The sequence below is a fragment of the Oncorhynchus clarkii genome, chromosome 21 (assembly GCF_045791955.1).
Source record: "Oncorhynchus clarkii lewisi isolate Uvic-CL-2024 chromosome 21, UVic_Ocla_1.0, whole genome shotgun sequence".
NCBI lineage: Eukaryota > Metazoa > Chordata > Actinopteri > Salmoniformes > Salmonidae > Oncorhynchus > Oncorhynchus clarkii.
In genome coordinates this window covers 8,814,074-8,886,162 of record NC_092167.1, presented here as the reverse complement: position 1 = coordinate 8,886,162, position 72,089 = coordinate 8,814,074, and the positions used below count along the sequence as shown (strand labels likewise).

The window sequence follows — 72,089 nt, the reverse complement described above, 5'->3', positions numbered from 1 at the left end:
GTCCTCTGGATTCTGAATATTGAATGGTGAGAGAAACAAACAAAACATATCTGAAATGATGTAATTAATACATTATTATGAGATAATCATGCATTACTTACTCAATTATTGTTACTTAGATAATCATAATTCTTATACCTTGTATGTAGAAGACAAGTGTCCAGATGAATATGGTGATAAAAGTCATGGTTGTTGTGGGTTCTGTTGTCATGAAGAACAGCTCTCAGTCATGAAGTGTTAAACTCACAGGGATATAAATGCTCTTAGAGCAGTAGGACAGATGCACTATGCAAATGAATGTTTCAAATCTTTATCAGTTTCCAAGTAGTATCCCATCAGTATATATTTTGTCCCGCATGAGCTTTCTTTTAGAACAACTAGGTGGTGCTTATATTTGTCCTATTTCACACGTGTAAATAAAAATTTGTTATGTTTTTATATCCCAACTCCCCCTGAGACAGCCTCAGAGAGTGGGGTCACAGCCCAGATCTGCCATTATCAACTGCGACCCTGGAGCAATTAGGGTTAAGTGCCTTGCTAAAGGGAACATCGACAGATGTTTCACCGTGTCGGCCTGGGGATTTGAACGAGCAACCTTTCAGTTACTAGCGCAACGCTCTAACCGCTAGCTACATGTCGCCCCTTTAATAACATCAAACAGCAACTGTTTACTCAGATCCCTAATGTATGGTAACTTTTATGTCAAACCACAATTATATTATGTTCTGATGATGATCAGATGTAATGAACTGTCTGTTCACTCATGCTTGGTCTCTCATGTAAGTTCCTCTAATCAGTCAGTGAACACTTCTCTAAACTAAAGCTGGTAGGATTCCTCTGGTTGTGTTGTCTGTCCTCTGTGACTTTACCACCACTGTTACATCTGAGATCAACATGTTTAATAAAGGAATATACAACATGGATCACTATCACTACTGCTGCTGCTGTTGTCTTTCATATGGACAATATGGAGGAATACTAGCAACACTGATCTAATGCTGGACTGTACCTCCAGACTAGGAGAACCTGATACACAGAGGAAGGAAAAATACTACTATCTGGATTTAAGATACAATTCATATTTGTATTATCTAGAAACAGCTAATATGAAGTGTTTGTTCTACCTGGAAGATGTTAAAGTGTATTTGTGTTGATTATGATTCTGTATGAGTGATCTTCACTGTAACAGCTGCAGCATCACAACACAGAGAGGTTTTTGTACCAGCAGTAATAGTGTAATGAACACGATGGGAGACAGAGAGCTGGTTTCAATGCAGGGCGCAGCAGGTGTTTGTTTGTAAAGGACAACATGAGGAGGCAGGTAGCTGTGTCCAGGGACAGGCAGAAGGTCATACACAGGGGTCCAAAAAGGCAACCGTACAGGCAGCGACAAGGCTAGGAATGTAGTCCGGGAGAGCAGGCAAGAGGTTGATAACAGGAAATCCGTTAGGCTGAAGTACAGGCAGGGAATAGGCAAAAGGCATCGTTAGTGAGGCAGGCCAAAAACGATCATACACAGGACTGAATACGGGACAAACAGAGCTCTGAATAGAAGTGTGTCACAAAACAAACAATACCTCACAATGACGGGGTGAAAAGAACTGAACTAAGTAGTGTGTGTAAATGACATACAGGTGTGTGAATAGAATTCAGGTGATTGAGGTCTGGACAGTGAGCTAGAGGGGATCTAGGTGTTTGAGAGTGTGAGTTGGAAAGTGAGCTGCGTTCAGGGGATCTATGTGTTTGAGAGTGTGAGTTGGAAGCAGACGTTACAAATAGGGATTGTATCACCGTGGTACACTTTTGGTAGCGGCACCAGACTAGATGTTGGAAGTAAGTAAACAACAAAATGTATAATTTTATTCACTTTTGTTGTCGTGAGTCAATACTTTTGAATGAGCCTTCTTTCAAATAACATTTTATTGAATCAAAATGATAAATTATAAGTTTATTTACGTCTGGTTTGAATGATTGCAGACTATAACTCCCAATTCTGGTATAATAACTAATAGTATTGTATATAGTATTCATCATTGTTGCATTCTGTTCATGGTAGACTTCACTGTTAGTGTGAAGACAAAGGGTCTCAGTTATGGTTGTAACTGACTTGATAATCCAACATGTTTGATATGTGATGTAAATACTATTAATATGACTTGGCTGTTCTGATCAGATCCATTCCTAAACAATATCTGTATAACATGTATAACTGACACCATATGACTAGTAACTCTAGTTATTTAACCACTTTATACTTGTTTGGACCAAGGCAGGAGAGGTGACCTGTGAAGCCCAGCAGAAATCCCAGACTCCAGTCACCAAGACCTTGAGGAGAGCTGACTGTTCTGGGTAGGACCCCTCAGTGACACAACCGTGTGGAGGGAGGCTGCTGGTTCCTCTGCTTTGACTCTGTTCTGAGATCAGATGTTCTCTGTCTTATTGATCACTGACATGTAGACTAACAGGGGGCTTTGCTTGAGTTCATGTGTCAGTCCTCTCTGTAGACTGAGATTGAATCGGTATTAGATTTGATGAGTTCTGTTTTGTTACTATTAGATACTGTAGGAATGTTTGCTTTGATGCTTTGATGAATAGATGAAAATAAAGATTTCCCTTTGGAACACATATTTCTGTTGTCTCTTTTAATAATTAGACTGCAGTCTTAAATGTTGTTGAATGGTATAGACATACAGTAATCAAGCCTGATTCACAGTTTCTTTGAAAAATATCAGACCTAAATGTCATTGCTTAGTTATTTATGTTCTCACTTGAAACCACATCATCTTCAACCAGCAAATCAAATCAAATGTTACTAGTCACATGCGCCGAATACAACAGACCTTACAGAGAAATGCTTACTTACGAGAGCCCTAACCAACAACACAGCTTTAAAAGTACGGATAAGAGATAAAAGTAACAAGTAATTAAAGAGCAGCAGTAAAATAACAATAGTTAGACTATATACAGGGGGGAACCGATACAGACCTTCTGCCTATTGGCTGTCTCGTCATTGTCGGTGATCAGGCCTACCAATGTTGTGTCGTCGGCAAACTTAATTTATGGTGTTGGCATCATGCTTGGCCATGCAGTCATGGGTGAACAGGGAGTACAGGAGGTGACTGAGCACGCACCCCTGAGGGGTCCTCGTGCTGAGAATCAGCGTTGCAGATGTGTTGTTACCTACCCTTACCACCTGGGGGCTGCCCGTCAGGTTGTCTAGGATCCAGTTGCAAAGGGAAGTGTTTATTCCCATGGTCCTTAGCTTATTAATGAGCTTTGAGGGCACTATGGTGTTGAAAGATGAGCTGTAGTCAATGAATAGCATTCTCACATAAGTGTTCCTTTTGTCCAGGTGGGAAAGGGCAGTGTGGAGTGCAATAGAGATTGCATCATCTGTGGATCTGTTGGGGCGGTATGCAAATTGGAGTGGGTCTAGGGTTGCTGGGATGATGGTGTAGATGTGAGCCGTGACCAGCCTTTCAAAGCACTTCATGGCTACAGACGTGAGTGCTACGAGTTGGTAGTCATTTAGGCAGGTTACCTTAGTGTTTTTGGGCACAGTCACTATGGTGGTCTGCTTGAAACATGTTGGTATTACAGACTCAGACAGAGAGAGGTTGAAAGTGTCAGTGAAGAGACTTGCCAGTTGGTCAGCGCATGCTCGCAGTACACGTCCTGGTAATCCGTCTGGCCCTGCGGCCTTAAAAATGTTGACCTGTTTAAAGGTCTTACTCACATCGGCTGCAGAGAGCATGATCACACAGCCTTCCATGACAGTTGGTGCTCTCATGCATGTTTCAATGTTATTTGCCTCGAAGCGAGCATAGAAGTTATTTAGCTCATCTGGTAGGCTCGTGTCACTGTGCAGCTCTCGGCTGTGCTTCCGTTTGTAGTCTGTAATGGTTTGCAAGTCCTGCCACATCCGTCTAGCGTCAGAGCCAGGGTAGTACAATTCGATCTTAGTCCTGTATTGACGCTTTGCCAATTTGATGGTTTGTCGGATGGCATAGCAGGATTTCTTATAAGCTTCCTTGAAAGCGGAAGCTCTAGCCTTTAGCTCAGTGCGAATGTTGCCTGCAATCCATGGTTTCTGGTTAGGGTTTGTACGTACGGTCACTGTGGGGATGACGTCATCAATGCACTTATTGATGAAGCCAATGACAGATGTGGTGTACTCCTCAATGACCCTGAAGGAATCCCGGAACATATTCCAGTCTGTGCCAGCAAACAGTCCTGTTGCTTAGAATCTGCTTCATCTGACCACGTTTTTATTGATCAAGTCACTGGTGCTTCCTGCTTTAATTTTAGCTTGTACGCAGGAATCAGGAGGATAGAATTATGGTCAGATTTGCCAAATGGAGGGCGAGGGAGGGTTTTGCATGCGTCTCTGTATGCGGAGTAAAGATGGTCCAGAGATCTTTTTCCCCTTGTTGCACATTTAACAGGAGAGGTCTAGATACTACAATGTTAACAGATTAACAGGAGAGGTCTAGATACTACAATGTTAACAGATTAACAGGAGCGGTCTAGATACTACAATGTTAACAGGTTAACAGGAGAGGTCTAGATACTACCATGTTAACAGATTAAATCAAATCAAATGTATTTATATAGCACTTCGTACATCAGCTGATATCTCAAAGTGCTGTACAGAAACCCAGCCTAAAACCCCAAACAGAAAGCAATGCAGGTGTAGAAGCACGGTGGCTAGGAAAAACTCCCTAGAAAGACCAAAACCTAGGAAGAAACCTAGAGAGGAACCAGGCTATGTGGGGTGGCCAGTCCTCTTCTGGCTGTGCCGGGTGGAGATTATAACAGAACATGGTCAAGATGTTCAAATGTTCATAAATGACCAGCATGGTCGAATAATAATAAGGCAGAACAGTTGAAACTGGAGCAGCAGCACAGTCAGGTGGACTGGGGACAGCAAGGAGTCATCATGTCAGGTATTCCTGGGGCATGGTCCTAGGGCTCAGGTCCTCCGAGAGAGAGAAAGAGAGAAGGAGAGAATTAGAGAACGCACACTTAGATTCACACAGGACACCGAATAGGACAGGAGAAGTACTCCAGATATAACAAACTGACCCTAGCCCCCCGACACATAAACTACTGCAGCGTAAATACTGGAGGCTGAGACAGGAGGGGTCTTGATACTACAATGTTAACAGGTTAACAGGAGAGGTCTAGATACTACAATGTTAACAGGTTAACAGGAGAGGTATTGATACTACAATGTTAACAGGTTAACAGGAGAGGTATTGATACTACAATGTTAACAGGTTAACAGGAGATGTGTAGATACTACAATTTTAACAGATTAACAGGAGAGGTCTTGATACTACAATGTTAACAGGTTAACAGGAGATGTCTAGATACTACAATGTTAACAAGTTAACAGGAGAGGTCTAGATAGTACGTTACCAGATTAACATGATGTGTCTAGATACTACAATGTTAACAGGTTAACAGGAGAGGTCTACATACTACAATGTTAACAGAAGAGGTCTAGATACTACAATGTTAACAGGTTAACAGGAGAGGACTAGATACTACAATGTTAACAGATTAACAGGAGAAGTCTACATACTACAATGTTAAAAGGTTAACAGATGAGGTCTAGATACTACAATGTTAACAGGTTAACAGATGAGGTCTAGATACTACAATGTTAACAGATTAACAGGAGAGGTCTAGATACTACAATGTTAACAGATTAACAGGAGAGGTGTAGATACTACAATGTTAACAGATTAACAGGAGAGGTCTAGATACTACAATATTAACAGATTAACAGGAGAGGTCTAGATACTACAATGTTAACAGATTAACAGGAGAGGTCTAGATACTACCATGTTAACAGATTAACAGGAGAGGTCTAGATACTACAATGTTAACAGGTTAACAGATGAGGTCTAGATACTACAATGTTAACAGATTAACAGGAGAGTTCTAGATAATACAATGTTAACAGATTAACAGGAGAGGTCTAGATACTACAATGTTAACAGGTTAACAGGAGAGGACTAGATACTACAATGTTAACAGATTAACAGGAGAAGTCTACATACTACAATGTTAAAAGGTTAACAGATGAGGTCTAGATACTACAATGTTAACAGATTAACAGGAGAGGTCTAGATACTACCATGTTAACAGATTAACAGGAGAGGTCTAGATACTACAATGTTAACAGATTAACAGGAGAGGTCTAGACACACGCAGTAGATGGTACTCCTTATTCATTTTTCTTGGACTGTTTTTTACCTGCTTGATTTATAGACTCATAAAGACAGTAAACTAATGTTATTGAACATTTGATCAATATCTTGGACTCTCAACAATGTGATCACACCTACATTAAGCTAAATTTGTTTTACAAGATCCACATAATATAACCAGTATCACAGCTTCACGATAGTCATAGTCTTCTCTATCTCCAACCCTCTGGGGACAGTGTGAACATCTGGTAACAGTGCTGCTCTATTCTGGGACAAGCATAACCACCCAGCCCATGTAAATCTCAGTTTCACTCCCACAGCTACCAGTCTAGTAGTTAGACTGGGACAGATATGAGTGACTGGTTTTAACCTCTATGGTGGATTCAGGTTAGTTACAATTACAGATATTATGACAGATCAAATGTATACTATTCAAACATATTTCATGTTTGATCCCAGCATCATGTCTCATTCACAGATGTAACAGACCTGCTCATCAAGATAGTTCATATATTGCTCGATGATCACATCACATGTTTGGTTGTGAGGTTCATATGGGGATTTGATTTATGGGGCTGATGCTGATGTAACATCACAATTGTTTATTTTTTACATCTTTGGATCTGACTCTGATTATGAACAAGTAATGTGTGTTTTAAAACTTCATATAACTTTTATAAGTGAACTTCACGACCATGACAATAAATATTCACAAGTGTGATGAGGATGATGGGGGACTTGTGATCTGAATGATGCTTTGTAAACATACTCAAAGTTGACCTCCTCTACTGATCAGTGTTCCATGTCACTGTCTCATCCTCCTCAGCACCTGCAGTAGGTCCCAGCTGTATCAGTATAGTCACTGTGCAGTCTGACTGAGGGAGGTTTTTGTACGACTCTGTATCACTGTGTGAACCACCGAGTGCTACCTGGATAGTGGAAACTCTGACAGTAGTAATCTCCTGCATCTTCAGCCTGGACTCCACTGATGGTCAGAGTGAAGTCACTCCCAGATCCACTGCCACTGAATCTAGATGGAGTCCCAGACTGAAGTGTTGTAGCATAGTAAATAAGGAGTTTAGGAGCTCCTCCAGGTTTCTGTTGGTACCAGGCTAGATAGTTATTGTTGTAAACATTACTGCTGGTTTTACAGTTCAGAGAGACTGTCTGTTCTGGGACAACAGCTTTCACTACCGGAGTCTGTGTCACAACGTACTGTCCTCTGGATTCTGAAAAATATAGTAAAAACATTTATATGAATTAAATATTACATATAGTAATGAATAGTTCTGAATAGAAATATTAACATTGATATAATGTACATGTAAACACTGTAGATTTAATTAATGTTCAACAATAAATTCCAAAAACTGTAACCTTGAAAGCAGAAAACAAGTGTCCAGATGAATATGGTGATAAAAGTCATGGTTGTTGTGGGTTCTGTTGTCATGAAGAACAGCTCTCAGTCATGAAGTGTTAAACTCACAGGGATATAAACACTCTCAGAGCACTGAAGCATGTGCTGTCAATGCAAAGTGTTCTCTCTATGCAAACAGACTATTGGTCCCTCAGGGAAACTGTAGTTGAAGAGCTCTTCTTCTTTGGGATTGGGTTAGAGGATCACATCTAATTTAAAGGTGTACACACCACCCCCTACTGTACTAAATTGTAAGGCCAGTCACTGCCTACCATATCAACATTAAATTATATTTATTATTCCTGTTCCTAAAAGGACAAACTTGCCCCACCAACTAACCCTACATACCACTATTTCATACAAATAAAATCACCCCATGAACTGTTCTAGTGTATCACCTCATACACCAGGTACTTCTCTTCAGCTACCACCTACCCATTAAAACCCACTACCCCATTTCCACTACTTTGACCCTATCGACTCCTGCACCATGCCAACGACCTGGGAGGACGGGACACCACCACTCAACACACCTTGCAACTCTTCTTAAGTGAAATCTCATATACCCAAATACTTCTCTGCAGCTGCCACCTCGACAGCTATTTCCAAAAATGTACATTACATTTCTATGGTACAGTTGATAATGAATGCTATGAACGCTAAGACAACCTTACTGAAGCATAATTCACTCACTGCCCTATCCCCCTGTGCTGGCACAAATCTACTACTTACTGGGATCCCTCACCCTTCACCCATCCTCTTCCACTTCCTTCATTGCCTCAGCATACGACATCCTCTGCACTACTCTGACTCTGGTCATGTCAACCTGCCTCTCTCGCACCTGACACTTACGATCTCCAACAACATCAGCACCCCTACTGTTGACACAACTTTATCCAGCAAATCTACACAATCCTCTGTCCCATGCCCTCCTGCACACTTCCCACATCTTGGAATCTCCCTCCTACACACTGCTGCAACATGAGCATGAACGTTGCACCTGAAACAGTACAGTGGATTCTGCACAAAAGCTCTAACAGGATAACTAATATAGACTCAAAACTCAAAAGGACTGACAATGACTCCTCTGCTTCACCACCGGATCTACGGCGCACCAAACGGCGGGCGTCACAAACACCAGGTATTTAAACTTCAATTGCTCCACCTCCACACTTATCACTAGCCAGAATTCACCCCTTTCAATGGTGCCCTGTGTCATGTAAAAATCTTCCCAGTGTGAAATAGTCCAACCGTTCTGATTGTTTTCTGATTGTACATCATGATGTAAAATCTCTCCCAGCGTGGAAATGTTCAATACAATAATTGCATGCGCATCTCTTTATGTAACCTGTGTCCCCTGACGCACATTTGCTTCACACATCTGCCAATCAATGGTGGCCAGGGGTATTGACTCTGACCAATCAGAAGCTTGTTGAGGCGTGAGGTCAGCATATAAACACCCAGACTTGCACGTCAAAGTGCTGAGGGTTGATGTGAGGAGAGAACTAACAGCGATGGCAAAGACTTGGATGCTACATTTTCGATTGACAGTGCATATATTTGTTAGTAAGTTAGCTATACAAACATGTTAAAACCGTACACCTCTGAGAACAAGTTATCTTGACCAGTTTACAGCTCATTATGCTACTTAGATAGTTAAATCAAGGGCGAGGTGGTGTGAGAGAAACATCTGCAGGAGCTCAGCCATCCACAGACACGCGTGCAACTGACTAGAAACATTTTCACACTGAAAAGTTTTACATGACTTCACAATCACAACAATTAAGAGCTACTTCACACTGGGAATATTTTTACATTACATCCTGTTGCTAAAAGCAAAGCAAGAAACAGATCATGACCCAAGTTGAGTGACACAGAGAACCCGCTCCCTCTAATCAGAAGAAACACAAACATCACAAGTCCACTACAGGTTACCTTCACTGATTCAACTGCACCCAACTCCTTTCTGACCCAACCTGAAATCAGAAATGGATCTGCCAAAAGGCAAGGGATTCCTATTGGTCCAGATTCTTCTTTATCATGTCTGACACCATTCTTCCTCAACAAACATCTTCCCAATTCCCACATCTTCTCCTTCTTCCTCGCTGTCCACAATCACATCTATCTGTTCACCAAGCTCCTGCCTCTCCATCAGCTACATTGCTTACAGAGCACTGATGGTGTTTCTCCAAAACCCAACTTCTGTTCCTGACCTCTCCATGCTTCCTTCACCTTCCCACAACCTCCATTCATTGGAGAGATCTGTGTGAGCAGCAGCATTTTAAAGGTTGAGGCTGATTGTTCAGACAATCAGGGTCTTAAGTGGTTAACAAGCCTCAGCTCGGCTCAATTAAAGGCCTGGGAACGTGCTGAAAGGATCTAGCCAGGTGTGGCAGGAGAGGCGTTTTGCCTTGACATAACCACAGGACGTTTTAGGGGGTTATAATAATGTTAGATAATCTCAATAAATATTGTTGAATCTTTGCTTGAAATTCAATACCTGACTGAGATACTTCAGGGAGGGAGACACAACAGATATGCCTCCATGTAATTAATGATAGATAATACTGTATGTCTGTTTGAGCCCAGCAGCTTGTTTCATTCACAGATCCAGCATCATTTCTCAATCACAGATGTAACAGCCAGTAACCTACTCATTAAAATAGTTAATATAATGCTAGATGATCACAACACATGTTTGGTTGTGAGGTTCATATGGGGATTTGATTTAGGGGGCTGATGCTGATGTAACACCACCTTCTTTTTATTTACGTCTCTACATCTTGTTTTGCATATTGGACTGGTATTGTGAGTATTTCAGAACTTCAAATAACTTTTGAAGGTGCACTACATTGATGATGATGATGATGATGATGGGGAACATGTGATTAGAATGATGCTTTCTAAACATATTCAAAGTTGACTTCACTAACCAGTGTTCCATGTCACTGTCTCTTGTATGACAGAACCTCAGGTTGTTATTATGGGTCATAATCATGTTATATGATCTCAGTAAATATAGTTCAATCTTAACTTGAAATGCACTACCCAATACAGGGGCCTAACAGAGATTGGGATACTTATTCTGAAATTATGTGAGATATTATTACTTCACATAGATGGAGTCTATTCAATATATTGTCTGAAATGTTAGCCACAGCAAAAGGGAAGGCATATTTATGTAGTCTGGACCTACGGGTGTTGTCAGTTCAGGAATGATTTAACATGAAGGTGGATGAGTTGACATTATAGTCAGCATCACTGATATATTTATCTCAGTGTATTTTAGTTCAGTCAGAGTTCCATGTGACTGTCTCTTCCCCCTCAGCACCTCCAGTCACACTCAACTAGTGCAGTGACTGTGAGATCTGAGAGAGGTTTTTGTACGGCTCTATATCACTGTGTGAACACCCAGACACTGTTGGAGTAGTGTGCACTCTGACAGTAGTAATCTCCTGCATCTTCAGCCTGGACTCCACTGATGGTCAGAGTGAAGTCACTCCCAGATCCACTGCCACTGAATCTAGATGGAGTCCCAGACTGAAGTGTTGTAGCTGAGTAAATAAGGAGTTTAGGAGCTCCTCCAGGTTTCTGTTGGTACCAGGCTAGATAGTTATTGTTGTAAACATTACTGCTGGTTTTACAGTTCAGAGAGACTGTCTGTTCTGGGACAACAGCTTTCACTGCCGGAGTCTGTGTCACAACATACTGTCCTCTGGATTCTGAAAAATATAGTAAAAACATTTATATGAATAAAATATTACATATAATAATGAATAGTTCTGAATATAAATATTAACATTGATATACCGTACATGTAAAAACTGTAGATTTAATTAAAATTGTAACCTTGGAAGCAGAAAGCAAGTGTCCAGATGAATATGTTGATAAAAGTCATGGTTGTTGTGGGTTCTGTTGTCATGAAGAACAGCTCTCAGTCATGAAGTGTTAAACTCACAGGGATATAAACACTCCCAGACCACTGAAGCATGTGCTGCCAATGCAAAGTGTCCTCTCTATGCAAACTTACTTTCTTTGGTGCTACTAGGAAATTGAAGTTATTTTTATTATTATTTAGTTTTTTTTTTTGACTACAACCCCCCCCCCCACCCCCCCCAAAAAAAGGTGTATTACTGCACTCAATTTATGTCGAAAAAAGGGAAAGGGGAGAAAAATGTTCCTAAAATAAAATCAACAAATATTTATGTACTCCATAGGTCAAAGTCACCTGTCTAATCAGGTCCCGACACAGTCTCAGGGGGCTGGCAGGGAGAAACATCTTTAGACAGTATTCCCTGCAATGCTTCGGCTGTTAATTCCTGAAGACCCAAAAACCTTTCAGCTGCAGATACAATTATGTCCAGTTTCTTGGATTTCTTGTTCGTTTGGGCAGTACAATGTATCACCTGCACAATAAATGCCTCAAAATCCACCTTCTCAGGATCAGTGTATCAGGATCCTTCAATGACATTCTCAGGCTCTGGGGCATCCACTGCCATAGGTTCCCCAGCTCAACTCCTACAACTATTTCCATCACCTCTGTGTAAGAGACCTGTTGAAGAGGTTTGTGTGAGCAGCAGCATTATAAATTAGTGTCTGGCTAAATTAGAGTCTTGCAAGGTGCTGATATAACTGATATAACTGATATATTTATCTCAGTGTATTTTAGTTCAGTCAGAGTTCCATGTGACTGTGTCTTCCCCCTCAGCACCTACAGTCACACTCAACTAGTGCAGTTACTGTGAAATCTGAGAGAGGTTTTTGTACGGCTCTATATCACTGTGTGAACACATTCCCACAGTGGTAACTGACAGTAGTAATCTCCTGCATCTTCAGCCTGGACTCCACTGATGGTCAGAGTGAAGTCACTCCCAGATCCACTGCCACTGAATCTAGATGGAGTCCCAGAAATAAGAGTACTTCCTCGATAAATAAGGAGACCATCTGTCCTGGGAGAACATTTTCCACTGAAGGAGTCTGTGTCACAGTGTTCTGTCCTCTGGATTCTGAATAGAATAAAAACATTTCTATCCCAAAAATATTACATAATAATCTATAGTTATGAAAATAAATATTAACATGAATATACTGTTTGTTATACCTTTGTGGAGATTCAATTCTTTTTCAACAATAAATTCTGATAATGATAACTTTGAAAGCAGAAGGCAAGTGTTGTCACGATCGTTGGAAGCATACTCGGACCAACGAGCAGCGTGATCTGGGTTCCACATCTTTTCTATTTAAAGTAAGTGAACCACACAACAAAACAATAAAGAATAAACGTGCCGATGATCGAGTGCTAACATGCAACTAAACGTAAACAATATCCCACCAACACAGATGGGAAAAATGCTACTTAAATATGATCCCCAATTAGAGACAACGATTACCAGCTGCCTCTAGTTGGGAATCATACAAATCACTAACATAGAAATACTAAACTAGAACCCCATATAGAAAATATAAACTAGAATAACCCCCAGTCACGCCCTGACCTACTATACCATAGATAATCAAAGGCTCTCTATGGTCAGGGTGTGACAAGTGTCCAGATGAAGATGGTGATAAATGTCATGGTTGTTGTGGGTTCTGTTGTCATGAAAAACAGCTCTCAGTCATGAAGTGTTAAACTCACAGGGCTATAAACACTCCCAGAGCACTGAAGCATGTGCTGCCAATGCAAAGTGTCCTCTCTTTGCAAACGTACTATTCCTGTTCCTAAAAGGAAAAAACTTACACACCTACTAACCCTTGTCATGTCTTATCATGTTATGTCTTGTTCCTGTTCTTTCTCTTCACTCTGTCTCCCTCTGCTGGTCGTTTTAGGTTACCTTCTCTTTCTCTCCTTCTCCAGCTGTTCCTCATCTCCTCTAACTACCTCGTTCACCCTTTTCCCACCTGTTCCCTTTTTCCCTCTGATTAGGTCTCTATTTCTCTCTCTGTTCCTGCTTCTTTCTTTGTCAGATTCTCGTTTGAGTTTCTCATGCCAGAAACAAACTATCGTCTCGTTTGCTTCACCCTTATCCTGTCCCGTCCTGTCGGAATCCGCCTGGCAAGTGCATCCTGTACTCAGCTAACTGTCTTGTCGTTTGTACTGTGTCCAGTTCATCTGAGGCTACGTGAGATCAGGTACCACTGTTCCTCTACGACCCGCGCCTACCCAGAGAGACCTGCAGCCTGTCGCCGCTAACACAGCTATTCTCCTCTGCTGCTAAGAAGGGGGCTCTTTTGTAATTATCAGAAGGACTTTTTGTTTAATTTGTCGCCCTCTCTGCGGGTTGTCTATTTTTCCATTATCTACATCTGAAGAGGATCTATGTCTTCCCTGTGTTTACATTAAAGGACTCTGTTTTTGTTAAACCGCTTTTGGGTCCTCACTCAAGTGCACAACAACCCTACACCTACATACCACTATTTCATAACAACACTATCCCATGAACTCTTCTGCAGTAATATCTCGTACACTCAGGTACTTCCCTTTAGCTACCACCTACATATTAAAACCCACTACCATTTTCCACTACTTTGACCCTATCTGCTCCTGCACCATGCCAATGGCCTGACATGACGGGACACTACCCCTCAACACACCCTGTAACTCTGCTGAAGTGGGTCTCCTGAGTGGCGCAGCGGTCTACGACTCTGCGACGCAGCTTTCTGAGTCACGACATCACAGCTGTCTAAGGCACTGCATCACAGTGCTTGAGGTGTCACTTCAGACCCGGGTTTGATCCCAGGCTGTGTCACTTCTCTGCAGCTGCCACCTCGACAGCTATTCTCTATAATTTACGTTCCATTTCTATGGTACAGTTGATAACCAATGCTATGAACGCTAAGACAACAACCTTACTGAAGCATAATTCACTCGCTGCCCTATCCCCCTGTGCTGGCACAAATCTACTACTCACTGGGATCCCTCACCCTTCACCCATCCTCTTCCACTTCCTTCATTGCCTCAGCATACGACACCCTCTGCACTACTCTGACTCTGGTCACGTCAACCTGCCTCTCTCGCACCTGACACTTACGATCTCCAACAACATCAGCACCCCTACTGTTGACACAAATTTATCCAGCAAAACTACACAATCCTCTGTCCCATGCCCTTCTGCACACATCTTGGAATCTCCCTCCTACACACTGCTGCAACATGACCATGAACGTTGCACCTGAAACAGTACAGTGGATTCTGCACAAAAGCTCTAACATGATAACTAATATAGACTCAAAACTCAAAAGGACTGACAATGACTCTTTCACCACTCCCCCCACCGGATCAACGTCCCACCAAACGGCGGGCATCACAAACACCAGGTATTTAAACTTCAATTGCTCCACCTCCACACTTATCACTAGCCCAGAACTCAATCTTTCAATGGTGCTCTGTGTCATGTAAAAATCTTCCCAGTGTGAAAAAGTCCAACCGTTCTGATTGTTTTCTGATTGTACATCATGATGTAAAATCTCTCCCAGCGTGGAAATGTTCAAAACAATAATTGCATGCGCATCTCTTTATGTAACCTGTGTCCCCTGACCTCGACAAACGGTTCTGTGGGCACGCACATTTGCTTCACACATCTGCCAATCAATGGTGGCCAAGGGTATTGACTCTGACCAATCAGAAGCTTGTTGAGGTGTGAGGTCAGCATATAAACACCCGGACTTGCTCGTCAAAGTGCTGAGGGTTGATGTGAGGAGAGAATTAACAGCGATGGCAAAGACTTGGATGCTACATTTTCGATTGACAGTGCATATATTTGAAACATCTGTAGGAGCTCAGCCATCCACAGACACGCGTGCAACTGACTAGGAACATTTTCACACTGAAACGTTTTACATGACTTCACAATCACAACAATTAAGAACTACTTCACACTGGGAAGATTTTTACATTACATCCTGTTGGTAAAAGCAAAGCAAGAAACAGATCATGACCCAAGTTGAGTGACACAGAGCACCTGCTCCCTCTAATAAGAAGAAACACAAACATCACAAGTCCACTACAGGTTACCTTCACTGATTCAACTGCACCCAACTCCTTTCTGCCCCAACCTGAAACCAGAAATGGATCTGCCAAAAGGCAAGGGTCCACATCATCAGAAATGTCACTCCTATTGGTCCAGATTTCTCTTTATCATGTCTGACACCATTCTTCCTCAACACACATCTTCCCACTTCCCACATCTTCTCCTTCTTCCTCGCTGTCCACAATCACATCTATCTGTTCACCAAGCTCCTGCCTCTCCATCAGCTACATTGCTTACAGAGCACTGATGGTGTTTCTCCAAAACCCAACTTCTGTTCCTGACCTCTCCATGCTTCCTTCACCTTCCCACAACCTCCATTCATTGGAGAGATCTGTGTGAGCAGCAGCATTTTAAAGGTTGAGGCTGATTGTTCAGACAATCAGGGTTTTAAGTGGTTAATTAACAAGCCTCAGCTCGGCTCAATTAAAGGCCTGGGAACGTGCTGAAAGGATCTAGCCAGGTGTGGCAGGAGAGGCGTTTTGCCTTGACATAACCACAGGACGTTTTAGGGGGTTATAATAATGTTACATAATCTCAATACATATTGTTGAATCTTTGCTTGAAATTCAATACCTGACTGAGATACTTCAGGGATGGAGACACAACAGATATGCCTCTATGTAATTAATGATAGATAATACTGTATGTCTGTTTGAGCCCAGCAGCTTGTTTCATTCACAGATCCAGCATCATTTCTCAATCACAGATGTAACAGCCTGCTGTAACCTGCTCATTAAAATAGTTAATATAATGCTAGATGATCACAACACATGTTTGGTTGTGAGGTTCATATGGGGATTTGATTTAGGGGGCTGATGCTGATGTAACACCACCTTCTTTTTATTTACGTCTCTACATCTTGTTTTGCATATTGGACTGGTATTGTGAGTATTTCAGAACTTCAAATAACTTTTGAAGGTGCACTACATTGATGATGATGATGATGATGATGGGGAACATGTGATTAGAATGATGCTTTCTAAACATATTCAAAGTTGACTTCACTAACCAGTGTTCCATGTCACTGTCTCTTGTATGACAGAACCTCAGGTTGTTATTATGGGTCATAATCATGTTATATGATCTCAGTAAATATAGTTCAATCTTAACTTGAAATGCACTACCCAATACAGGGGCCTAACAGAGACTGGGGTACTTATTCTGAAATGATGTGAGACATTTTTACTTCACATGGATGGAGTCTATTCAATTTATTGTCTGAAATGTTAATAAAAGGTTTGTTAGCCACAGCAAAAGGGAAGGCATATTTATGTAGTCTGGACATAAGGGTGTTGTCAGTTCAGGAATGATTTAACATGAAGGTGGATAAGTTGACATTATAGTCAGCATCACTGATATATTTATCTCAGTGTATTTTAGTTCAGTCAGTGTTCCATGTCACTGTCTCTTCCACCTCAGCACCTGCAGTCACACTCAACTAGTGCAGTTACTGTGAGATCTGAGAGAGGTTTTTGTACGGCTCTATATCACTGTGTGAACACCCAGACACTGTTGGAGTAGTGTGCACTCTGACAGTAGTAATCTCCTGCATCTTCAGCCTGGACTCCACTGATGGTCAGAGTGAAGTCACTCCCAGATCCACTGCCACTGAATCTAGATGGAGTCCCAGACTGAAGTGTTGTAGCTGAGTAAATAAGGAGTTTAGGAGCTCCTCCAGGTTTCTGTTGGTACCAGGCTAGATAGTTATTAGAATACACATTACTGCTGATTTTACAGTTCAGAGAGACTGTCTGTTCTGGGAGAACAGCTTTCACTGCCGGAGTCTGTGTCACAACGTACTGTCCTCTGGATTCTGAAAAATATAGTAAAAACATTTATATGAATTAAATATTACATATAATAATGAATAGTTCTGAATATAAATATTAACATTGATATACCGTACATGTAAAAACTGTAGATTTAATTAAAATTGTAACCTTGGAAGCAGAAAGCAAGTGTCCAGATGAATATGGTGATAAAAGTCATGGTTGTTGTGGGTTCTGTTGTCATGAAGGACAGATCTCAGTCATGAAGTTTCTCTTAAACTCACAGGGCTATAAACACTCCCAGACCACTGAAGCATGTGCTGCCAATGCAAAGTGTCCTCTCTATGCAAACTTACTTTCTTTGGTGCTACTAGGAAATTGTAGTTATTTTTATTATTATTTAGTTTTTTTTTTTTTGACTACAACCCCCCCCCCCCAAAAAAAGGTGTATTACTGCACTCAATTTATGTCGAAAAAAGGGAAAGGGGAGAAAAATGTTCCTAAAATAAAATCAACTAATATTTATGTACTCCATAGGTCAAAGTCACCTGTCTAATCAGGTCCCGACACAGTCTCAGGGGGCTGGCAGGGAGAAACATCTTTAGACAGTATTCCCTGCAATGCTTCGACTGTTAATTCCTGAAGACCCAAAAACCTTTCAGCTGCAGATACAATTATGTCCAGTTTCTTGGATTTCTTGTTCGTTTGGGCAGTACAATGAATCACCTGCACAATAAATGCCTCAAAATCCACCTTCTCAGGATCAGTGTATCAGGATCCTTCAAGGACATTCTCAGGCTCTGGTTCATCCACTGCCATAGGTTCCCCAGCTCAACTCCTACAACTATTTCCACCTCCTCCGTGTAAGAGACCTGTTGAAGAGGTTTGTGTGAGCAGCAGCATTTTAAAGGTTGGGCTGATTGTCCAGGCAATCATGGCCCTGATTGGTAAACTAGGTTTAACTGGGCTAAATTAGAGTCTGGCAAGGTGCTGGAAGGTTCTAGCAGGAGAGTGGTCTTGCTCTTGACCGAACCTCACGTTGTTTTAGGGGCTTATAACTTTGTTATACCATCTCAATAAACATGGTTGAATCTTTGCTTGAAATTCACTTCCTGACAGAGGGATCTTACAGAGACTGGGGTTTTTGTTCTGAAATGATTTGAGACACTTGTTGCACAGAGTCCATTCAACGTATTATGTGACATGTAAAGGCAATGTTTACATATGAACTACAGCAACATTGGAGGAATACTAATGCAATCTGGACATATGGGTGTTATCACTTAAGGAATGATTTAAAATGAAGGTGGATGAGTTGACATTATTGTCAGCATCACTGATATATTTATCTCAGTGTATTTTAGTTCAGTCAGAGTTCCATGTCACTGTCTCTTCCCCCTCAGCACCTCCAGTCACACTCAACTAGTGCAGTTACTGTGAAATCTGAGAGAGGTTTTTGTACGGCTCTATATCACTGTGTGAACACATTCCCACAGTGGTAACTGACAGTAGTAATCTCCTGCATCTTCAGCCTGGATCCACTGCCACTGAATCTAGATGGAGTCCCAGAAATAAGAGTACTTCCTCGATAAATAAGGAGACCATCTGTCCTGGGAGAACAGTTTCCACTGAAGGAGTCTGAGTCACAGTGATCTGTCCTCTGGATTCTGAATAGAATAAAAACATTTCTATCCAATAAATATTACATATACTAATCAATAGTTATGAAAACAAATATTAACATGAATATACTGTATGTTATACCTTCATGTAGATTCAAATATTTTTCAACAATACATTCTGATAATGTTAACTTTGAAAGCAAAAGGCAAGTGTCCAGATGAAGATGGTGATAAAAGTCATGGTTGTTGTGGGTTCTGTTGTCATGAAGAACAGCTCTCAGTCATCAAGTGTTAAACTCACAGGAATATAAATACTATTAGAGCACTGAAGCATGTGCTGCTGTATTTGAAGAGCTCTTCTTCTTTCTGGATTGGGTTGGAGGATTGCATTCAATTTAAGGGTGTATAAACTGCCACCTTCTGTACTAAATTGTGAGGCCATCTTCATTAGATTACCTTTATTATTCCTATCCCTAAAAGGAAAAACTTACACACCAACTAACCCTACACCTACATACCACTATTTCATAAAAACACTGTCCCATGAACTCTTCTGCAGTAATATCTCGTACACTCAGGTACTTCCCTTCAGCTACCACCTACATATTAAAACCCACTACCATTTTCCACTACTTTGACCCTATCTGCTCCTGCACCATGCCAATGGCCTGGCATGACGGGACACCACCCCTCAACACACCCTGTAACTCTTCTGAAGTGGGCATCCTGAGTGGCACAGCGGTCTAAGACACTGCATCACAGGTTTCTGAGGCACTGCATCGCAGCTGTCTACGGCACTGCATCACAGTGCTTGAGGTGTCACTTCAGACCTGGGTTTGATCCCAGGCTGTGTCACAGCTGGCCGTGACTGTGAGACCCATGAGGCGGCGCACAATTGGACCACTGTCGTCCGGGTTAGGGGAGGGTTTGGCCAGCCGGGATTTCCTTGATTTGGAATGTATTTATATAGAATGTATTTATTTAGAATGTATTTATATAGAATGTATTTATTTAGAATGTATTTATATAGAATGTATTTATTTAGAATGTATTTATATAGAATGTTTATATAGAATGTATTTATTTAGAATGTATTTATTGTCATGTATTGTCATGTTGTGTCTTGTTCCTGTTCTTTCTCTTCACCCTGTCTCCCTCTGCTGGTCGTATTAGGTTACCTTTTCTTCCCCTCTTTCCCCCAGCTGTTCCTTGTCTTCTCTAACTACCTCGTTCACCCCTTTTCCCACCTGTTCCCTTTTTCCCTCTGATTAGGTCTCTATATCTCTCTCTGTTCCTGCTTCTGTCTTTGTCGGATTCTCGTTTGTGTTTCTCATGCCTGAACCAGACTATCGTCGTGTTTGCTGCAACCTTGTCCTGTCCTGTCGGAATCTGCCTGTTCATCTAACCTTGTCCTGTCCTGTCGGAATCTGCCTGTCCATCTGAGCCTACGTGTGTTTCGTCATTAAAGAAACTCTGTTTTGTTAATTCGCTTTTGGGTCCTCATTCACGCACCTGACAGAAGAATCCGACCAAGAATGGACCCAGCGACTTCGGATCCTCTCCACTCAGCCGTCGAGATCCAGGGAGCGATGCTAGGCAGACACGAGCAGGAATTGTCTGCTGCTCGACATGCCGTTGAGACCCTGGCCGCCCAAGTCTCCAACCTCACAGAACAGGTTCACCATCTCCGCCTCGATCCACCGGCCACTTCCAGGGCTTTCGAATCTCCGGAGCCCAGAATCAATAACCCGCCGTGTTACTCTGGAGAGCCCACTGAATGCCGCTCGTTCCTCACCCAGTGTGATATTGTGTTTTCTCTCCAGCCCAACACTTACTCCAGGAGCACTGCTCGTATCGCCTACGTCATATCTCTCCTTACTGGACGGGCTCGTGAGTGGGGCACGGCAATCTGGGAGGCAAGGGCTGAGTGTACTAACCAGTATCAGGACTTTAAGGAGGAGATGATACGGGTTTTTGATCGTTCTGTTTTTGGGGAGGAAGCTTCCAGGGTCCTGTCTTCCCTATGTCAAGGTAATCGATCCATTACAGACTACTCTATTGAGTTTCGCACTCTTGCTGCCTCCAGTGACTGGAACGAGCCGGCTTTGCTCGCTCGTTTTCTGGAGGGTCTCCGCGCGGAGGTAAAGGATGAGATTCTCTCCCGGGAGGTTCCTTCCAGCGTGGATTCCTTGATTGAACTCGCTATTCGCATAGAGCGACGGGTTGATCTTCGTCACCGAGCTCGTGGAAAGGAGCTCGCGTTCTCCGCTGCCCCCCTCTCCGCATCACTACCATCTCCCTCTGCCGGCTCGGGTGCTGTGCCTATGCAGCTGGGAGGTATCCGCATCTCGACTAAGGAGAGGGAACGGAGAATCACCAACCGCCTCTGTCTCTATTGCGGTTCCGCTGGTCATTTTGTCACTTCATGTCCAGTAAAAGCCAGAGCTCATCAGTAAGCGGAGGGCTACTGGTGAGCGCTACTACTCCTGTCTCTCCTTCAAGATCCTGCACTACCTTGTCGGTCCATCTACGCTGGACCGGTTCGTCAGCTTCCTGCAGTGCCTTGATAGACTCTGGGGCGGAGGGCTGCTTTATGGACGAGACCTGGGCTCGGGAACATGACATTCCTCTCAGACAGTTAAGGGAGCCCACGGCCTTGTTCGCCTTGGATGGTAGTCCTCTCCCCAGGATTCAGCGTGAGACGCTACCTTTAACCCTCACTGTCTCTGGTAATCATAGCGAAACCCTTTCTTTTTTAATTTTTCGTTCACCTTTTACACCTGTTGTTTTGGGCCATCCCTGGCTAGTTTGTCATAATCCTTCTATTAATTGGTCTAGTAATTCTATCCTCTCCTGGAACGTCTCTTGTCATGTGAAATGTTTAATGTCTGCTATCCCTCCTGTTTCCTCTGTCTCTTCTTCACAGGAGGAGCCTGGTGATTTGACAGGGGTGCCGGAGGAATATCACGATCTGCGCACGGTGTTCAGTCGGTCCAGGGCCACCTCTCTTCCTCCACACCGGTCGTATGATTGTAGAATTGATCTCCTTCCGGGAACCACTCCCCCCCGGGGTAGACTATACTCTCTGTCGGCTCCCGAACGTAAGGCTCTCGAGGATTATTTGTCTGTAGCTCTTGACGCCGGTACCATAGTCCCCTCCTCCTCTCCCGCCGGAGCGGGGTTTTTTTTTGTCAAAAAGAAAGACGGGTCTCTGCGCCCCTGCATAGATTATCGAGGGCTGAATGACATAACAGTTAAGAATCGTTATCCGCTTCCTCTTATGTCTTCAGCCTTCGAGATCCTGCAGGGAGCCAGGTTTTTCACTAAGTTGGACCTTCGTAACGCTTACCATCTCGTGCGCATCAGGGAAGGGGACGAGTGGAAGACGGCGTTTAACACTCCGTTAGGGCACTTTGAATACCGGGTTCTTCCTTTCGGCCTCGCTAACGCTCCAGCTGTCTTTCAGGCATTAGTCAATGACGTCCTGAGAGACATGCTGAACATCTTTGTTTTCGTTTACCTTGACGATATCCTGATTTTTTCACCGTCACTCCAGATTCATGTTCAGCACGTTCGACGTGTCCTCCAGCGCCTTTTAGAGAATTGTCTTTTTGTGAAGGCTGAGAAGTGCACTTTTCATGCCTCCTCCGTCACATTTCTCGGTTCTGTTATTTCCGCTGAAGGCATTAAGTTTCCGCCCAGGGAGCTTTTGATCTCCTCAAGAATCGTTTTACATCCGCACCTATCCTTGTTACACCTGACGTCTCTAGACAGTTCGTTGTCGAGGTTGACGCGTCAGAGGTGGGCGTGGGAGCCATTCTTTCTCAGCGCTCCCTCTCTGACGACAAGGTCCACCCTTGCGCGTATTTTTCTCATCGCCTGTCGCCGTCGGAACGTAACTATGATGTGGGAAACCGCGAACTGCTCGCCATCCGCTTAGCCCTAGGCGAATGGCGACAGTGGTTGGAGGGGGCGACCGTTCCTTTTGTCGTTTGGACTGACCATAGGAACCTTGAGTACATCCGTTCTGCCAAACGACTTAATGCGCGTCAGGCTCGTTGGGCGCTGTTTTTCGCTCGTTTCGAGTTCGTGATTTCTTATCGTCCGGGCTCTAAGAACACCAAGCCTGATGCTTTATCTCGTCTCTTCAGTTCTTCAGTAGCCTCCACTGACCCCGAGGGGATTCTCCCTGAGGGGCGTGTTGTCGGGTTGACTGTCTGGGGAATTGAGAGGCAGGTAAAGCAAGCACTCACTCACACTCCGTCGCCGCGCGCTTGTCCTAGGAACCTTCTTTTCGTTCCCGTTCCTACTCGTCTGGCCGTTCTTCAGTGGGCTCACTCTGCCAAGTTAGCCGGCCACCCTGGCGTTCGGGGTACGCTTGCTTCCATTCGCCAGCGTTTTTGGTGGCCCACCCGGGAGCATGACACGCGTCGTTTCGTGGCTGCTTGTTCGGTCTGCGCGCAGACTAAGTCCGGTAACTCCCCTCCTGCCGGCCGTCTCAGGCCGCTTCCCATTCCCTCTCGACCGTGGTCTCACATCGCCTTAGATTTTATCACCGGACTGCCTTCGTCAGCGGGGAAGACTGTTATTCTTACGGTTGTCGATAGGTTCTCTAAGGCGGCTCATTTTATTCCCCTTGCTAAGCTTCCTTCTGCTAAAGAGACGGCACAAATCATCATCGAGAATGTTTTCAGAATTCATGGCCTTCCGTCAGACGTCGTTTCGGACAGGGGTCCGCAATTCACGTCTCAATTTTGGAGGGAGTTTTGCCGTTTGATTGGGGCTTCCGTCAGTCTCTCTTCCGGCTTTCACCCCCAGTCTAACGGTCAAGCAGAACGGGCCAATCAGACTATTGGTCGCATCTTACGCAGTCTTTCTTTTCGTAACCCTGCGTCTTGGTCAGAACAGCTCCCCTGGGCAGAATACGCCCACAACTCGCTTCCTTCGTCTGCGACCGGGCTATCTCCTTTTCAGAGTAGCCTCGGGTACCAGCCTCCGCTGTTCTCGTCTCAGTTCGCCGAGTCCAGCGTCCCCTCCGCTCAGGCTTTTGTCCAACGTTGCGAGCGCACCTGGAAGAGGGTCAGGTCTGCACTTTGCCGTTATAGGGGGCAGACTGTGAGAGCCGCTAATAAGCGTAGAACTAAGAGTCCTAGATATTGTCGCGGTCAGAGAGTTTGGCTCTCCACTCAGAACCTTCCCCTTAAGACAGCTTCTCGCAAGTTGACCCCGCGGTTCATTGGTCCGTTCCGTATTTCTCAGATCATTAATCCTGTCGCAGTGCGACTTCTTCTTCCGCGATATCTTCGTCGCGTCCACCCGGTCTTCCATGTCTCCTGTGTTAAGCCCGTTCTTCGCGCTCCCGCTCGTCCCCCCCCCCCCCCCCCCCCCCCCCCATCCTTGTCGAGGGCGCACCTATCTACAGGGTCCGTAAGATTTTGGACATGCGTCCTCGGGGCCGTGGTCATCAGTACCTAGTGGATTGGGAGGGGTACGGTCCTGAGGAAAGGAGTTGGGTTCCCTCTCGGGACGTGCTGGACCGTTCGCTGATCGATGATTTCCTCCGTTGCCGCCAGGTTTCCTCCTCGAGTGCGCCAGGAGGCGCTCGGTGAGTGGGGGGGTACTGTCATGTATTGTCATGTTGTGTCTTGTTCCTGTTCTTTCTCTTCACCCTGTCTCCCTCTGCTGGTCGTATTAGGTTACCTTTTCTTACCCTCCTTCCCCCAGCTGTTCCTTGTCTCCTCTAACTACCTCGTTCACCCCTTTTCCCACCTGTTCCCTTTATCCCTCTGATTAGGTCTCTATATCTCTCTCTGTTCCTGCTTCTGTCTTTGTCGGATTCTCGTTTGTGTTTCTCATGCCTGAACCAGACTATCGTCGTGTTTGCTGCAACCTTGTCCTGTCCTGTCGGAATCTGCCAGTTCATCTAACCTTGTCCTGTCCTGTCGGAATCTGCCTGTCCATCTGAGCCTACGTGTGTTTCGTCATTAAAGAAACTCTGTTTTGTTAATTCGCTTTTGGGTCCTCATTCACGCACCTGACATTTATTTAGAATGTATTTATTTAGAATGTATTTATTTAGAATGTATTTATATAGAATGTTTATATAGAATGTATTTATTTAGAATGTATTTATTTAGAATGTATTTATTTAGAATGTATTTATTTAGAATGTATTTATTTAGAATGTATTTATTTAGAATGTATTTATATAGAATGTATTTATATAGAATGTATTTATATAGAATGTATTTATTTAGAATGTATTTATTTAGAATGTATTTATTTAGAATGTATTTATTTAGAATGTATTTATTTAGAATGTATTTATATAGAATTTATTTAGAAGTCCTTTAATATTTATTTAGTCCTATCGTGTGCTGTGTTTTGCTTTCTTTCTTATTTACTTATTTGATTTACTTCCTTTGAATTGGTTAACGCCTTTTGAGTGCTCTTCTCGTTGAGTGAATGAGGGAAGGAGTGTGTTAGTTAGGGACCTGAACCACAACCCCCACACCTGAGGAGTATTGGGGTTAATGAGCTGCCCTGCACAAAGGCAGCTCAGACAATGTTCAGGACATTCAAGCCAGCAACGGGAGAGGATAGGTGCCCCAGACTGTGGCTACATCACTGCTGTGTCTGGAGAGAAGAAACCAGATGAGTGTGACACTGCTCGGGAAGAGCCGAACAGAACGTGATGACACATTGGTGTGGCTAGCTTCAGGGTTAAGCGAACAGTGTGTCAAGAAGTGGTGTGGCTTCGCAGGGTTGTGTTTTGGAGGACGCATGGCTCTCAACCTTTGACTGTCCCGAGTCCATAGGGGAGTTGCAGCGATCGGACAAGACTGTAACTACCAATTGGATATCACAAAATTAGGGACAACAAATATAATAGTAACTCTTCTGAAGTTTACTCTCGTATACCCAAGTACTTCTCTGCAGCTGCCACCACAAAATATTTTCTCTGTGGTTTACGTTCCATTTCTGCGGTATAGTTGACAACCATTGCTATGAACGCTAAGAAGACAACCTTACTAAAGCATAACTCACATGTTTCCTTATCCCTCTGTGCTGGCACACATCCTCTATTCTCAGGATACCTCACCTATTGTATTATACTAGTAATGCAGTACTATGAGTCCCTACTGCATTATACTAGTAATTCAGTACTATGATTCCCTTCTGCATTACACTAGTAGTTCAGTTCTATCAGTCCCTGTGGGTGTGGTCATCTATGAACATTTGAACATCTTGGCCATGTTCTGTTATAATCTCCACCCGGCACAGCTAGAAGAGGTCTGGCCACCCCTCATAGCCTGGTTCCTCTTTAGGTTTCTTCCTAGGTTCTGGCCTTTCTAGGGAGTTTGTCCTAGCCACCGTGCTTCTACACATGCATTGCTTGCTGTTTGGGGTTTTAGGCTGGGTTTCTGTACAGCACTTTGAGATATCAGCTGATGTAAGAAGGGCTTTATAAATACATTTGATTTGATTTGTTACCTAATAAATGTCTGACTCTCCGTACCTGCTTCTCCTGTCCGGCGTCAGTCCTTACAGTTTGCAACTGTTGGATGAATGATTACACGCTAGGTCAGCAAGATGCAGGCAAGAGTGTGCAAGGCGGTATTGAATGTGTCACTGTCTGTCCATGTGTCACTGTCACCTCAAATCTTTCTCTCGAGCTGTGTGCACCTATATTGAATTCATAGGCTAGGTAGTAGGAACCTCATGATGGGTATAGGGAAAATGCAAGTAATATTTAGTAGCCTAAACCAATCTATGTTAAACTGGGTGAATGGAACATGAATGACAGTCATCCAATATGCTGTAATAGAAATAAGGCCATGCTCATAATAAAACATAATCATCCTCCCTCATCTTAAATGGCACTGACCGCCACTGTTTAGTTCAGTCAGTGGTCCATGTCACTGTCTCTTCCCCCTGGCTGAACATCTGTTGACAGTGCTGGTCTATTCTGGGACAAGCAGAACCACCCAGCCCTGTCTATGTAAATCTCAGTTTCACTCCTACAGCTCCCAGTCTACCAGTTGACCAGTTTCACTCCCTGACATACCCTGGACTGGGACTGATGTGAGGGAGGTGACTGATTTTATCCTCTATGGCGGATTCAGGGAGGGACACATAACAGATAAGGCACCAAGTAATTAATGACAGATAAAAAATAATTATACTTCACGATGATAGTGTGTAGTGTATGTCTCTATGTAAATGTGTCTCATGTTTGAGCCCAGCATCCTGTCTCATTCACAGATCTAACAGCTCATGAAAAGGGTTAATACATGCTAGTTGATCACATCAATAGCTGCTTGTGAAGTGCATGTAGGGATTTGGTTTGAGGGGCTGATGATGATTTAACATCACTTTTCTTTTACTTCTGTAGATCTTACTCTGCATATGGACTGGTAATGTGTTTCAAAACGTCTAATAACTTTCATACACACTTTCAGTCCATTACCAATATAACAAGATACAACCATGATGATGATATTAATGATGATGATGATGAGGACGATAATGAGGACGTTGGAGAACGTGTGATTTGTATCATGCGTTCTAACCATTTTCAAAGTTGACCTGCTCAGTGTTCCATGTCAATGTCTCTTCCTGCAGTAGGTCCCAGCTGTAGCAGTACTGTCACTGTGCAGTCTGACTGAGGGAGGTTTTTGTACGACTTCAGACAGTATTCCCTGCAATGCTTCGGCTGTTAATTCCTGAAGACCCAAAAACCTTTCAGCTGCAGATACAATTATGTCCAGTTTCTTGGATTTCTTGTTCGTTTGGGCAGTACAATTTATCACCTGCACAATAAATGCCTCAAAATCCACCTTCTCAGGATCAGTGTATCAGGATCCTTCAAGGACATTCTCAGGCTCTGGGGCGGCAGGGTAGCCTAGTGGTTCAGAGCTTTGGACTAGTAACCGAAAGGTTGCAAGTTCAAATCCCTGAGCTGAAAAGGTACAAATCTGTCGTTCTGCCCCTGGACAGGCAGTTAACCCACCTTTTCTAGGCCGTCATTGAAAATAAGAATTTGTTTAACTTAGTTAAAACATTTTTTAAAAATCCACTGCCATAGGTTCCTCAGCTCAACTCCTACAACTATTTCCACCTCCTCTGTGTAAGAGACCTGTTGAAGAGGTTTGTGTGAGCAGCAGCATTTTAAAGGTTGGGGCTGATTGTCCAGGCAATCAGCCTGGACAATCACCTGATTGGTGAACTAGATTTAACTGGGCTAAATTAAAGTGTGGCAAGGTGCTGGAAGGTTCTAGCAGGAGAGCGGTCTTGCTCTTGACCGAACCTCACGTTGTTTTAGAGGCTTATAACTTTGTTACACCATCTCAATAAACATGGTTGAATCTTTGCTTGAAATTCACTTCCTGACAGAGGGATCTTAAAGAGACTGGGGATTTTGTTCTGAAATGATGTGAGACACTTGTTGTTGCACAGAGTCCATTCAACGTATTATGTGACATGTAAAGGCAATGTTTACATATGAACTAAAGCAACATAAGAGGAATACTAATGCAATCTGGACATTTGGGTGTTATCACTTAAGGAATGATTTAACATGAAGGTGGATAAGTTGACATTACTGTCAGCATCACTGATATTTTTATCTCAGTGTATTTTAGTTCAGTCAGTGTTCCATGTCACTGTCTCTTCCCCCTCAGCACCTGCAGTAGGTCCCAGCTGTATCAGTACAGTCACTGTGCAGTCTGACTGAGGGAGGTTTTTGTGCGACTCTGTATCACTGTGTGAACACTGGACCACTGTGTAAACTCTGACAGTAGTAATCTCCTGCATCTTCAGCCTGGACTCCACTGATGGTCAGAGTGAAGTCACTCCCAGATCCACTGCCACTGAATCTAGATGGAGTCCCAGACTGAAGTGTTGTAGCATGGTAAATAAGGAGTTTAGGAGCTCCTCCAGGTTTCTGTTGGTACCAGGCTAGATAGTTATTAGAATACACATTACTGCTGGTTTTACAGTTCATAGAGACTGTCTGTTCTGGGAGAACAACTTTCACTGCCGGAGTCTGTGTCACAACGTACTGTCCTCTGGATTCTGAAAAATATAGTAAAAACATTTATATGAATTAAATATTACATATAGTAATGAATAGTTCTGAATAGAAATATTAACATTGATATAATGTACATGTAAACACTGTAGATTTAATTAATTTTCAACAATAAATTCCAAAAACTGTAACCTTGAAAGCAGAAAACAAGTGTCCAGATGAATACGGTGATAAAAGTCATGGTTGTTGTGGGTTCTGTTGTCATGAAGAACAGCTCTCAGTCATGAAGTGTTAAACTCACAGGGATATAAACACTCCCAGAGCACTGAAGCATGTGCTGTCAATGCAAAGTGTTCTCTCTATGCAAACAGACTATTGGTCCCCCAGGGAAACTGTAGTTGAAGAGCTCTTCTTCTTTGGGATTGGGTTAGAGGATCACATCACATTTAAAGGTGTACACACCACCCCCTACTGACTAAATTGTAAGGCCAGTCACTGCCTACAATATCAACATTAAATTATCTTTATTATTCCTGTTCCTAAAATGACAAACTTTCCCCACCAACTAACCCTACATACCACTATTTCATACAAATTAAAATCATCTTCTAGTGTAAAACCTCATACACCAGGTACTTCTCTTCAGCTACCACCTACCCATTAAAACCCACTACCCCATTTCCACTACTTTGACCCTATCGACTCCTGCACCATGCCAACGACCTGGGAGGACGGGACACCACCACTCAACACACACTGCAACTCTTCATAGGTGAAATCTCATATACCCAAATACTTCTCTGCAGCTGCCACCTCGACAGCTATTCTCCATAATTTACGTTCCATTTCTATGGTACAGTTGATAACCAATGCTATGAACGCTAAGACAACCTTACTGAAGCATAACTCACTCACTGCCCTATCCCCCTGTGCTGGCACAAATCTACTACTCACTGGGATCCCTCACCCTTCACCCATCCTCTTCCACTTCCTTCATTGCCTCAGCATACGACACCCTCTGCACTACTCTGACTGGTCAAGTCAACCTGCCTCTCTCGCACCTGACACTTACGATCTCCAACAACATCATCACCCCTAGACACAACTTTATCCAGCAAAACTACACAATCCTCTGTCCCATGCCCTTCTGAACACATCTTGGAATCTCCCTCCTACACACTGCTGCAATATGACCATGAACGTTGCACCTGAAACAATACAGTGGATTCTGCACAAAAGCTCTAACATGATAACTAATATAGACTCAAAACTCAAAAGGACTGACAATGACTCTTTCACCACTCCCCCCACCGGATCAACGTCCCACCAAACGGTGGGCATCACAAACACCAGGTATTTAAACTTCAATTGCTCTACCTGCACACTTATCACTAGCCCAGAATTCACCCCTTTCAATGGTGCCCTGTGTCAGGTAAAAATCTTCCCAGTGTGAAATAGTCCAACCGTTCTGATTGTTTTCTGATTGTACATCATGATGTAAAATCTCTCCCAGCGTGAAAATGTTCAATACAATAATTGCATGCGCATCTCTTTATGTAACCTGTGTCCCCTGACCTCGACAAACGGTTCTGTGGGCACGCACATTTGCTTCACACATCTGCCAATCAATGGTGGCCAAGGGTATTGACTCTGACCAATCAGAAGCTTGTTGAGGTGTGAGGTCAGCATATAAACACCCGGACTTGCTCGTCAAAGTGCTGAGGGTTATTGTGAGGAGAGAATTAACAGCGATGGCAAAGACTTGGATGCTACATTTTCGATTGACAGCGCATATATTTGAAACATCTGTAGGAGCTCAGCAATCCACAGACACGCGTGCAACTGACTAGGAACATTTTCACACTGAAACGTTTTACATGACTTCACAATCACAACAATTAAGAACTACTTCACACTGGGAAGATTTTTACATTACATCCTGTTGGTAAAAGCAAAGCAAGAAACAGATCATGACCCAAGTTGAGTGACACAGAGCACCTGCTCCCTCTAATCAGAAGAAACACAAACATCACAAGTCCACTACAGGTTACCTTCACTGATTCAACTGCACCCAACTCCTTTCTGCCCCAACCTGAAACCAGAAATGGATCTGCCAAAAGGCAAGGGATTCCTATTGATCCAGATTCTTCTTTATCATGTCTGACACCATTCTTCCTCAACACACATCTTCCCAATTCCCACATCTTCTCCTTCTTCCTCGCTGTCCACAATCACATCTATCTGTTCACCAAGCTCCTGCCTCTCCATCAGCTACATTGCTTGCAGAGCACTGATGGTGTTTCTCCAAAACCCAACTTCTGTTCCTGACCTCTCCATGCTTCCTTCACCTTCCCACAACCTCCATTCACTGGAGAGATCTGTGTGAGCAACAGCATTTTAAAGGTTGAGGCTGATTGTTCAGACAATTAGGGTCTTAAGTGGTTAACAAGCCTCAGCTCGGCTCAATTAAAGGCCTGGGAACGTGCTGAAAGGATCTAGCCAGGTGTGGCAGGAGAGGCGTTTTGCCTTGACATAACCACAGGACGTTTTAGGGGGTTATAATAATGTTAGATAATCTCAATAAATATTGTTGAATCTTTGCTTGAAATTCACTACCTGACTGAGGTACTTCAGGGAGGGAGACACAACAGATATGCCTCCATGTAATTAATTATAGATAATACTGTATGTCTGTTTGAGCCCAGCAGCTTGTTTCATTCACAGATCCAGCATCATTTCTCAATCACAGATGTAACAGCCTGCTGTAACCTGCTCATTAAAATAGTTAATATAATGCTAGATGATCACAACACATGTTTGGTTGTGAGGTTCATATGGGGATTTGATTTAGGGGGCTGATGCTGATGTAACACCACCTTCTTTTTATTTACGTCTCTACATCTTGTTTTGCATATTGGACTGGTATTGTGAGTATTTCAGAACTTCAAATAACTTTTGAAGGTGCACTACATTGATGATGATGATGATGATGATGATGATGATGATGATGATGGGTAACATGTGATTAGAATGATGCTTTCTAAACATATTCAAAGTTGACTTCACTAACCAGTGTTCCATGTCACTGTCTCTTGTATGACAGAACCTCAGGTTGTTATTATGGGTCATAATCATGTTATATGATCTCAGTAAATATAGTTCAATCTTAACTTGAAATGCACTACCCAATACAGGGGCCTAACAGAGACTGGGATACTTATTCTGAAATTATGTGAGACATTATTACTTCACATAGATGGAGTCTATTCAATATATTGTCTGAAATGTTAATAAAAGGTTTGTTAGCCACAGCAAAAAGGAAGGCATATTTATGTAGTCTGGACCTATGGGTGTTGTCAGTTCAGGAATGATTTAACATGAGGGTGGATGAGTTGACATTATAGTCAGCATCACTGATATATTTATCTCAGTTTACCTCCTCTACTGATCAGTGTTCCATGTCATTGTCTTCCCCTCAGCACCTGGGATAAGTTTACATTATAGACATCATCACTGATATATTTAGCTCAGTGTAATTTAGTTCAGTCAGTGTTCCATGTCAATGTCTCTTCCCCCTCAGCACCTGCAGTAGGTCCGATCTGTATCAGTACAGTCACTGTGCAGTCTGACTGAGGGAGGTTTTAGTACGACTCTGTATCACTGTGTGAACGCATGTTTACTATTGATGTAGTGGTAACTCTGACAGTAGTAATCTCCTGCATCTTCAGCCTGGACTCCACTGATGGTCAGAGTGAAGTCACTCCCAGATCCACTGCCACTGAATCTAGATGGAGTCCCAGACTGAAGTGTTGTAGCATCGTAAATAAGGAGTTTAGGAGCTCCTCCAGGTTTATGTTGGTACCAGGCTAGAAGGTTAGTGTTGTAAACATCACTGCTGGTTTTACAGTTCAGAGAGACTGTCTGTCCTGGGAGAACAACTTTCACTACCGGAGTCTGTGTCACAACGTACTGTCCTCTGGATTCTGAAAAATATTGTAAAACATTTATAGGAATTGAATGTTACATATAGTAATGAATAGTTCTGAATAGAAATATTAACATTGATATACTGTACATGTAAACACTGTAGATTTAATTCATTTTCAACAATACATTCTGAAAATTGTAACCTTGTATGTAGAAGACAAGTGTCCAGATGAAGATGGTGATAAAAGTCATGGTTGTTGTGGGTTCTGTTGTCATGAAGAACAGATCTCAGTCATGAAGTGTTCAACTCACAGGGATATAAATGCTCTTAGAGCAGCAGGACAGATGCATTATGCAAATTAATGTTTCAAATCTATTTCAGGTTTCAAGTAGTTTCCCATCAGAATACATTTTGAGATTTATTTTATAATAATTAGGTGGGTAAATAAATGTGTCTTATTTCACACAGTTTTATGCCCAAGTGTGAATTGGAATTATTTATTTTTGCATATCCCAACTCCCCCTGAGACAACCTCGGAGAGTGGGGTCAAGGCCAGGGTCTGCCGTTGCCAACGGCGACCCTGGAGCAATTAGGGTTAAGTGCTTTGCTCAAGGTCACATCAGCATATTTTTCACCTTGTCGACCCAGATATTTGAACTAGTGACCTTTCAGTTACTGGCCCAACACTCTAACCGCTAGCTACCTGCTGCCCCTTTAACAACATCAAACAGCAACTGTTTTATCTGATAACTAATGTATGGTAACTTTTATGTCACACCACCATTATATTTTGTTCTGATGATGATCAGATATAATGAACTGTCTGTTCACTCATGCTCGGTCTCTCATGTAAGTTCCTCTAATCAGTTAGTGAACACTTCTCTAAACTAAAGCTGGTAGGATTCCTCTGGTAGTGTTGTCTGTCCTCTGTGACTTTACCACCACTGTTAAATCTGAGATCAACATGTTTAATAAAGGAATATACAACATGGATCACTATCACTACTGCTGCTGCTGTTGTCTTTCATATGGACAATATGGAGGAATACTAGCAACACTGATCTGATGCTGGACTGTACCTCCAGACTAGGAGAACACCTGATACACAGAGGAAGGAAAAATGACTCAGATCTGGATTTAAGATACAATTCATATTTGTATTATCTAGAAACAGCTTATATGAAGTGTTTGTTCTACCTGGAAGATGTTAAAGTGTATTAGTGTTGATTATGATTCTGTATGAGTGATCTTCACTGTAACAGCTGCAGCATCACAACACAGAGGTTTTTGTACCAGCAGTAATAGTGATTGTATCACTGTGGTGTACTTTTGGTAGCGGCACCAGACTTGATGTTGGAAGTAAGTAAAGAACAAATGATTTATTACAAACTATTTATTCAACTTTTGATGTTGTGTTTCAATTTCTCTATACATTTTGACTTGATATTGAGGATTTTTCAAATTGACTTTTTTAGATGATTTAAACAAAATACACAAGGCCTACACATACTATGGCCAATTTGAATATTAATGTTATTACATCTAATCAAATTTGACCTGCCTTTAAACTATGAAGTGATTAGCCTACATTTGAGATTAGTTGTATGAATAAACATGCTGCACCTACAGTAGTAGGAGATGTACTAGAAAAAGTCAGGTTTGGTCCATGTTAAGGAAATCAACATGAAAAACACTATTTCTAATTGAGTAGAATAATTCATTTCTGAAATGTATTCATACTATAGTAGAGTTAATTATTTGAACCACAGTCTAAAGAAATGAAGAGTGCCAAACATGCAGGAGGTTGTTGTACCAGCAGTAATAGGGATTGTATCACTGTGGTACACTTTTGGTAGCGGCACCAGACTAGATGTTGGAAGTAAGTAACACGCTCTTTGATATTTCTTTCTGATTCTTTTTGGGGTATTTTACTCTGTGAAACTTCGTCTATATGAATATATTGCGATTTTTCATATTTTCCTTCCTAAAAAAAATATATTTTTTGTATTACTTTTGACAAAGCCTTCTTTCAAATGAAATGTTATTTAAATAACATGTTCAAATGTAGGTGTTTAGTTAAATGTGTGGTTTGATGGATTGCAGAGGATAGTTCCAGTATGATAACTATTTAATAATATGGAATAGAGTTGTTGCATTGTGTATTACTGTTTGTGTGCGATTCTTTATTTATATTTTTATTATCTTTAACTCAAATATTTTTGGTTAAATGTAGATTTTGAGTGAGCCTTCTTTCAAATAAATATTTATTGACTCAAAATGATAAATTGTAGGTTTATTTGAATGTCTGATTTGTAAAATTGCATAATATTACACCTAATTGTGGTATAAAAACTAATAGTATTGTATATAGTATTCATCATTGTTGCGTTGTATTGATGGTAGACTTCACTCGTTAGTGTGAAGACAAAGACAAAGAATATGAGTAGGTTGTTCTGATCAGATCCATTCCTAAACAATATCTGTATAACATGTATAACTGACACCATATGACTAGTAACTCTAGTTATTTAACCACTTTATACTTGTTTGGTTCATAAATCTGCTTTGTATCAATTACTTTAGTGTTTTTTCCAAATCTTTTCAACAATCCAACTTCTACATTCATATTTAGATGGCATTTCCAATTACCTTTATTTGGTTGTGGACCTTAATGGAGATGATCTCTTAGTGTTGTTGTACTTGATGTAGTTACTTAGTTGATGTGTTCTGTTTGTTTACAGGTAACAGTGCCCCCACCCTCACCGTCCTGCCCCCCTCTAGTGAGGAGCTGTCCAGTACAACAACAGCCACACTGACGTGTCTGGCCAACAAGGGCTTCCCCTCAGACTGGACCTTGAGCTGGAAAGTGGACGGGACCAGCAACAACCAGAAGACCAGTCCCGGGGTCCTGGAGAAGGATGGCCTGTACAGCTGGAGCAGCACCCTGACTCTCACTGGCCTGGAGTGGACCAAGGCAGGAGAGGTGACCTGTGAAGCCCAGCAGAAATCCCAGACTCCAGTCACCAAGACCCTGAGGAAGGCTGACTGTTCTGGGTAGGACCCCTCAGTCACACACCCCTGTGGAGGGAGGCTGCTGGTTCCTCTGATTTGATTCTGTTCTGAGATCAGATATTCTATGTCTTGTTGATCACTGACATGTAGACTAACAGGGGGCTTTGCTTGAGTTAATGTGTCAATCCACTCTGTAGACTGAGGTTGTATCAGTGTTAGATGTGATGTGTTCTGTTTTATTAATATTAGATACTGTAGGAATGTTTGCTTTGATAAAAATAAAGATTTCCCTTTGGAACAAATATTGCCCTTGTCTCTTTCAATAAACCCAAATAGACTTTAATCTTAAATATTGTTGAATGATATAGCATTATATTCATAAAGCCGGATTCACAGTTTCTATGAAACTATCAGATCTAAACCTCATTGATTAGTTATTTATGTTCTAACCAAATCGTCATCAACCAGTAGTTCATACTAACACAATATACTACTATTTTCACAGGAGAGGTCTAGATACTACAATGTTAACAGGAGAGGTCTAGATAATGCAATGTTAACAGGAGAGGTCTAGATAATACAATGTTAACAGGAGAGCTCTAGATAATACAATGTTAACAATAGAGGTCTGTCTACATACTACAATGCTAACATATTAACAGGAGAGGTCTACATACTACAATGTTAACAGATTAACAGGAGAGGTCTAGATAATACAATGTTAACAGATTAACAGGAGAGGTCTAGATACTACAATGTTAACAGATTAACAGGAGAGTTCTAGATAATACAATGTTAACAGATTAACAGGAGAGTTCTAGACAATACAATGTTAACAGATTAACAGGAGAGTTCTAGATAATACAGTGTTAACAGATTAACAGGAGAGTTCTAGATAATACAATGTTAACAGATTAACAGGAGAGTTCTAGATACTACAATGTTAACAGATTAACAGGAGAGTTCTAGATAATACAATGTTAACAGATTAACAGGAGAGGTCTAGATAATACAATGTTAACAGATTAACAGGAGAGGTCAAGACACATGTAGTACATGGTACTCCTTATTCATCTTTCTTGGAAAGTTTTTTAACCTGCTTGATTTATAGACTTAGTCTAATGCTATTGAACATTTGTTTGATATGTCGGACTCTCACCAATGTGATCATTCCTGTATTTTGCTTAATTGCAATACATTTAATATTATGTGGACAAATGTATCACATCTTCAAGATATAGTCTTCTCTACCTCCAACCCCCTGGGAACAGAGTGAACATCTGGTGACAGCGCTGCTCTATTCTGGAACAAGCAGAACCACCCAACCCTGTCTATGTAAATCTCAGTTTCACTCCCACAGCGACCAGTCTAGCAGTTGAACAGTTTCACTGTCGGAAATACCCTGGACTGGGACAGATATGAGGGAGTGACTGGTTTTAACCTCTATGGTGGATGCAGGAAGGGAGACAGAACAGATATGCCAACATGTAATTAATGACAGATATAATGGGTTTTCTACTTTATGATGATAGTTTATGGACAAGTAGTTTACATGTGTCTCATGTTGAATCCAGCGTCAGGTCTCATTCACAGAGCTAACAGTCCGTAACCTACTTCATGAAAAAAGTTAATATGCTGCTGTTGATGATCACATCCATTGGATTTCCACAGCTGGTTGTAAGGTCCATTTGTGGATTTTTTGAGGGCTTGGGAGCCTGAAGCGATTGTAACTTTCAAGTAATATTAAATTACGTGAATAAAAAGGGCATAAATACAATGCTATTATTGGTTATTGGTTGTTTTTTAGTAAGACAAAACTATAATGAATAATGGAGATTTTTAAAAGTCATATATCATGTAACTTCTTAACATATATCACTTTATCTGTTTATTATTGTTATGGTAATATGCTATGGTAACATATTGATATCCATGGAAACCAGTCAGTTTCCACCTTCCAGTGATCATTGGCACGGCCAGCCCGCTCATTAGGCAGGATTAGGTGGCCGCCTATGGCGTTAGATTGACGAGGGCGGCATTTTCTGAGCTAAACTGACCAGTACACACATACAGGAACACATAAAACCTTGCATAATTCTGCCCAAAAACAATGATAATTTCTCTCAGCCAGTGGCATATGGGCTTTTTAGGTGAGCGCTGATGCAGCCCTATGATAAGCAGTGCCCACTTTGACAAAGGCAGGGGCACAAAACATTTTGCTTGTCCATTCCCAGTGCGCCTCTCCAGGGTGCTGTTGGAGAGACACATCACTGCGGCGTTCCACCAACGTTCCGTCGAAAATAATAATCTAACATAAATCATGTCGGGGATATAGGATATGGTAGGTAGAAAGAGTATGTGGATTTCCTGTCGCCTACAGGACAGAGATCAAATATAAAAAGTGAAATGAGATGGACACTTACATCATGCAGGTTTCTCTGATCAATTCCTCTATTTATTTCACCTTTATTTAACCAGGTAGGCCAGTTGAGAACAAGTTCTCATTTACAACTGCGACCTGGCCAAGATGAAGCAAAGCAGTGTGACAAAAACAACAACACAGAGTTACACATAAACAAACTTACAGTCAACAACACAAAATAAAATAAAAATAGAAAAATCTATGTACAGTGTGTGCAAATGTAGAAGAGTAGGGAAGTAGGCAATAAATAGGCCATAGAGGCAAAAATAATTACAAATTAGCATTAATACTGGAGTGACAGATGTGCAGATGATGATGTGCAAGTAGAGATACTGGGGTGCAAAAGAGCAAGAGGGTGAGTAATAATATGGGGGTGAGGTAGTCGGGTGTGCTATTTACAGATTGACTGTGTACAGGTACAGTGATTGGTAAGCTGCTCAGACAGCTGATGACCTGGAGCCAGTGGGTCTGGCGACGAATAAGTAGCGAGGGCCAGCCGACGAGAGCATTCAGGTCGCTGTTGTGGGTGGTATGTGGAGCTTTGGTGACAAAACGGATGGCACTGTGATAGACTGCATTCAGTTTGCTGTGTAGAGTGTTGGAGGCTATTTTGTAAATGACATTGCTGAAGACGAGGATCGGTAGGATAGTCAGTTTTACGAGAGTATGTTTGGCAGCGTGAGCGTCACGAGAATTTTCAATCCCAATGATGATAACAATCACTATTGCTTTGACCAATTCCCCCTAGGTTGTAAAGTTAGGGTTAATAAGAATTAGGCAAATCTCAGATTCTGCAAAAGGTTCGTTGTAGTTTATTCAGGAGAGATCTCAAGTCAACCAAAATTTGAACAGTCTTTAAACTCCCTCTACGCACACACACACACACGCACAAACATACACACACACACACACACACACACACACACACACACACACACACACACACACACAGACATCACTTTTCTACCAGCCTTGGCAGTTTCTCGCCGTTCTCTCCTCTCCTTCCGAGATTAGAGAGGCCTTGAAAGGGCCCTCCTGTTGTCAGCTTTTTCAGAGTTATCATGTGTAGTCTCTGTTTTCTCCACATATTTCTCCCTCTTAACTTGTCCCACACATGTATTACTGGAATATAGTCTTATACGTTTCAAGGTGGAATTCTTTAGTCATTACTTTAAACATATAAATTCCCTTATCAGTGCGTGAAGGAGGTTTTGTTGAGAAATAGGAAGCCGATTCTGGATTTAATTTTGGATTTATTTTAGTTTAATATGAGTCTGGAAGGAGAGTTTACAATCCAGCAATTTAATTTGTAGTTGTAGGTATTTGTAGTTGTCCATATATTCTAAGTCAGAACCGTCCAGAGTAGTGATGCTAGTCAGGCGGGCGGGTGCGGGCAGCGATCGGTTGAAGAGGATGCATTTAGTTATACTAGCGTTTAAGAACAGTTGTTGTCCACGGAAGGAGAGTGGTATGGCATTGAAGCTTGTTTGGAGGTTTGTTCACACAGTGTCCAAATAAGGGCCAGATGTGTACAGAATGGTGTCGTCTGCGTAGAGGTGGATCAAGGAATCACTGATATCATGATATATACAGAGAAAAAAGTCAGCCCGAGAATTGAACCCTGTGCTACCCCCATAGAGACTGCCAGAGTTCCGGACAACAGGCCCTCCGATTTGACACATTGAACTCTATCTGAGAAGTAGTTGGTGAACCAGGAGAGGCAGTGATTTGAGAAACCAAGGCTGTTGAGTCTGCCGACAAGAATACGATGATTGACAGAGTCCAAAGCCTTGGCCAGGTCGATGAAGACGGCTGCACAGTACTGTCTTTTATTGATGGCGGTTATGATATCGTTTAGTACCTTGAGCGCTGCTGAGGTGCACCCGTGACCAGCTCGGAAACCGGATTGCACAGCGGAGAAGGTACAGTTGGATTCAAAATGGCCAGTGATCTGTTTGTTAACTTGGCATTCAAAGACTTAAATGCTGCTGACTGACTTCATTTAAAAACATATATATATATATTTTTAAATTACTACTTAGGCAAGTCAGTTAAGAACAAATAATTTATTCCGATGACAGCCTACCCCGGGACAATTGTGTGCCGCCCTATGGGACTCCTGATCACTGTTGTTTGTGATTAGCCCGGGATTGAACCAGCATCTATAGTGACGCCTCTAGCATTGAGATGCAGTGCCTTAGACTGCTGCGCCACTCGGTAGCCCAACTGATCTAAAGGGGAGATCTCCAGAGCCGGCTGCTCTCTGGAACTACCATAGTGCTGTCTGACTGAGGGAGGTTTTTGTACGGCTCTGTATCACTGTGTGAACACCCAAACACTGTTGGGGTAGTGTGCACTCTGACAGCAGTAATCTCCTGCATCTTCAGCCTGGACTCCATTGATGGTCAGAGTGAAGTCACTCCCAAATCCACTGCCACTGAATCTAGATGGAGTCCAAGACTGAATGGTTTTTGCTAAGTATACTAGGTATTTAGGAGCTTCTCTAGGTTCATGTTGATAACAGGCCATCCCCTGTCCATAGATGTCACTGTTTTCAGCACTGCTGGTCTTACAGCTGAATGTTGATGAGTGACCCACTGAAACAGTTTTCACTGTTGTAGTCTGAGTCACAACAACCTGACCTCTGTTCTCTGAAACAGAGATGCTGTAACGGCTTTCTTCGGTAGAAAGAGGGTCGGACCAAAATGCAGCATGTAGATTGCAACCATGTTTATTTAAACTAACGTAAAACACAAATCGATACAAATCGATACAAAACACTACAAAACATGACATGACATGACATGACATGACATGACAACCAGAACAGCCTATCTTGTGCAAACAAACACAGTGACATGAACAAGGACACTAAGGACAATCACCCACAAAACACCCAAAGAATATGGCTGCCTAAATATGGTTCCCAATCAGAGACAACGATAAACACCTGCCTCTGATTGAGAACCACTTCAGACAGCCATAGACTTCACTAGAACACCCCACTAAGCTACAATCCCAACACACCACATACAAAAACCCATGCCACACCCTGGCCTGACCAAATAAATGAAAATAAACACAAAATACTTCGACCAGGGCGTGACAGATGGCATGTTGAATTAGCATTAAATTGTTCATTCATTTGTCCATATAGATTATTTTCTTAAACTGTAATAAGGTTATATAGCCTAATATTGCAATGGTTTGCATCCTTTAATGTCAAATATATTACCTTGGAGACACAGGGAAAATATACATATGAAGACGGTGATAAAAGTCATGGTTGTTGTAGGTTCTGTTGTCAGGAAGGACAGCTCTCAGTCATGAAGTGTTAAACTCACAGGGCTATAAACACTCCCAGAGCACTGCAGCAAAGTGTCCTATACATGGAGGCTCACAATTGACCCAGCGTCATCAGCGTTTGGCCGGGGTAGGCCGTCATTGTAAATAAGAATTTGTTCTTAACTGACAGCCTAGTTAAATAAAGGTTAAATAAATAAAAAAATGTGTAAATAGTCTTCCTGGACAGTCAAACTGATATGATGTAGAAACCTGATAGCTATGTAATCACTGACATGGTCTCTGATATAAGTGCTGAATGGGGACTGATGCATTGATTGTAGACATCTACAAATGGAGCATATTGTTATTAATGTGTTATTAGACCAGATAGTAGCTGCTCTATGTCTCCCTCCAGTGGTCAGGCTCAGTAACTGCAGTCTGTGTGGACTGTAGTGCTGCTGACTGATTGATCTGAAAGGGAGATCTCCAGAGCTCTGACATCTCCAGTCTCATGCTTCACCTGCTGCTCTCTGGAACTACCACAGTGGTGTGAGGGAGGATGTAAAAAGCCTGGACTCCACTGATGGTCAGAGTGAAGTCACTCCCAGATCCACTGCCACTGAATCTAGATGGAGTCCCAGAAATAAGAGTACTTCCTCGATAAATAAGGAGACCATCTGTCCTGGGAGAACAGTTTCCACTGAAGGAGTCTGAGTCACAGTGATCTGTCCTCTGGATTCTGAATAGAATAAAAACATTTCTATCCAATAAATATTACATATAATAATCAATAGATATGAAAACAAATATTAACATGAATATACTGTATGTTATACCTTCATGTAGATTCAAATATTTTTCAACAATACATTCTGACAATGTTAACTTTGAAAGCAGAAGGCAAGTGTCCAGATGAAGATGGTGATAAAAGTCATGGTTGTTGTGGGTTCTGTTGTCATGAAGAACAGCTCTCAGTCATCAAGTGTTAAACTCACAGGAATATAAATACTATTAGAGCACTGAAGCATGTGCTGCTGTATTTGAAGAGCTCTTCTTCTTTCTGGATTGGGTTGGAGGATTGCATTCAATTTAAGGGTGTATAAACTGCCACCTACTGTACTAAATTGTGAGGCCATCTTCATTAGATTGCCTTTATTATTCCTATCCCTAAAAGGAAAAACTTACACACCAACTAACCCTACACCTACATACCACTATTTCATAAAAACACTGTCCCATGAACTCTTCTGCAGTAATATCTCGTACACTCAGGTACTTCCCTTCAGCTACCACCTACATATTAAAACCCACTACCATTTTCCACTACTTTGACCCTATCTGCTCCTGCACCATGCCAATGGCCTGGCATGACGGGACACCACCCCTCAACACACCCTGTAACTCTTCTGAAGTGGGCATCCTGAGTGGCACAGCGGTCTAAGACACTGCATCACAGGTTTCTGAGGCACTGCATCGCAGCTGTCTACGGCACTGCATCACAGTGCTTGAGGTGTCACTTCAGACCTGGGTTTGATCCCTGGCCGTGACTGTGAGACCCATGAGGCGGCGCACAATTGGACCACTGTCGTCCGGGTTAGGGGAGGGTTTGGCCAGCCGGGATTTACTTGATTTAGAATGTATTTATATAGAATGTATTTATTTAGAATGTATTTATATAGAATGTATTTATTTAGAATGTATTTATATAGAATGTATTTATTTAGAATGTTTATATAGAATGTATTTATTTATAATGTATTTATTTATAATGTATTTATTTAGAATGTATTTATATAGAATGTATTTATTTAGAATGTATTTATATAGAATGTTTATATAGAATGTATTTATTTAGAATGTATTTATATAGAATGTATTTATATAGAATGTATTTATTTAGAATGTATTTATATAGAATGTATTTATATAGAATGTATTTATATAGAATGTATTTATTTAGAATGTATTTATTTAGAATGTATTTACAGTGCCTTGCGAAAGTATTCGGCCCCCTTGAACTTTGCGACCTTTTGCCACATTTCAGGCTTCAAACATAAAGATATAAAACTGTACTTTTTTGTGAAGAATCAACAACAAGTGGGACACAATCATGAAGTGGAACGACATTTATTGGATATTTCAAACTTTTTTTAACAAATCAAAAACGGAAAAATTGGGCGTGCAAAATTATTCAGCCCCTTTACTTTCAGTGCAGCAAACTCTCTCCAGAAGTTCAGTGAGGATCTCTGAATGATCCAATGTTGACCTAAATGACTAATGATGATAAATACAATCCACCTATGTGTAATCAAGTCTCCGTATAAATGCACCTGCACTGTGATAGTCTCAGAGGTCCGTTAAAAGCGCAGAGAGCATCATGAAGAACAAGGAACACACCAGGCAGGTCCGAGATACTGTTGTGAAGAAGTTTAAAGCCGGATTTGGATACAAAAAGATTTCCCAAGCTTTAAGCATCCCAAGGAGCACTGTGCAAGCGATAATATTGAAATGGAAGGAGTATAAGACCACTGCAAATCTACCAAGACCTGGCCGTCCCTCTAAACTTTCAGCTCATACAAGGAGAAGACTGATCAGAGATGCAGCCAAGAGGCCCATGATCACTCTGGATGAACTGCAGAGATCTACAGCTGAGGTGGGAGACTCTGTCCATAGGACAACAATCAGTCGTATATTGCACAAATCTGGCCTTTATGGAAGAGTGGCAAGAAGAAAGCCATTTCTTAAAGATATCCATAAAAAGTGTAGTTTAAAGTTTGCCACAAGACACACCAAACATGTGGAAGAAGGTGCTCTGGTCAGATGAAACCAAAATTGAACTTTTTGGCAACAATGCAAAACGTTATGTTTGGCGTAAAAGCAACACCCTGAACACACCATCCCCACTGTCAAACATGGTGGTGGCAGCATCATGGTTTGGGCCTGCTTTTCTTCAGCAGGGACAGGGAAGATGGTTAAAATTGATGGGAAGATGGATGGAGCCAAATACAGGACCATTCTGGAAGAAAACCTGATGGAGTCTGCAAAAGACCTGAGACTGGGACGGAGATTTGTCTTCCAACAAGACAATGATCCAAAACATAAAGCAAAATCTACAATGGAATGGTTCAAAAATAAACATATCCAGGTGTTAGAATGGCCAAGTCAAAGTCCAGACCTGAATCCAATCGAGAATCTGTGGAAAGAACTGAAAACTGCTGTTCACAAATGCTCTCCATCCAACCTCACTGAGCTCGAGCTGTTTTGCAAGGAGGAATGGGAAAAAATGTCAGTCTCTCGATGTGCAAAACTGATAGAGACATACCCCAAGCGACTTACAGCTGTAATCGCAGCAAAAGGTGGCGCTACAAAGTATTAACTTAAGGGGGCTGAATAATTTTGCACGCCTAATTTTTCAGTTTTTGATTTGTTAAAAAAGTTTGAAATATCCAATAAATGTCGTTCCACTTGATGATTGTGTCCCACTTGTTGTTGATTCTTCACAAAAAAATACAGTTTTATATCTTTATGTTTGAAGCCTGAAATGTGGCAAAAGGTCGCAAAGTTCAAGGGGGCCGAATACTTTCGCAAGGCACTGTATATAGAATATATTTATATAGAATGTATTTATTTAGAATGTATTTATATAGAATGTATTTATATAGAATGTATTTATATAGAATGCATTTATATAGAATGTATTTATATAGAATGTATTTATTTAGAATGTATTTATTTAGAAGTCCTTTAATATTTATTTAGTCCTATCGTGTGCTGTGTTTTGCTTTCTTTCTTATTTACTTATTTGATTGACTTCCTTTGAATTGGTTAACGCCTTTTGGGTGCTCTTCTCGTTGAGTGAATGAGGGAAGGAGTGTGTTAGTTAGGGACCTGAACCACAACCCCCACACCTGAGGAGTATTGGGGTTAATGAGCTGCCCTGCACAAAGGCAGCTCAGACAATGTTCAGGACATTCAAGCCAGCAACGGGAGAGGATAGGTGCCCCAGACTGTGGCTACATCACTGCTGTGTCTGGAGAGAAGAAACCAGATGAGTGTGACACTGCTCGGGAAGAGCCGAACAGAACGTGATGACACATTGGTGTGGCTAGCTTCAGGGTTAAGCGAACAGTGTGTCAAGAAGTGGTGTGGCTTCGCAGGGTTGTGTTTTGGAGGACGCATGGCTCTCAACCTTTGACTGTCCCGAGTCCATAGGGGAGTTGCAGCGATCGGACAAGACTGTAACTACCAATTGGATATCACAAAATTAGGGACAACAAATATAATAGTAACTCTTCTGAAGTTTACTCTCGTATACCCAAGTACTTCTCTGCAGCTGCCACCACAAAATCTTTTCTCTGTGGTTAACGTTCCATTTCTGCGGTATAGTTGACAACCATTGCTATGAACGCTAAGAAGACAACCTTACTAAAGCATAACTCACATGTTTCCTTATCCCTCTGTGCTGGCACACATCCTCTATTCTCAGGATACCTCACCTATTGTATTATACTAGTAATGCAGTGCTATGAGTCCCTACTGCATTATACTAGTAATTCAGTACTATGATTCCCTTCTGCATTACACTAGTAGTTCAGTTCTATCAGTCCCTGTGGGTGTGGTCATCTATGAACATTTGAACATCTTGGCCATGTTCTGTTATAATCTCCACCCGGCAAAGCTAGAAGAGGTCTGGCCACCCCTCATAGCCTGGTTCCTCTTTAGGTTTCTTCCTAGGTTCTGGCCTTTCTAGGGAGTTTGTCCTAGCCACCGTGCTTCTACACATGCATTGCTTGCTGTTTGGGGTTTTAGGCTGGGTTTCTGTACAGCACTTTGAGATATCAGCTGATGTAAGAAGGGCTTTATAAATACATTTGATTTGATTTGTTACCTAATAAATGTCTGACTCTCCGTACCTGCTTCTCCTGTCCGGCGTCAGTCCTTACAGTTTGCAACTGTTGGATGAATGATTACACGCTAGGTCAGCAAGATGCAGGCAAGAGTGTGCAAGGCGGTATTGAATGTGTCACTGTCTGTCCATGTGTCACTGTCACCTCAAATCTTTCTCTCGAGCTGTGTGCACCTATATTGAATTCATAGGCTAGGTAGTAGGAACCTCATGATGGGTATAGGGAAAATGCAAGTAATATTTAGTAGCCTAAACCAATCTATGTTAAACTGGGTGAATGGAATATGAATGACAGTCATCCAATATGCTGTAACAGAAATAAGGCCATGCTCATAATAAAACATAATCATCCTCCCTCATCTTAAATGGCACCGACCGCCACTGTTTAGTTCAGTCAGTGGTCCATGTCACTGTCTCTTCCCCCTGGCTGAACATCTGGTGACAGTGCTGGTCTATTCTGGGACAAGCAGAACCACCCAGCCCTGTCTATGTAAATCTCAGTTTCACTCCTACAGCTCCCAGTCTACCAGTTGACCAGTTTCACTCCCTGATATACCCTGGACTTGGACTGATGTGAGGGAGGTGACTGATTTGATCCTCTATGGCGGATTCAGGGAGGGACACATAACAGATAAGGCACCAAGTAATTAATGACAGATAAAAAATAATTATACTTCACGATGATAGTGTGTAGTGTATGTCTCTATGTAAATGTGTCTCATGTTTGAGCCCAGCATCCTGTCTCATTCACAGATCTAACAGCTCATGAAAAGGGTTAATACATGCTAGTTGATCACATCAATAGCTGCTTGTGAAGTGCATGTAGGGATTTGGTTTGAGGGGCTGATGATGATTTAACATCACTTTTCTTTTACTTCTGTAGATCTTACTCTGCATATGGACTGGTAATGTGTTTCAAAACGTCTAATAACTTTCATACACACTTTCAGTCCATTACCAATATAACAAGATACAACCATGATGATGATATTAATGATGATGATGATGAGGACGATAATGAGGACGTTGGAGAACGTGTGATTTGTATCATGCGTTCTAACCATTTTCAAAGTTGACCTGCTCAGTGTTCCATGTCACTGTCTCTTCCTGCAGTAGGTCCCAGCTGTAGCAGTACTGTCACTGTGCAGTCTGACTGAGGGAGGTTTTTGTACGACTTCAGACAGTATTCCCTGCAATGCTTCGGCTGTTAATTCCTGAAGACCCAAAAACCTTTCAGCTGCAGATACAATTATGTCCAGTTTCTTGGATTTCTTGTTCGTTTGGGCAGTACAATTTATCACCTGCACAATAAATGCCTCAAAATACACCTTCTCAGGATCAGTGTATCAGGATCTTTCAAGGACATTCTCAGGCTCTGGGGCAGCAGGCTAGCCTAGTGGTTAGAGCTTTGGACTAGTAACCGAAAGGTTGCAAGTTCAAATCCCTGAGCTGACAAGGTACAAATCTGTTGTTCTGCCCCTGGACAGGCAGTTAACCCACTGTTCCTAGGCCGTCATTGAAAATAAGAATTTGTTCTTAACTGACTTGCCTAGTTAAATAAAGGTTTAAAAAAAAGAAAAGGAAAAAAAAATCCACTGCCATAGGTTCCTCAGCTCAACTCCTACAACTATTTCCACCTCCTCTGTGTAAGAGACCTGTTGAAGAGGTTTGTGTGAGCAGCAGCATTTTAAAGGTTGGGGCTGATTGTCCAGGCAATCATGGCCCTGATTGGTAAACTAGGTTTAACTGGGCTAAATTAGAGTCTGGCAAGGTGCTGGAAGGTTCTAGCAGGAGAGTGGTCTTGCTCTTGACTGAACCTCACGTTGTTTTTTGGGCTTATAACTTTGTTATACCATCTCAATAAACATGGTTGAATCTTTGCTTGAAATTCACTTCCTGACAGAGGGATCTTACAGAGACTGGGGCTTTTGTTCTGAAATGATGTGAGACACTTGTTGTTGCACAGAGTCCATTCAACGTATTATGTGACATGTAAAGGCAATGTTTACATATGAACTACAGCAACATAAGAGGAATACTAATGCAATCTGGACATATGGGTGTTATCACTTAAGGAATGATTTAACATGAAGGTGGATGAGTTGACATTACTGTCAGCATCACTGATATATTTATCTCAGTGTATTTCAGTTCAGTCAGAGTTCCATGTCACTGTCTCTTCCCCCTCAGCACCTCCAGTCACACTCAACTAGTGCAGTTACTGTGAAATCTGAGAGAGTTTTTGTACGGCTCTATATCACTGTGTGAACACATTCCCACAGTGGTAACTGACAGTAGTAATCTCCTGCATCTTCAGCCTGGACTCCACTGATGGTCAGAGTGAAGTCACTCCCAGATCCACTGCCACTGAATCTAGATGGAGTCCCAGAAATAAGAGTACTTCCTCGATAAATAAGGAGACCATCTGTCCTGGGAGAACATTTTCCACTGAAGGAGTCTGTGTCACAGTGTTCTGTCCTCTGGATTCTGAATAGAATAAAAACATTTCTATCCCAAAAATATTACATAATAATCTATAGTTATGAAAATAAATATTAACATGAATATACTGTTTGTTATACCTTTGTGGAGATTCAATTCTTTTTCAACAATAAATTCTGATAATGTTAACTTTGAAAGCAGAAGGCAAGTGTTGTCACGATCGTTGGAAGCATACTCGGACCAACGTGCAGCGTGATCTGGGTTCCACATCTTTTCTATTTAAAGTAAGTGAACCACACAACAAAACAATAAAGAATAAACGTGCCGATGATTGAGTGCTGACATGCAACTAAACGTAAACAATATCCCACCAACACAGATGGGAAAAATGCTACTTAAATATGATCCCCAATTAGAGACAACGATTACCAGCTGCCTCTAGTTGGGAATCATACAAATCGCTAACATAGAAATACTAAACTAGAACCCCATATAGAAAATATAAACTAGAATAACCCCCAGTCACGCCCTGACCTACTATACCATAGATAATCAAAGGCTCTCTATGGTCAGGGTGTGACAAGTGTCCAGATGAAGATGGTGATAAATGTCATGGTTGTTGTGGGTTCTGTTGTCATGAAGAACAGCTCTCAGTCATGAAGTGTTAAACTCACAGGGCTATAAACACTCCCAGAGCACTGAAGCATGTGCTGCCAATGCAATGTGTCCTCTCTATGCAAACGTACTATTCCTGATCCTAAAAGGAAAAAACGTACACACCTACTAACCCTTGTCATGTCTTATCATGTTATGTCTTGTTCCTGTTCTTTATCTTCACTCTGTCTCCCTCTGCTGGTCGTTTTAGGTTACCTTCTCTTTCTCTCCTTCTCCAGCTGTTCCTCATCTCCTCTAACTACCTCGTTCACCCTTTTCCCACCTGTTCCCTTTTTCCCTCTGATTAGGTCTCTATTTCTCTCTCTGTTCCTGCTTCTTTCTTTGTCAGATTCTCGTTTGAGTTTCTCATGCCAGAAACAAACTATCATCTCGTTTGCTTCACCCTTGTCCCGTCCTGTCGGAATCCGCCTGGCAAGTGCATCCTGTACTCAGCTAACTGTCTTGTTGTTTGTACTGTGTCCAGTTCATCTGAGGCTATGTGAGATCAGGTACCACTGTTCCTCTACGACCCGCGCCTACCCAGAGAGACCTGCAGCCTGTCGCCGCTAACCCAGCTATTCTCCTCTGCTGCTAAGAAGGGGGCTCTTTTGTAATTATCAGAAGGACTTTTTGTTTCATTTGTCGCCCTCTCTGCGGGTTGTCTATTTTTCCATTATCTACATCTGAAGAGGATCTATGTCTTCCCTGTGTTTACATTAAAGGACTCTGTTTTTGTTAAACCGCTTTTGGGTCCTCACTCAAGTGCACAACAACCCTACACCTACATACCACTATTTCATAACAACACTATCCCATGAACTCTTCTGCAGTAATATCTCGTACACTCAGGTACTTCCCTTCAGCTACCACCTACATATTAAAGCCCACTACCATTTTCCACTACTTTGACCCTATCTGCTCCTGAACCATGCCAATGGCCTGACATGACGGGACACTACCCCTCAACACACCCTGTAACTCTGCTGAAGTGGGTCTCCTGAGTGGCGCAGCGGTCTACGACTCTGCGACGCAGCTTTCTGAGTCACGACATCACAGCTGTCTAAGGCACTGCATCACAGTGCTTGAGGTGTCACTTCAGACCCGGGTTTGATCCCAGGCTGTGTCACTTCTCTGCAGCTGCCACCTCGACAGCTATTCTCTATAATTTACGTTCCATTTCTATGGTACAGTTGATAACCAATGCTATGAACGCTAAGACAACAACCTTACTGAAGCATAATTCACTCGCTGCCCTATCCCCCTGTGCTGGCACAAATCTACTACTCACTGGGATCCCTCACCCTTCACCCATCCTCTTCCACTTCCTTCATTGCCTCAGCATACGACACCCTCTGCACTACTCTGACTCTGGTCACGTCAACCTGCCTCTCTCGCACCTGACACTTACGATCTCCAACAACATCAGCACCCCTACTGTTGACACAACTTTATCCAGCAAAACTACACAATCCTCTGTCCCATGCCCTTCTGCACACATCTTGGAATCTCCCTCCTACACACTGCTGCAACATGACCATGAACGTTGCACCTGAAACAGTACAGTGGATTCTGCACAAAAGCTCTAACATGATAACTAATATAGACTCAAAACTCAAAAGGACTGACAATGACTCTTTCACCACTCCCCCCACCGGATCAACGTCCCACCAAACGGTGGGCATCACAAACACCAGGTATTTAAACTTCAATTGCTCCACCTGCACACTTATCACTAGCCCATAATTCACCCCTTTCAATGGTGCTCTGTGTCATGTAAAAATCTTCCCAGTGTGAAAAAGTCCAACCGTTCTGATTGTTTTCTGATTGTACATCATGCTGTAAAATCTCTCCCAGTGTGAAAATGTTCAATACAATAATTGCATGCGCATCTCTTTATGTAACCTGTGTCCCCTGACCTCGACAAACGGTTCTGTGGGCACGCACATTTGCTTCACACATCTGCCAATCAATGGTGGCCAAGGGTATTGACTCTGACCAATCAGAAGCTTGTTGAGGTGTGAGGTCAGCATATAAACACCCGGACTTGCTCATCAAAGTGCTGAGGGTTGATGTGAGGAGAGAATTAACAGCGATGGCAAAGACTTGGATGCTACATTTTCGATTGACAGTGCATATATTTGAAACATCTGTAGGAGCTCAGCCATCCACAGACTCGCGTGCAACTGACTAGGAACATTTTCACACTGAAACGTTTTACATGACTTCACAATCACAACAATTAAGAACTACTTCACACTGGGAAGATTTTTACATTACATCCTGTTGCTAAAAGCAAAGCAAGGAACAGATCATGACCCAAGTTGAGTGACACAGAGAACCCGCTCCCTCTAATAAGAAGAAACACAAACATCACAAGTCCACTACAGGTTACCTTCACTGATTCAACTGCACCCAACTCCTTTCTGCCCCAACCTGAAACCAGAAATGGATCTGCCAAAAGGCAAGGGATTCCTATTGATCCAGATTCTTCTTTATCATGTCTGACACCATTCTTCCTCAACAAACATCTTCCCAATTCCCACATCTTCTCCTTCTTCCTCGCTGTCCACAATCACATCTATCTGTTCACCAAGCTCCTGCCTCTCCATCAGCTACTTTGCTTGCAGAGCACTGATGGTGTTTCTCCAAAACCCAACTTCTGTTCCTGACCTCTCCATGCTTCCTTCACCTTCCCACAACCTCCATTCATTGGAGAGATCTGTGTGAGCAGCAGCATTTTAAAGGTTGAGGCTGATTGTTCAGACAATTAGGGTCTTAAATGGTTAACAAGCCTCAGCTCGGCTCAATTAAAGGCCTGGGAACGTGCTGAAAGGATCTAGCCAGGTGTGGCAGGAGAGGCGTTTTGCCTTGACATAACCACAGGACGTTTTAGGGGGTTATAATAATGTTAGATAATCTCAAAAAATATTGTTGAATCTTTGCTTGAAATTCACTACCTGACTGAGGTACTTCACGGAGGGAGACACAACAGATATGCCTCCATGTAATTAATGATAGATAATACTGTATGTCTGTTTGAGCCCAGCAGCTTGTTTCATTCACAGATCCAGCATCATTTCTCAATCACAGATGTAACAGCCTACTCATTAAAATAGTTAATATAATGCTAGATGATCACAACACATGTTTGGTTGTGAGGTTCATATGGGGATTTGATTTAGGAGGCTGATGCTGATGTAACACCACCTTCTTTTTATTTACGTCTCTACATCTTGTTTTGCATATTGGACTAGTATTGTGAGTATTTCAGAACTTCAAATAACTTTTGAAGGTGCACTACATTGATGATGATGATGATGATGGGTAACATGTGATTAGAATGATGCTTTCTAAACATATTCAAAGTTGACTTCACTAACCAGTGTTCCATGTCACTGTCTCTTGTATGACAGAACCTCAGGTTGTTATTATGGGTCATAATCATGTTATATGATCTCAGTAAATATAGTTCAATCTTAACTTGAAATGCACTACCCAATACAGGGGCCTAACAGAGACTGGGATACTTATTCTGAAATTACGTGAGACATTATTACTTCACATAGATGGAGTCTATTCAATATTTTGTCTGAAATGTTAATAAAAGGTTTGTTAGCCACAGCAAAAGGGAAGGCATATTTATGTAGTCTGGACCTATGGGTGTTGTCAGTTCAGGAATGATTTAACATGAGGGTGGATGAGTTGACATTATAGTCAGCATCACTGATATATTTATCTCAGTTTACCTCCTCTACTGATCAGTGTTCCATGTCATTGTCTTCCCCTCAGCACCTGGGATAAGTTTACATTATAGACATCATCACTGATGGATTTAGCTCAGTGTAATTTAGTTCAGTCAGTGTTCCATGTCAATGTCTCTTCCCCCTCAGCACCTGCAGTAGGTCCGATCTGTATCAGTACAGTCACTGTGCAGTCTGACTGAGCGAGGTTTTAGTACGACTCTGTATCACTGTGTGAACGCATGTTTACTATTGATGTAGTGGTAACTCTGACAGTAGTAATCTCCTGCATCTTCAGCCTGGACTCCACTGATGGTCAGAGTGAAGTCACTCCCATGTCCACTGCCACTGTATCTAGATGGAGTCCCAGACTGAAGTGTTGTAGCATGGTAAATAAGGAGTTTAGGAGCTCCTCCAGGTTTATGTTGGTACCAGGCTAGAAGGTTATTGTTGTAAACATCACTGCTGGTTTTACAGTTCAGAGAGACTGTCTGTCCTGGGAGAACAACTTTCACTACCGGAGTCTGTGTCACAACGTACTGTCCTCTGGATTCTGAAAAATATTGTAAAACATTTATAGGAATGGAATGTTACATATAGTAATGAATAGTTCTGAATAGAAATATTAACATTGATATACTGTACATGTAAACACTGTAGATTTAATTCATTTTCAACAATACATTCTGAAAATTGTAACCTTGTATGTAGAAGACAAGTGTCCAGATGAAGATGGTGATAAAAGTCATGGTTGTTGTGGGTTCTGTTGTCATGAAGAACAGATCTCAGTCATGAAGTGTTCAACTCACAGGGATATAAATGCTCTTAGAGCAGCAGGACAGATGCATTATGCAAATTCATGTTTCAAATCTATTTCAGGTTTCAAGTAGTTTCCCATCAGAATACATTTTGAGATTTATTTTATAATAATTAGGTGGGTAAATAAATGTGTCTTATTTCACACAGTTTTATGCCCAAGTGTGAATTGGAATTATTTATTTTTGCATATCCCAACTCCCCCTGAGACAACCTCGGAGAGTGGGGTCAAGGCCAGGGTCTGCCGTTGCCAACGGCGACCCTGGAGCAATTAGGGTTAAGTGCCTTGCTCAAGGTCACATCAGCATATTTTTCACCTTGTCGACCCAGATATTTGAACTAGTGACCTTTCAGTTACTGGCCCAACACTCTAACCGCTAGCTACCTGCTGCCCCTTTTACAACATCAAACAGCAACTATTTTATCTGATAACTAATGTATGGTAACTTTTATGTCACACCACCATTATATTATTATTCTGATGATGATCAGATATAATGAACTGTCTGTTCACTCATGCTCGGTCTCTCATGTAAGTTCCTCTAATCAGTTAGTGAACACTTCTCTAAACTAAAGCTGGTGGGATTCCTCTGGTAGTGTTGTCTGTCCTCTGTGACTTTACCACCACTGTTAAATCTGAGATCAACATGTTTAATAAAGGAATATACAACATGGATCACTATCACTACTGCTGCTGCTGTTGTCTTTCATATGGACAATATGGAGGAATACTAGCAACACTGATCTAATGCTGGACTGTACCTCCAGACTAGGAGAACCTGATACACAGAGGAAGGAAAAATACTACTATCTGGATTTAAGATACAATTCATACTTTTATTATCTAGAAACAGCTAATATGAAGTGTTTGTTCTACCTGGAAGATGTTAAAGTGTATTTGTGTTGATTATGATTCTGTATGAGTGATCTTCACTGTAACAGCTGCAGCATCACAACACAGAGAGGTTTTTGTACCAGCAGTAATAGTGTAATGAACACGATGGGAGACAGAGAGCTGGTTTCAATGCAGGGCGCAGCAGGTGTTTGTTTGTAAAGGACAACATGAGGAGGCAGGTAGCTGTGTCCAGGGACAGGCAGAAGGTCATACACAGGGGTCCAAAAAGGCAACCTTACAGGCAGCGACAAGGCTAGGAATGTAGTCCGGGAGAGCAGGCAAGAGGTTGATAACAGGAAATCCGTTAGGCTGAAATACAGGCAGGGAATAGGCAAAAGGCATCGTTAGTGAGGCAGGCCAAAAACGATCATACACAGGACTGAATACGGGACAAACAGAGCTCTGAATAGAAGTGTGTCACAAAACAAACAATACCTCACAATGACGGGGTGAAAAGAACTGAACTAAGTAGTGTGTGTAAATGACATACAGGTGTGTGAATAGAATTCAGGTGATTGAGGTCTGGACAGTGAGCTAGAGGGGATCTAGGTGTTTGAGAGTGTGAGTTGGAAAGTGAGCTGCGTTCAGGGGATCTATGTGTTTGAGAGTGTGAGTTGGAAGCAGACGTTACAAATAGGGCTTTGCTTGAGTTCATGTGTCAGTCCTCTCTGTAGACTGAGATTGAATCGGTGTTAGATTTGATGAATTCGTTTTTTTTACTGTTAGATACTGTAGGAATGTTTGCTTTGATGCTTTGATGAATAGATGAAAATAAAGATTTCCCTTAGGAACACATATTTCTGTCTCTTTTAATAATTTGACTGCAGTCTTAAATGTTGTTGAATGGTATAGACATACAGTAATCAAGCCTGATTCACAGTTTCTTTGAAAAATATCAGACCTAAATGTCATTGCTTAGTTATTTATGTTCTCACTTGAAACCACATCATCTTCAACCAGCAAATCAAATCAAATGTTACTAATCACATGCGCCGAATACAACAGACCTTACAGAGAAATGCTTACTTACGAGAGCCCTAACCAACAACACAGCTTTAAAAGTACGGATAAGAGATAAAAGTAACAAGTAATTAAAGAGCAGCAGTAAAATAACAATAGTTAGACTATATACAGGGGGGAACCGATACAGACCTTCTGCCTATTGGCTGTCTCGTCATTGTCGGTGATCAGGCCTACCAATGTTGTGTCGTCGGCAAACTTAATTTATGGTGTTGGCATCATGCTTGGCCATGCAGTCATGGGTGAACAGGGAGTACAGGAGGTGACTGAGCACGCACCCCTGAGGGGTCCTCGTGCTGAGAATCAGCGTTGCAGATGTGTTGTTACCTACCCTTACCACCTGGGGGCTGCCCGTCAGGTTGTCTAGGATCCAGTTGCAAAGGGAAGTGTTTATTCCCATGGTCCTTAGCTTATTAATGAGCTTTGAGGGCACTATGGTGTTGAAAGATGAGCTGTAGTCAATGAATAGCATTCTCACATAAGTGTTCCTTTTGTCAAGGTGGGAAAGGGCAGTGTGGAGTGCAATAGAGATTGCATCATCTGTGGATCTGTTGGGGCGGTATGCAAATTGGAGTGGGTCTAGGGTTGCTGGGATGATGGTGTAGATGTGAGCCGTGACCAGCCTTTCAAAGCACTTCATGGCTACAGACGTGAGTGCTACGAGTTGGTAGTCATTTAGGCAGGTTACCTTAGTGTTTTTGGGCACAGTCACTATGGTGGTCTGCTTGAAACATGTTGGTATTACAGACTCAGACAGAGAGAGGTTGAAAGTGACAGTGAAGAGACTTGCCAGTTGGTCAGCGCATGCTCGCAGTACACGTCCTGGTAATCCGTCTGGCCCTGCGGCCTTAAAAATGTTGACCTGTTTAAAGGTCTTACTCACATCGGCTGCAGAGAGCATGATCACACAGCCTTCCATGACAGTTGGTGCTCTCATGCATGTTTCAATGTTATTTGCCTCGAAGCGAGCATAGAAGTTATTTAGCTCATCTGGTAGGCTCGTGTCACTGTGCAGCTCTCGGCTGTGCTTCCGTTTGTAGTCTGTAATGGTTTGCAAGTCCTGCCACATCCGTCTAGCGTCAGAGCCAGGGTAGTACAATTCGATCTTAGTCCTGTATTGACGCTTTGCCAATTTGATGGTTTGTCGGATGGCATAGCTGGATTTCTTATAAGCTTCCTTGAAAGCGGAAGCTCTAGCCTTTAGCTCAGTGCGAATGTTGCCTGCAATCCATGGTTTCTGGTTAGGGTTTGTACGTACGGTCACTGTGGGGATGACGTCATCAATGCACTTATTGATGAAGCCAATGACAGATGTGGTGTACTCCTCAATGACCCTGAAGGAATCCCGGAACATATTCCAGTCTGTGCCAGCAAACAGTCCTGTTGCTTAGAATCTGCTTCATCTGACCACGTTTTTATTGATCAAGTCACTGGTGCTTCCTGCTTTAATTTTAGCTTGTACGCAGGAATCAGGAGGATAGAATTATGGTCAGATTTGCCAAATGGAGGGCGAGGGAGGGTTTTGCATGCGTCTCTGTATGCGGAGTAAAGATGGTCCAGAGATCTTTTTCCCCTTGTTGCACATTTAACAGGAGAGGTCTAGATACTACAATGTTAACAGATTAACAGGAGAGGTCTAGATACTACAATGTTAACAGATTAACAGGAGCGGTCTAGATACTACAATGTTAACAGGTTAACAGGAGAGGTCTAGATACTACCATGTTAACAGATTAAATCAAATCAAATGTATTTATATAGCCCTTCGTACATCAGCTGATATCTCAAAGTGCTGTACAGAAACCCAGCCTAAAACCCCAAACAGAAAGCAATGCAGGTGTAGAAGCACGGTGGCTAGGAAAAACTCCCTAGAAAGACCAAAACCTAGGAAGAAACCTAGAGAGGAACCAGGCTATGTGGGGTGGCCAGTCCTCTTCTGGCTGTGCCGGGTGGAGATTATAACAGAACATGGTCAAGATGTTCAAATGTTCATAAATGACCAGCATGGTCGAATAATAATAAGGCAGAACAGTTGAAACTGGAGCAGCAGCACAGTCAGGTGGACTGGGGACAGCAAGGAGTCATCATGTCAGGTATTCCTGGGGCATGGTCCTAGGGCTCAGGTCCTCCGAGAGAGAGAAAGAGAGAAGGAGAGAATTAGAGAACGCACACTTAGATTCACACAGGACACCGAATAGGACAGGAGAAGTACTCCAGATATAACAAACTGACCCTAGCCCCCCGACACATAAACTACTGCAGCATAAATACTGGAGGCTGAGACAGGAGGGGTCTTGATACTACAATGTTAACAGGTTAACAGGAGAGGTCTAGATACTACAATGTTAACAGGTTAACAGGAGAGGTATTGATACTACAATGTTAACAGGTTAACAGGAGAGGTATTGATACTACAATGTTAACAGATTAACAGAAGAGGTCTAGATACTACAATGTTAACAGGTTAACAGGAGAGGACTAGATACTACAATGTTAACAGATTAACAGGAGAAGTCTACATACTACAATGTTAAAAGGTTAACAGATGAGGTCTAGATACTACAATGTTAACAGGTTAACAGATGAGGTCTAGATACTACAATGTTAACAGATTAACAGGAGAGGTCTAGATACTACAATGTTAACAGATTAACAGGAGAGGTCTAGATACTACCATGTTAACAGATTAACAGGAGAGTTCTAGATACTACAATGTTAACAGATTAACAGGAGAGGTCTAGACACACGCAGTAGATGGTACTCCTTATTCATTTTTCTTGGACTGTTTTTTACCTGCTTGATTTATAGACTCATAAAGACAGTAAACTAATGTTATTGAACATTTGATCAATATCTTGGACTCTCAACAATGTGATCACACCTACATTAAGCTAAATTTGTTTTACAAGATCCACATAATATAACCAGTATCACAGCTTCACGATAGTCATAGTCTTCTCTATCTCCAACCCTCTGGGGACAGTGTGAACATCTGGTAACAGTGCTGCTCTATTCTGGGACAAGCATAACCACCCAGCCCATGTAAATCTCAGTTTCACTCCCACAGCTACCAGTCTAGTAGTTAGACTGGGACAGATATGAGTGACTGGTTTTAACCTCTATGGTGGATTCAGGTTAGTTACAATTACAGATATTATGACAGATCAAATGTATATTATTCAAACATATTTCATGTTTGATCCCAGCATCATGTCTCATTCACAGATGTAACAGACCTGCTCATCAAGATAGTTCATATATTGCTCGATGATCACATCACATGTTTGGTTGTGAGGTTCATATGGGGATTTGATTTATGGGGCTGATGCTGATGTAACATCACAATTGTTTATTTTTTACATCTTTGGATTTGACTCTGATTATGAACAGGTAATGTGTGTTTTAAAACTTCATATAACTTTTATAAGTGAACTTCACGACCATGACAATAAATATTCACAAGTGTGATGAGGATGATGGGGGACTTGTGATCTGAATGATGCTTTGTAAACATACTCAAAGTTGACCTCCTCTACTGATCAGTGTTCCATGTCACTGTCTCATCCTCCTTAGCACCTGCAGTAGGTCCCAGCAGTATCAGTACAGTCACTGTGCAGTCTGACTGAGGGAGGTTTTAGTACGACTCTGTATCACTGTGTGAACCACCGAGTGCTACCTGGATAGTGGAAACTCTGACAGTAGTAATCTCCTGCATCTTCAGCCTGGACTCCACTGATGGTCAGAGTGAAGTCACTCCCAGATCCACTGCCACTGAATCTAGATGGAGTCCCAGACTGAAGTGTTGTAGCAAGGTAAATAAGGAGTTTAGGAGCTCCTCCAGGTTTCTGTTGGTACCAGGCTAGATAGTTATTGTTGTAAACATTACTGCTGGTTTTACAGTTCAGAGAGACTGTCTGTTCTGGGACAACAGCTTTCACTACCGGAGTCTGTGTCACAACGTACTGTCCTCTGGATTCTGAAAAATATAGTAAAAACATTTATATTAATTAAATATTACATATAATAATTAATAGTTCTGAATAGAAATATTAACATTGATATAATGTACATGTAAACACTGTAGATTTAATTAATGTTCAACAATAAATTCCAAAAACTGTAACCTTGAAAGCAGAAAACAAGTGTCCAGATGAATATGGTGATAAAAGTCATGGTTGTTGTGGGTTCTGTTGTCATGAAGAACAGCTCTCAGTCATGAAGTGTTAAACTCACAGGGCTATAAACACTCTCAGAGCACTGAAGCATGTGCTGTCAATGCAAAGTGTTCTCTCTATGCAAACAGACTATTGGTCCCCCAGGGAAACTGTAGTTGAAGAGCTCTTCTTCTTTGGGATTGGGTTAGAGGATCACATCTAATTTAAAGGTGTACACACCACCCCCTACTGTACTAAATTGTAAGGCCAGTCACTGCCTACCATATCAACATTAAATTATCTTTATTATTCCTGTTCCTAAAAGGACAAACTTGCCCCACCAACTAACCCTACATACCACTATTTCATACAAATAAAATCACCCCATGAACTGTTCTAGTGTATCACCTCATACACCAGGTACTTCTCTTCAGCTACCACCTACCCATTAAAACCCACTACCCCATTTCCACTACTTTGACCCTATCGACTCCTGCACCATGCCAACGACCTGGGAGGACGGGACACCACCACTCAACACACCTTGCAACTCTTCTTAAGTGAAATCTCATATACCCAAATACTTCTCTGCAGCTGCCACCTCGACAGCTATTTCCAAAAATGTACATTCCAATTCTATGGTACAGTTGATAATGAATGCTATGAACGCTAAGACAACCTTACTGAAGCATAATTCACTCACTGCCCTATCTCCCTGTGCTGGCACAAATCTACTACTTACTGGGATCCCTCACCCTTCACCCATCCTCTTCCACTTCCTTCATTGCCTCAGCATACGACATCCTCTGCACTACTCTGACTCTGGTCATGTCAACCTGCCTCTCTCGCACCTGACACTTACGATCTCCAACAACATCAGCACCCCTACTGTTGACACAACTTTATCCAGCAAATCTACACAATCCTCTGTCCCATGCCCTCCTGCACACTTCCCACATCTTGGAATCTCCCTCCTACACACTGCTGCAACATGAGCATGAACGTTGCACCTGAAACAGTACAGTGGATTCTGCACAAAAGCTCTAACAGGATAACTAATATAGACTCAAAACTCAAAAGGACTGACAATGACTCCTCTGCTTCACCACCGGATCTACGGCGCACCAAACGGCGGGCGTCACAAACACCAGGTATTTAAACTTCAATTGCTCCACCTCCACACTTCTCACTAGCCCAGAATTCACCCCTTTCAATGGTGCCCTGTGTCATGTAAAAATCTTCCCAGTGTGAAATAGTCCAACCGTTCTGATTGTTTTCTGATTGTACATCATGATGTAAAATCTCTCCCAGTGTGAAAATGTTCAATACAATAATTGCATGCGCATCTCTTTATGTAACCTGTGTCCCCTGACCTCGACAAACGGTTCTGTGGGCACGCACATTTGCTTCACACATCTGCCAATCAATGGTGGCCAGGGTTATTGACTCTGACCAATCAGAAGCTTGTTGAGGCGTGAGGTCAGCATATAAACACCCGGACTTGCACGTCAAAGTGCTGAGGGTTGATGTGAGGAGAGAATTAACAGCGATGGCAAAGACTTGGATGCTACATTTTCGATTGACAGTGCATATATTTGTTAGTAAGTTAACTATACAAACATGTTAAAACCGTACACCTCTGAGAACAAGTTATCTTGACCAGTTTACAGCTCATTATGCTACTTAGATAGTTAAATCAAGGGCGAGGTGGTGTGAGAGAAACATCTGTAGGAGCTCAGCCATCCACAGACACGCGTGCAACTGACTAGACACATTTTCACACTGAAAAGTTTTACATGACTTCACAATCACAACAATTAAGAGCTACTTCACACTGGGAATATTTTTACATTACATCCTGTTGCTAAAAGCAAAGCAAGAAACAGATCATGACCCAAGTTGAGTGACACAGAGCATCTGCTCCCTCTAATAAGAAGAAACACAAACATCACAAGTCCACTACAGGTTACCTTCACTGATTCAACTGCACCCAACTCCTTTCTGACCCAACCTGAAATCAGAAATGGATCTGCCAAAAGGCAAGGGATTCCTATTGATCCAGATTCTTCTTTATCATGTCTGACACCATTCTTCCTCAACACACATCTTCCCACATCCCACATCTTCTCCTTCTTCCTCGCTGTCCACAATCATATCTATCTGTTCACCAAGCTCCTGCCTCTCCATCAGCTACATTGCTTACAGAGCACTGATGGTGTTTCTCCAAGAGCCAACTTCTGTTCCTGACCTCTCCCTGCTTCCTTCACCTTCCCACAACCTCCATTCACTGGAGAGATCTGTGTGAGCAGCAGCATTTTAAAGGTTGAGGCTGATTGTTCAGCCAATCAGGGTCTTAAGTGGTTAACAAGCCTGAGATCGGCTCAATTAAAGGCCTGGGAACGTGCTGAAAGGATCTAGCCAGGTGTGGCAGGAGAGGCGTTTTGCTTTGACATAACCACAGGACGTTTTAGGGGGATATAATAACGTTAGATAATCTCAAAAAATATTGTTGAATCTTTGCTTGAAATTCAATACCTGACTGAGATACTTCAGGGAGGGAGACACAACAGATATGCCTCCATGTAATTAATGATAGATAATACTGAATGTCTGTTTGAGCCCAGCAGCTTGTTTCATTCACAGATCCAGCATTATTTCTCAATCACAGATGTAACAGCCTGCTGTAACCTGCTCATTAAAATAGTTAATATAATGCTAGATGATCACATCACATGTTTGGTTGTGAGGTTCATATGGGGATTTGATTTAGGAGGCTGATGCTGATGTAACACCACCTTCTTTTTATTTACGTCTCTACATCTTGTTTTGCATATTGGACTGGTATTGTGAGTATTTCAGAACTTCAAATAACTTTTGAAGGTGCACTACATTGATGATGATGATGATGATGATGATGGGTAACATGTGATTAGAATGATGCTTTCTAAACATATTCAAAGTTGACTTCACTAACCAGTGTTCCATGTCACTGTCTCTTGTATGACAGAACCTCAGGTTGTTATTATGGGTCATAATCATGTTATATGATCTCAGTAAATATAGTTCAATCTTAACTTGAAATGCACTACCCAATACAGGGGCCTAACATAGACTGGGATATTTATTCTGAAATTATGTGAGACATTATTACTTCACATAGATGGAGTCTATTCAATTTATTGTCTGAAATGTTAATAAAAGGTTTGTTAGCCACAGCAAAAGGGAAGGCATATTTATGTAGTCTGGACCTATGGGTGTTGTCAGTTCAGGAATGATTTAACATGAAGGTGGATAAGTTGACATTATAGTCAGCATCACTGATATATTTATCTCAGTGTATTTTAGTTCAGTCAGTGTTCCATGTCACTGTCTCTTCATCATCAGCACCTGCAGTAGGTCCCAGCTGTATCAGTACTGTCACTGTGCAGTCTGACTGAGGGAGGTTTTTGTACGACTCTGTATCACTGTGTGAACACATGTTTACTATTGGGATAGTGGAAACTCTGACAGTAGTAATCTCCTGCATCTTCAGCCTGGACTCCACTGATGGTCAGAGTGAAGTCACTCCCAGATCCAGTGCCACTGAATCTAGATCGAGTCCCAGACTGAAGTGTTGTAGCAAGGTAAATAAGGAGTTTAGGAGCTCCTCCAGGTTTCTGTTGGTACCAGGCTAGGCGATTATTAGAATACACATTACTGCTGGTTATACAGTTCAGAGAGACTGGCTGTCCTGGGACAACAGCTTTCACTACCGGAGTCTGTGTCACAACGTACTGTCCTCTGGCATCTGAAAAAGACAAAAATAAACATTTATATAAATGAAATATTACATATTGTAATGAATAGTTCTGAATAGAAATATTAACATTGATATACTCTACATGTATACACTATAGATTAAATTAATCTCAAACAATGAATTCTGAAAACTGTAACCTTGAAAGCAGAAAACAAGTGTCCAGATGAAGATGGTGATAAAAGTCATGGTTGTTGTGGGTTCTGTTGTCATGAAGAACAGCTCTTAGTCATGAAGTGTTCAACTCACAGGGATATAAATACTATTAGAGCAGTGGAGCAGATGCATTATGCAAATTAATGTTTCAAATCTATTTCAGTTTTCAAGTAGGTTCCAGTTATTGGAGTATTTTATCCTTCATGTCACAGCTTTTCTATCAAACAGCAACTGTTTACTCAGATAACTAATGTATGGTAACTTTTATGTCACACCACCATTATATTATTATTCTGATGATGATCAGATATAATCAAATGTCATTGGTGATGCACATGGTTAGCAGATGTTAATGCGAGTGTAGCGAAATGCTTGTGCTTCTAGTTCCGACAATGCAGTAATAACCAACAAGTAATCTAGCTAACAATTCCAAAACTACTACCTTATAGACACAAGTGTAAGGGGATGAAGAAGAATATGTACATATAAATACATGGATGAGCGATGGCCGTGCGGCGCAGGCAAGATACAGTAGATGGTATCGAATACAGTATTTGCATAAGAGATGAGTAATGTAGGACATTTAAACATTATTAAAGGGGCGTTATTCAAAGTGACTAGTGATCCATTTATTAAAGTGGCCAGAGATTGAGTCTGTATGTTGGCAGCAGCCTCTCTATGTTAGTGATGGCTGTTTAACGGTCTGATGGCCTTGAGATAGAAGCTGTTTTTCAGTCTCTCGGTCTCAGATTTGATGCACCTGTACTGACCTCGTCTTCTGGATGATTGCAGGGTGAACAGGCAGTGGCTCGGGTGGTTGTTGTCCTTGATGATCTTTTTGGCCTTCCTGTGACATATGGTGCTGTAGGTGTCCTGGAGGGCAGGTAGCTTGTTGTGATGCGTTGTGCAGACCGTACTACCCTCTGGGGTTGCCATACCAGGCGGTGATACATCCCAACAGAATGCTCTTGATTGTGCATCTGTAAAAGTTTGTGAGTGTTTCTGGTGACAAGTCAAATTTCTTCAGCCTCCTGAAGGCGCTGTTGCGCCTTCTTCACCACGCTGTCTGTGTGGGTGGACCATTTCAGTTTGTCTGTGATGTGTATGCCGAGAAACTTAAAACTTTTCACCTTCTCCACTTCGGTCCCGTCGATGTGGATGGGGGGGTGATCCCTCTGCTGTTTCCTGAAGTCCACGATCATCTCCTTTGTTTTGTTGACGTTGAGTGAGAGGTTATTTCCTGACACCACACTCCGAGGCCCCTCACCTCCTCCCTGTAGGCTGTCTCGTCATTGTTGGTAATCAAGCCTACCACTGTAGTGTCATCTCCAAACTTGATGATTGAGTTGCAGGCGTACATGGCCAAGCAGTCATGGGTGAACAGGGAGTACAGAAGAGGGCTGAGAACACACCCCTGTGGGGCCCCAGTGTTGAGGATCAGCGGAGTGGAGATATTGTTTCCTACCTTCACCACCTGGTGGGCTGCCCGTCAGAAAGTCCAGGACCCAGTTGCACAGGGCGGGGTCGAGACCCAGGCTCTCAAGCTTAATGATGAGTTTGGAGGGTACTATGGTGTTGAATGCTGAGCTGTGGTCAATGAACAGCATTCTTACATAGGTATTCCTCTTGTCCAGACGGTGTGATGGCATCGTCTGTGGACCTATTGGGGCGGTAGGCAAATTGGAGTGGGTCTAGGGTGTCAAAGTCTCTCAAAGCTCTACATGATGTCAGAAGTGAGTGCTATGGGGTGATAGTCATTTAGTTCAGTTACCTTAGCTTTCTTATAAACAGGAATAATGGTGGCCATCTTCAAGCATGTGGGGACAACAGACTGGGATAGGGATTGATTGAATATGTCTGTAAACACACTAGACAGTTGGTCTGCGCATGCTCTGAGGACGCACCTAGGGATGCAGTCTGGGCCGGCAGCTTTGCGAGGGTTAACACGTGTAAATGTTTTACTCACATTGGCCACAGAGAAATAACAAAACTGAAACAGTTCCATGTGGAACAAACACTGACACGGAAAATAATCACCCACAACTCAAAAGTGAAATCAGGCTACCTAAGTATGGTTCTCAATCAGGGACAACGATTGACAGCTCCCTCTGATTGAGAACCATACCAGGCCAAACACAGAAATCACAAATTATAGAAAAAGGAACATAGACTGCCCACCCCAACTCACGCCCTGACCATACTAAAACAAAGACAAAACAATGGAACTAAGATCAGAACGTGACAATGTTTTTATACAACCTGTTGGATTATCTTAATATACTGGAGATGTTAAGAGTATTCTGATCAGAGGCGTCCCGGGTGGCACAGGGGTTAAGGGCGCTGTACTGCAGCGCCAGCTGTGCCATCTGAGACTCTGGGTTCACGCACAGGCTCTGTCGCAACCGGCCGCGACCGGGAGGTCCGTGGGGCGAAGCACAATTGGCCTAGCGTCGTCCGTGTTATGGAGGGATTGTCTCATCGCGCACCAGAGACTCCTGTGGCGGGCCGGGCGCAGTGCACGCTAACCAAGGTTGCCAGGTGCACGGTGTTTCCCCTGACACATTGGTGTGGCTGGCTTCCGGGTTGGATGCGTGCTGTGTTAAGAAGTGCGGCTTGGTTGGGTTGTGTATCCAAGGACGCATGACTTTCAACCTTCGTCTCTCCTGAGCCCGTACGGGAGTTGTAGCGATGAGACAAGATAGTAGCTACTAAAAACAATTGGATACCACGAAATTGGGGAGAAAAGGGGGTAAAATTTATTCTGACCAGAAACAATCCTAAGATATCTGACATACTAGTTAACCACTTACACTTGTCTCATATTGTTCATAAATCTGCATTGTATATCTATCATTTTGTGTTTTCTTCAAATCTTTTATAAAAATAAAAAAAGAGTATTCTGATCAGAAACAATCCTAAGATATCTGACATACTAGTAATGCTAAAGTTAAACACTTACACTTGACTCATATTATTCATAAATCTGCATTGTATATCTATCATATTATGGTTTGTGTTTTCTTCAAATCTTTTATCAATCTAACTACACTATATTTAGAAGGCATTTCCAAATCAATATATTTGTATATCTATTGCTTTTATAAATCTTTTGGACATAGTTGATGCAGTTGATGTGTTCTGTTTGTTCCAGGTAACAGTGCTCCCACCCTCACTGTCCTGCCCCCCGCTAGAGAGGAACTGTCCAGTACAATAACAGCCACACTGACGTGTCTGGCCAACAAGGGCTTCCCCTCAGACTGGACCTTGAGCTGGAAAGTGGACGGGACCAGCAACAACCAGAAGACCAGTTCTAGGGTCCTGGAGAAGGATGGCCTGTACAGCTGGAGCAGCACCCTGACTCTCACTGGCCTGGAGTGGACCAGGGCAGGAGAGGTGACCTGTGAAGCCCAGCAGAAATCCCAGACTCCAGTCACCAAGACCCCGAGGAAGGCTGACTGTTCTGGGTAGGACTCCTCAGTCACACAACCCTGTGGAGAGAGGCTGCTGGTTCCTCTGCTTTGACTCTGTTCTGAGATCAGATGTTCTGTATTTTGATCACTGACATGTCGAGCAACGGGGGGCTTTGCTTGAGTTCATGTGTCAATCTTCTCTGTAGACTGAGGTTGTATCAGTGCTAAATTTGATGAGTTCTGTTTTATTTCTATCAGATACTGTAGGAATGTTTGCTTTGAAGATTTTATGAAAATAAAGTTTTCCCTTTGGAACAAATATTTTAGTTGTCTCTTTCAATATTTCAACTTTAGTTGTACATGTTGAATGGTATAGACATATATTAATAAAGCCTGATTCACAGTTTCTTTTAAAACTATCAGACCTAAATGTCATTGCTTAATTATTTATGTTCTAACTGCGTTGTCATCAACCAGTAGTTCATTGTAAGGGACGGATCGAAATGTACAGAATGGGTACCTGGAGGAAAATGGGTTCATGCTTTTTAAATTTATCTCAAGGGGAGGGTTTAGTATTCTTTTTTTCTCAATTTAGTCCAGGGGAGGATCATGTAATTAGCATTTTATAAAATGTGTGTATTTCTCAGTGTTTTAGAATTAGTTGCTTATTAGGCTTTACAATATATCGTTGTGTGTCCGATGCCACCCCTCATAATCAAGTGCGTCTATAGGCTATTTAGTGTGGTCTCAATGAAATGATCCCTAGCCTAGAGGCTATAGGCTACAAAGTGTATGCTCAGAGAAGCACAGCACAAAGTTATGTTTCTAAGATAGCTGTTGGGATGGTGTAAAATAAACTAGGCTGCATTACACATCGCAATGGATATTTCAAACCTGAGCCCCGGCCTTCTCTATGCTTGCTGATCAAAAACGTGTTGTGTGCTGGCTAACCAATGGCTGTGCTGTGTAGGCCTATGGTTACAGTTCAGGAGGAGAGTCAAAGGCTTCTTCTGAAAGCAATTTTTGATTAGGCCTAGTCAGTGGTATAAAGTACTTAAGTAAAAAAACTTTGAAGTACTACTTAAAGGACATGACAAAAACTATGTCATAACCATGATGATGATGATGAGGATGGTCATGTGATCTGAATGATTGCTTTCTATTATTGTCACATGTCACAGTTCATCTCCTCTAGTGACCATTGTTCCATGTCACTGTCTCGTCCTCCCTCAGCACCTGCAGTAGGTCCCAGCTGTATCAGTACTGTCACTGTGCAGTCTGACTGAGGGAGGTTTTAGTACGTCTCTGTATCACTGTGTGAACCACCGAGTGCTATCAGGCCAGTGTAAACTCTGACAGTAGTAATCTCCTGCATCTTCAGCCTGGACTCCACTGATGGTCAGAGTGAAGTCACTCCCAGATCCACTGCCACTGAATCTAGATGGAGTCCCAGACTGAAGTGTTGTAGCATAGTAAATAAGGAGTTTAGGAGCTCCTCCAGGTTTCTGTTGGTACCAGGCTAGATAGTTATTGTTGTAAACATCACTGCTGGTTTTACAGTTCAGAGAGACTGTCTGTTCTGGGAGAACAGCTTTCACTGCCGGAGTCTGTGTCACAACGTACTGTCCTCTGGATTCTGAAAAATATAGTAAAAACATTTATATGAATTAAATATTACATATAGTAATGAATAGTTCTGAATAGAAATATTAACATTGATATACTGTACATGTAAACACTGTAGATTTAATTCATTTTCAACAATACATTCTGAAAATTGTAACCTTGTATGTAGAAAACAAGTGTCCAGAAGAAGATGGTGATAAAAGTCATGGTTGTTGTGGGTTCTGTTGTCATGAAGAACAGATCTCAGTCATGAAGTGTTAAACTCACAGGGCTATAAACACTCCCAGAGCACTGAAGCATGTGCTGTCAATGCAAAGTGTCCTCTCTATGCAAACAGACTATTGGTCCCTCAGGGAAACTGTAGTTGAAGAGCTCTTCTTCTTTGGGATTGGGTTAGAGGATCACATCACATTTAAAGGTGTATACACCACCCCCTACTGACTAAATTGTAAGGCCAGTCACGGCCTACAAAATCTACATTAAATTATCTTTATTATTCCTGTTCCTAAAAGGACAAACTTTCCCCATCAACTAACCCTACATACCACTATTTCATACAAATTAAAATCACCCCATTAACTCTTCTAGTGTAAAACCTCATACACCAGGTACTTCTCTTCAGCTTCTACCTAACCATTAAAACCCACTACCCCATTTCCACTACTTTGACCCTATCGACTCCTGCACCATGCCAACGACCTGGGAGGACGGGACACCACCACTCAACACACCCTGCAACTCTTCATAGGTGAAATCTCATATACCCAAATACTTCTCTGCAGCTGCCACCTCGACAGCTATTCTCTATAATTTACGTTCCATTTCTATGGTACAGTTGATAACCAATGCTATGAACGCTAAGACAACCTTACTGAAGCATAACTCACTCACTGCCCTATCCCCCTGTGCTGGCACAAATCTACTACTCACTGGGATCCCTCACCCTTCATCCATCCTCTTCCACTTCCTTCATTGCCTCAGCATACGACACCCTCTGCACCACTCTGACTCTGGTCAAGTCAACCTGCCTCTCTCGCACCTGACACTTACGATCTCCAACAACATCAGCACCCCTAGACACAACTTTATCCAGCAAAACTACACAATCCTCTGTCCCATGCCCTTCTGCACACATCTTGGAATCTCCCTCCTACACACTGCTGCAACATGACCATGAACGTTGCACCTGAAACAGTACAGTGGATTCTGCACAAAAGCTCTAACATGATAACTAATATAGACTCAAAACTCAAAAGGACTGACAATGACTCTTTCACCACTCCCCCCACCGGATCAACGTCCCACCAAACGGCGGGCATCACAAACACCAGGTATTTAAACTTCAATTGCTCCACCTCCACACTTATCACTAGCCCAGAACTCAATCTTTCAATGGTGCTCTGTGTCATGTAAAAATCTTCCCAGTGTGAAAAAGTCCAACCGTTCTGATTGTTTTCTGATTGTACATCATGATGTAAAATCTCTCCCAGCGTGGAAATGTTCAAAACAATAATTGCATGCGCATCTCTTTATGTAACCTGTGTCCCCTGACCTCGACAAACGGTTCTGTGGGCACGCACATTTGCTTCACACATCTGCCAATCAATGGTGGCCAAGGGTATTGACTCTGACCAATCAGAAGCTTGTTGAGGTGTGAGGTCAGCATATAAACACCCGGACTTGCTCATCAAAGTGCTGAGGGTTGATGTGAGGAGAGAATTAACAGCGATGGCAAAGACTTGGATGCTACATTTTCGCACTGAAACGTTTTACATGACTTCACAATCACAACAATTAAGAACTACTTCACACTGGGAAGATTTTTACATTACATCCTGTTGGTAAAAGCAAAGCAAGAAACAGATCATGACCCAAGTTGAGTGACACAGAGAACCTGCTCCCTCTAATAAGAAGAAACACAAACATCACAAGTCCACTACAGGTTACCTTCACTGATTCAACTGCACCCAACTCCTTTCTGCCCCAACCTGAAACCAGAAATGGATCTGCCAAAAGGCAAGGGATTCCTATTGATCCAGATTCTTCTTTATCATGTCTGACACCATTCTTCCTCAACAAACATCTTCCCAATTCCCACATCTTCTCCTTCTTCCTCGCTGTCCACAATCACATCTATCTGTTCACCAAGCTCCTGCCTCTCCATCAGCTACTTTGCTTGCAGAGCACTGATGGTGTTTCTCCAAAACCCAACTTCTGTTCCTGACCTCTCCATGCTTCCTTCACCTTCCCACAACCTCCATTCATTGGAGAGATCTGTGTGAGCAGCAGCATTTTAAAGGTTGAGGCTGATTGTTCAGACAATTAGGGTCTTAAGTGGTTAACAAGCCTCAGATCGGCTCAATTAAAGGCCTGGGAACGTGCTGAAAGGATCTAGCCAGGTGTGGCAGGAGAGGCGTTTTGCCTTGACATAACCACAGGACGTTTTAGGGGGTTATAATAATGTTAGATAATCTCAAAAAATATTGTTGAATCTTTGCTTGAAATTCACTACCTGACTGAGGTACTTCAGGGAGGGAGACACAACAGATATGCCTCCATGTAATTAATGATAGATAATACTGTATGTCTGTTTGAGCCCAGCAGCTTGTTTTATTCACAGATCCAGCATCATTTCTCAATCACAGATGTAACAGCCTGCTGTAACCTGCTCATTAAAATAGTTAATATAATGCTAGATGATCACAACACATGTTTGGTTGTGAGGTTCATATGGGGATTTG

General features: G+C 42.2%; 2 gene segments (V, D, J or C); both read left to right on the top strand.

The window, feature by feature from the left end:
- Nucleotides 1–34,567: 34,567 nt before the first annotated feature.
- Nucleotides 34,568–36,328, top strand: LOC139378460 (Ig kappa-b4 chain C region-like). The segment is given in 2 exon segments: nt 34,568–34,893; nt 35,756–36,328. Coding segments are annotated over 2 exon segments (402 nt in total).
- A 29,342-nt stretch (nt 36,329–65,670) lies between these two features.
- On the top strand, nt 65,671–67,780 carry LOC139379593 (Ig kappa-b4 chain C region-like). The segment is given in 2 exon segments: nt 65,671–65,728; nt 67,464–67,780. Coding segments are annotated over 2 exon segments (375 nt in total).
- Nucleotides 67,781–72,089: the final 4,309 nt, after the last annotated feature.